This window comes from Choristoneura fumiferana, chromosome 27 (assembly GCF_025370935.1).
Source record: "Choristoneura fumiferana chromosome 27, NRCan_CFum_1, whole genome shotgun sequence".
NCBI lineage: Eukaryota > Metazoa > Arthropoda > Insecta > Lepidoptera > Tortricidae > Choristoneura > Choristoneura fumiferana.
The window spans coordinates 7,370,976-7,443,064 of record NC_133498.1 but is presented as its reverse complement, the minus strand read 5'-3'; the positions used below and the strand labels follow the sequence as shown (position 1 = coordinate 7,443,064).

Below are 72,089 nucleotides of genomic sequence, written 5' to 3'. Positions count from 1 at the left end.
GTATGACGATTGAGTGAATGAGTGCGAGAGAGAAAGAGGATGAGAGTGATTTGAAGGATGAGAGTGACTGCTGCATCCATCTGTAATTTTTCATTTATTTTGTTAATTATATTTTTTCGAAGTTTTTCAAAGTGTTTTTACTTTAGCGACAAGCATTTTCCCACATGTATGAAAAATTTGAATTTTTTTAATGTTTCTTGAAAGTATGTTTATCCGTTGCCTACTTAGTACCCACAACACAAGCTATACGTACTTACTTTGAGACTAGGTCAATTAGTGTCAAGTGTCCCATGCATGATATTTATATTTAAGATTCGATGTGATGTGTGTGAATCGTTGTCCGCAGAATGGGTCCCAAGGGTCGCAAGGGGCTGGTGGACAACTGGGCGCAGTACCTGCCTCTGTATACACACACGGAGAGCATCAACCCGCACGCCGCGCATAAGGAACCCGCGGAGAAGGCCGCCAAAGTCGTGAGTACACTGTTACTAGTGCGTTGCCCGACTAATTTCCGCTCTCGCTACTACACTGTGTAGTAGTGTGTAGTCTACACAGTCTCACAAAATACACACATACACACGCACACACACACACGTTAGAAAGGACAGAACAAACAGGCAGGTGCAGGTTGCAGGTGGTAGGACCTTGTGCAAGGTCCGCCCGGATTGCTACCACCATCTTGCTCGCTAATCCTGCCGTGAAGCAGCAATGCTTGCACTGTTGTGTTTCGGCATGGAGAGTAAGACAGCCGGTGAAATTACTGGCACTTGAGGTATCCCATCTTAGGCCTCTAGGTTGGCAACGCGTCTGCAATACCCCTGATGTTGCAGATGTTTATGGGCGACCCACTTGCTCGTTTGCCATCCAGTCGTTTAAAAAAAAACGCTAACGCGTCTCCACTGAGCGAGCCGGCTCGCGCGGCAGCCATTTTCTGATGGATTTTGAGCCCTGTGTCGAATAAAATCATGCCTCATGCGCGAGGCGACTCGTACAGTGGAAACCGAAATCAACAGAAAGAAGTGACTTCAATTATTGGAAGGAAGAGCAATGAGGGCTATCGCGTATGAATTCGCCGCTAGAGGCAGAGGCGCTAGTGTAGCGTGAGGTCTCCGAAATGTCAAATCTCATAGTTTTTGGCGAGCTACGCGGTTTTATTTATAATTAGAATAATTTTGTGAATATTTTGCATTACCTGAAATTAATTATGGCAATTATGCGTTACGGGGCAATGAATGTCTGTGTTTTGAGACAGTTTTGTCTTTCGGAAACTTTTGTCCTCCCTTTTTTTCCGAACAAGACGGGACTACGCAACACTGGTTGCTCAATATTTTTATGGTAAGGTTTTAAGGTGTATTAAATATGATTTTAATCTAAACTTTGTTTTCACGCCCGTAATAACAGACTTTGAAAGCCACACTTAAAAACCTCACGCAACAGCGGCGCCATCTAGAAAGACAAAAAACGATAGCCCTCATTACCATCACTTTATTATATAAGTTTCTACCCTCGTCATACCGTGTGGCCAAAAGAGTTAAGAAGTGATGAAAACGATTGTGATTCCGAGTTCGTTAAACAACAAGACCTTATTGGAACTCAAGATACAGGCTCAGCCTAGTTTGGGGTCCGCCAGACATCTCTTTTATACCTAGTGCCATCCACGAAGACGTGATTTTGACAAAATTGGATATTAATGACATTGTAAGAACCACGGCACGCGCCATCGTGAATTACTCTACCTACACGTGTTTTTTAAAGAAACAAATTTATCATTATTATTCGTTGGGAACCTAGGGGTAATTTATAAATTTGCGCTTGTTTTCCTAATTGAAAATAGTCCCGTTTGTGACTAAGACCCTTCTAGCGAAACTACGTCAAATAAAATCGACGAATATAACCTTACCCCCGACATTGTCACTTCAAAGTTCAAAATCTCAAAAACGGCTGAACCATCGCTAGAAAAACTGTTTTCAAATCGGTTCACCCGTTTAAGAGCTACGGTGCCACATACAGACAGACACACACACAGACACACATAGCGGTCAAATTTATAACACCCCTCTTTTTGCGTCGGGGGTTCAAAAACAGAGGTTTTTGACCTATGATAGTTTTTTTTTCATCTTACAATTTGAATAAAGATATTTTGACTTTGACTTTAAATCTTAAGTGACATTCCATATTTTAGCAAGAAGAAGAATTCGAGGAGGAAGAAGAAGAAATAGTCCGCAAGCCTTCCTCGATAGCGGAGCTGAAGCGTAAACAGACGACAGCTGTCGTTCTACTCGGCATTATCGGAGCGGAGTTCGGCCAGGACATCACTAGCGAAGGTATGACATCACTAGGGGAGCTACAAGTGTTGCCTATCGTATTTTATATGAAAAGTTCGTATTTATCGTATCTCAATTGGACGTAGTTATGCAAACAGGAACCAACCCACCTCCCCCCAAAATTGAGATAAGTATGCAACAATTTACTAAAATGCACTCTATCGAGTTGATAGAAGGTGCATTTATTAACTTGTTGCATACTTATTTAAATTTTGGGGGGAGGTGTGGGTTGGTTCCGGTTTGCATAACTACGTCCAATTACAACATTATTCACTCGATCTGTAATGTAATCTGCTGTTACGGCTCCGTTTCCACCAGAGATGTGCGAGGAATCTGTTTTTTATGAAACAATATAAACGCTTCATTTATTTTGAACATGAAACTACCGTGAGATTCACTCGACCCGGATAACTCACGTCTTAAATCGAGTTTAGCTCGACATGTTTCGGGCTAATCCGTAGCCGTTCGTCTTCGGAGCAACGCGACTCAGCGGCTGCTGCAACACGCGCACTGCGAAACACACGAAACATGTCGAGCTAAACTCGATTTAAGACGTGAGTTATCCGCTTCATTTATGTTTAAACTTCGCCTCGCTCCGCTCAGCTGTTTCCACTAGAGATGTGCTGAGCCAGGATAGGTAAATGAAACGTTTCTATTGGTTCATGAAAAACACATTCCTCGCAACGCATCCTCGCACATTTGCCGAGTGGCATCCATTTTGGTGCTTTGTTAACTACTGTTATATTTAGATGAAGATTTCATATACAAACTTTTTTAACGCCAAATAAATCAATTCTATTCTATATGTTTAAGCTGCTATATAAAATATGTATGTATTATAAATGAAATAATTTATTTAACCTAATTATTTGTAAAAGCGCTGGCAACTCTAAAATTGACAGGTAGCTAGTGAAGTTGACAGAAGATACAGTTCTAATATATTTTGAATTGTACAAACTGTACCTACGTCTCGTTATTTTTTATATACTGGCCATGATGCTGGCTTATATTTTTCATAAATTTTGTGCGTCTTGTTGTTGTGTTCTTGTGTCTTCTATCCTTTTCACGAAATTCTGCTTGTTTTCCCCCATTTTCGCTTTTTTACTTTTATTGATTGGCAATCCGTTTTGGCGTCTGTAGGTGCGGCGGGCAACAAGAGACGCAAAGATGGCGACAGCAGAAAGAATTCGGTCGTAGAAGGTAAGGATTATTAGGTTTTTTTACGCTGCAAGCATATTGTCTCGGAGAATTAGCTTTATTTGCGTTTTATTCATTTTAATGTTTTTTTTTATTTTACTCGAACTGGTAAACATTGAAAAACAGAAAATATAGCCTAAAGCTGATAATCGTTTGCATGTCCTAAAACAATAATGCCAAAACAAGTGTCTGTCAATTTGAAAGTTCGACTTTAGCGACATATTCATTTGATAGGAACTTGTTTAAAAATTGGTAGACCACTTATTTGGCTGATGGTACATGCAGCTCCTCCAAATTACACAAACCCAACTATCAGCACCATCACACTACGCTAACAGTTTTGAACTCAACCTCGATTGTGTTAGTTAATACTTATGAGTGAAAATCCTGAAAGTTTAACATGATAGTAAATCATCGTTTAGATCTTTTTTACCAGAAAACTACTCAATATGCGAGCAATTTGCATTGCTTAACTAACCGAGTTGTAAAAGATTTTTAAAAATTAAAGAAAAGACACGAAGTTATGGACGTTTTAAATTGTCAGTTAGACAGAGATCCGTCAAAGTTCAAACTAAATTATTTTTTTCTAGAAAGAGATGGCATATAAACTTCAATCACTCATATACCTATTGCTTATTTTTCAGCAGATATTGATAATTTTTACGGTTTATTGTTTTTATTTTGCGGTTTTCTATCAAGTTAAATTGTTTAAGAGAAAATTTTTGCTCCATGTATATATCGACACTACTTTGAAGAAATCTCGTGTCTAAAATGAATATGTCAACAAAATTGAACCTTGACACAATGTTCATAAAGTTTTTTTTAAAGTAGTGACGATATTCCCTATTCTATTGATGATTTTTGTATTCTACTCGTATTGGCGTTGAAGGGGTTGCACAGGAGCTTTACGTTCCAGGCTTCAACCTGTCGGCGTCGAACAACCTGGCGCGGCTGACGGCGCTCGCGCTGACGCACCTGCTGCTCGCGCCGCCGTGCCCGCGGCTGCCGGCGCACACGCCGCTGCGGCGCGCCGCCGTCGACCTGCTGGGGCGAGGGTTCACCGTCTGGGAGCCCTATCTGGACGTCAGCCACGTGTTGCTCGGTCAGTACACGCGCCGCCGTCCCGTTTACTAATGATCGCCACTTCCGAAGAACGATTGCTCGAATATGTTTGTCAAAACAGATGTTTGCTATTTCGAATGAACATTCGCTCAAAACAAAGAGTTCTGAGCACTTAATAAGTGGAAACGCGGCTTTAGAAAATGCTTGTCTCTGTTCGAATGCAGACAGCTTCGAAATAGAAGTACCTACTCAAAAATAAAAAAATCTCTTACCCACGACAGAATGGAGAAGGTATATGCATTTAGGGTGAGAAGTTGTTTGTTTGCGCAAACGAATGTTCCCGTATATCTTTGTTTTATTATTCTACTGGATGGAAAACGAGCAAGTGGGTCTCCTGATGGTAAGAAATCACCACCTCCCATTAACATCTGCAACACCAGGGTTATTGCAATTGCGTTCCCAACCTAGAGGCCTAAGATGGGATACCTCAAGTGCCAGTAATTTCACCGGCTGTCTTACTCTCCACGCTGAAACACAACAGTGCAAGCACTGCTGCTTCACGGCAGGATTAGCGAGCAAGATGGTGGTAGCAATCCGGGCGGACCTTGCACAAGGTCCTACCACCTGCAAAACGGTTGCATGCAACGGCCTCTAGAACGGTTGGACCGATTTAAATCCGGTTTTCTGTATTGGCTTCGTAATTTATCGACGGTGGCTCTTAGATATGTGTTATGGCGCTTATCCGCTGGGGGGTGCTACGGGAATCATTTTTCCCTTGTAAAATGACCATCGGATGTTCCCCCTAGACTGCGTTACAACCAGAGATGTGCGAGGCTATGTTGCGAGAAATGTGTTCTTCAGAACCAATAAGAACGCTTCATTTACCTCGCCTCGCTCCGTTCAGCTGTTTCCACCAGAGAGGTGCGAGGCGAGGTAAATGAACCGTTTCTATTGGTTCATGAAAAACACATTCCTCGCGACACGTCCTCACACATCTCTGATAGAAACGCAGGCTTATTTTCATTGCATTTCAATGAGGGCTATCGTTTTTTGTCTCACTAGATGGCGCACTGTTGCGTGAGGTTTTTAAGTATGGCTTTCAAAGTCTGTTATTACGGGCGTGAAAACAAAGTTTAGATTAAAATCATATTTAATACACCTTAAAACCGTACCATAAAAATAACGAGCATGCCACAGTGTTGTTTAGTCCCCGTTTTGTTCGGAAAAAAGGGAGGACAAAGGTTTCCGAAAGACAAAACTGTCTCGAAACACAGACATTCATTGCCCGGAACGCATATTTGCCATAATTAATTTCAGATATTGCAAAATATTCACAAAATTATTCTAATTATAAATAAACCCGCGTAGCTCACCCAAAAACTATGAGATTTGACATGTCGGAGACCTCACGCTACACTAGCGCCTCTAGTGGCGAATTCATACGCGATAGCCCTCATTGTGTTATATTGGTCGCAGGCCTGCTTGAGATGTGCTCGGACGCGGATAAGCTGGTCCCTTCAATGAGCTACGGGCTGCCCCTGACCGCGCAGGCCGACTCCTGCCGCACGGCCCGCCACGCCCTCACCCTCATCGCCACCGCCAGGTAACCTCCAGTTTTATCCAGCACAGCTCATTTAAGGTAGGCGTCCACTTGTCCGCATCGTACGCTTCGGACGTATCGGAGGATGTTATTTTGTATAGAAATGTGCGATGCTTACAATGCGGACAGGTGGACGCACTTATATGAGTTTCATATACACTTAAGAATAGCTACGATCAGTTGAGTGCGATGCCGATTCGTACATACTGTCAAGTGGACGTTTACCTTTAGACTCCAAACACCACCAGATAATATATATATCTGTGTATTTCATAAAACCATTTTACAATTTAAGTATATAATTCACGTATCTAATCTTTATTTTTAAAGATTCTATGTGCTAGGCTATGAGTGACCAGTGATGTTCCCGCGCTCCGACTTCTGGCCGGAGGGTGTGGTGCACCGCTGGTTTAGGTTAACGACGAAGACTAAATTCAAAAATCCCTTAATATTTTATTGTTGTGATCATCGCGGCCTGTGTACGTCCCACTGCAGCGTACAGGCCTCCCAGAACGAGAGGGCTAGTGCGGTAGTTCCCACGCAGGCCCAGTGCGGATTGGGAACTTCACACACACCGTAAAATTTCTTCGCCGGTGTGTGCTGGTGCACTTACGTAGTTACTCAGTAATAGTTGTGACAATTGTAATTTTTTAGTCTTTTTGTATATCTACTACCTATACTCGTAGTTGAATTTTACAGTTGCTCTCATTATTGTGTAATGCTGTAATTTTTTATCAATCACTAAATAAATAGAGTGTGCTTGTCGCAAACCGCAACCTGTAAGGAGGCGATACGGGGGGACAAATGAAACTTACGGGTGCTGTGGAAATACTGTCTTTTCTAAAGCCTTAGGTATAACTTATATAATCTAAGTTGTATATGTTGGGAGTGTGTGTGCGAAGCGCAACTCACACTACAAACCGTCCCCTCATTTCAGGCCAGCAGCGTTCATAACGACAATGGCGCGCGAAGTCGCCCGCTGTGCGGCCGCGCAGCAGAGCGGGCAGCCCTCGCCGGCGTACCACGCGCTGCAGAAGGGCCGCGCCGAAGTGCTGCGCGGTATCGAGCTGCTCATTGACCGGATGCACAACGAGGTCGCTGAGCTGTTGGTTGAGGTAACAATATCCTGGTCACGGCACCAACTGTAACGTCGTAGTACTTTTTTGCTAGCAATGCGGTTCCCACGCGTTGCAGTGTGCGCTGAAGTGCTGAGGAGCACCAAACTGCTCATTGACCTGATTCACAACATAGTTGCTGAGCTGTTGGTTGAGGTAAGAATATCCTGGTTACAGCACCAACTGTGAAATTGTAGTACTTTTTTTGCAAGAAATTTGGTTACCACGTGCTGCAGAAGAGCCGCGCCGTAGTGCTGCGGGGCATCGAGCTGCTCATTGGCCGGATACACAACTTGGTCGCTGAGCTGTTGGTTGAGGTAATAGAATCCTGGTCATGGCACCAACTGCATTGACTCACAGTATCCTGGTCATGATCAAAATTTTAATAGTGAGATTAGCATGCGCTGGAAAAGGGGTGGACTGAAGTATTTTAAGGCATCGAACGAGATCACTGAGCTGTTAGTTGAGGTAATCGATCCTGTCACGGCGCCAACTGTGACATTGCAGTACTTTTTTTGCAAGCAATGGGGTTACCACGCGCAGCAGTGCGCCTTGAAGTACTGAGGGCATTGAATTCTTATTCACCTGAGCTATTTTACCAACTGTAACACGGCACCAACTGTAACGACTCTCACAGTCTTCAATTTTATCAATGAGGCAACCACGAGGTGCGAAAAGGATAGAGTAAAGTACAGGGGGGTGTTAATTGATACATATTGATAAAATACATAATAATATCACAAAACTATTGGTTGAAATAAAAAATAAACGACATCAATGGTAACAATTCATGCCACGCACTTTATTATGAAGCCGCATCTTAGCTGAACCTTTAATAAATGAATTTGCAGGTGATGGATATCATCCTGCACTGCGTGGACCAGTCGCATCTGAAGAGTAAGGGTTTGAGTGACGTGTTCCCCGCCATCTGCCGCTACAACCAGGTCTCCCATTGTCCCGCCACGAGGAGGATCGCAGGTATAGATACTTTATACGTGTGATACTTTCGCTGATATAGACTAGAAAGAGAAAGAAAAGAACATTGTCCGTTCAGTGGGCACAATTAAGATTTAACAACTGACATTGTGTATCCAGTGGGCAAAATTAAGATTTAACAACCGACATTAGATATTCAGTGGGTGGGTTAGTTTTTAGATAAGGTCCTCACTGAAAATCAGCGCCACGGCTTGCCGTGGCATTATGCTGAGTGGGGACCTGTATTTAGCGTCATGTATGTCTTCATCTGTTCTATGTTTGTTTTTTATGGCGTTAAAAAATGTATTTTCTTTTTTTCTTTCTTTTCTTTCAATTAACAACTGGTATAAAATGTTAAGTGGGAAAAATTAAATAAGCGACATTGTGTGTACAGTGGGCAGCCACACGGGGCAGCTGGCGATGTACGAGCTGCGCGCCGGACGCTGCCAGTCGCTGGCGGCGCACAGCGGGCCCGTGACGGCCTGCGCCTTCAGCCCCGACGGCCGCTACCTCGTGTCCTACGCCACCGCCGACAACCGCCTGTCCTTCTGGCAGAGCACCGCCGGTGAGTGCGACGTAGGGGCCCCGCGCCGCGCGCTGCCAGTCGCAGAAGCGAAGCGAGGAAGAGAAGCGGGAAGCGGGAAACTTCCGCGAATGGACAAACCGCACCGTTACTTTCTCGCTCCCCTCCGTTATCTAGCTCTACGCCTCCGCAGCTATGCTCTGCATTATTTTCTCGCTCCGCTCCGCTATCTAGCTCGGCTCCTATAGACAGCAACTTCGCTTCACATTACCTCCTTGCTCCGACCACAGTGGGCAGGCGGCCTATAAGCGTTGGTCTAAGATCCGAACTTGAAAAAGTCTGCACCGGTCTGATAATAGAATGAAATGTATTTAATAATAAATTTAGTATATAATAAAATATATTAGAAATGGGTTTGCAAAAAAAATCCTGGACAGGCTATTTTAAATTAATTTAAAAAAAAAATTTTGTTGCATCATCGAGATAATAAGAAATTTTATATTGACTCAAATTATAAAACCTATAGAATATGTAGACGTTGGGTTTGCTATTGTTTACCTGCACGAACTACTGTGTTGCCAGGTTTCAACTTAAATAGTTAATGTCGATGCCAGTTACTTTCACTTGGTTAGATAATAGAACAAATTGTATATCAGCATTATCGTTGTTTTATTGTGAACACGTTGATATAGGGTTGTCTGTATTTAATAAAAAAAACATTAAAAATTATATAGAAAAAAATAGCTGTCTAGGATTTTATACCAAAACTATTTCTAATATGCTGAATTTATTTTTAGGGCCCGTAATTTTGCGTGCGGCTATTGACAGATTGTAGGAAGATAGCACCGCTTTTTATCGATATTATCGCTTTTATCAGACTATTATCAATGCAGTTAATATATCTAAATAAAATAACACTTGCAAGCAAATACCTACTCACCTTATCAACCCTTTATATCTAATCATTTATTCGTAATTATAGTGATTTCAATATAGCAATCTAAACGGATTCAACTTTCCGATATTTCGAACTTTTTTCATCATTGATCGCTGAAAAAAGTACGTATCATCGAAAAGTTTGAGGTTTTCGATAAAAAGCGGTGCTCTCTCCCTACAATCTGTCAACAGCCGCACGCAAAATTTCGGGCCCTATACTATTTATTTATTATAAAATACATTTCATTCTATTATCAGTCCGGTGCAGATTTTTCAAGTTCGGATCTTCTACTACGGTGTTTGTTGCCTCGTACAGTCGAGGAAGAAAATATCTGAACATGCTTGTAAGCTGTTAATAATAGAGTCGTGTTCACATATTTTTGGTCCAATTTTTGTAAAAAAAATATAAGAACTTGACTGTACGTGTAAATTTGGAATGGAACGTCAGCTGAGGTTTGCTCTACTGTTTTTGCAGGCATGTTCGGTTTGGGCGCGGCGCAGACACGCTGCGTGAAGTGCTACAGCACGGCGCCAATGGCCGACGTGGCGCGGCTCAACCCGGCGCGGCTGGCGCGCCTCGTCTGGACCAACTCGCGCACCGTCACGCTCATGCTCGCCGACGGCTCCGAGACGCGGTTCAACGTTTAAACGCGCGTCACGACTATGGGCGTCACGCCCATATGCGTCACGACCATGTGCGTCATGACACGTGTGCGTCACAGGCACCTATAACACTAAGCGCGGCTCCACTTTTTCAGGGTTCCGTACCTCAAAATAAAAGAACCCGCCCTAAATCTCTTATTCGTTGTTAAAAGTCAACATTATATCGAAATCTTGACAATATTATTTTTGTTATAAAATAGTCTAATCTAGAAGTTGTTTAGTGTTGTAAATTACTAAAAATTGTTTAATCAGATACTTGTTTTGATGTGATTTGAATATCGTATGTAAGAATATAACAAAACTATTTAAATATTTATTATTGCACTTTGTGAATAGTTAAATAACTTTGAACTTATTCGTTAAATGAACGCATATGTGCGTTGAAGGCACACTTAGCCATATAATTAATTATGGTCAAAATGCTTTTGTACAATAAGTAACAGAATGAATTCAGTATAACAATTTTTTATTTATTTTATAAATCAATGCTTGACGACGCACGTTATTGAACGGAGAAAAACAATTTTTAAGAGACTTCTAAATACATCAGAGTTATAAGGTTTGAAAATCAGCATCAGACAGAGAAAGAAATACTAGCGTGACATCACACGCAAGTAGCGCCATACCTACTGCAAAAAAAGCGTTTTAGAAAGAGATAGACATGTGATATAAAATTTTCAACAATTTTTGTTTGTTTTCTTCGCTAAACATGGCGTATATGTAGTATTTTCATAAAGTTAATTCAGGAATCATCAAAATTAAATACTAAGTTATATAAAAGTGGAAAAGCATGTACCTAACAGTTAATAATTATTATTTTAAGTTTTTCAATAAGAAGATGGAACAATATTATTTACCTACTTTCTAATACATAAATAAACTAGCTAAATTGCACTTAAAACTAAAAGCAATTTTGCTTTTTAATTTTGCTGCAAATGACCATTATATAATCAAGAACAATCTTGTCAAGTCTAAATTTAGTAATATTTAGTCCTATTATCCATGTGATATCCAAAGTGTATTATTAAAGTGTAAAATTCTAGTTGGAATTTATGTTTATCAAATCAAAAATAAATTATTGCTATTTATACTTGTTTTATTTAGTTGTTTTGTGTTTGTTTAGTTTAGATAACCTGAATATGCTGACAAATTATTATTCATAGCAGTATTATATAAATCCAACTTATATTATAATTGCGACAGTTTACAAACTGTATGTTTACTCCTTCATGTTAAAACGACTGAACAGAATTAGATGAAATTTGGTATGTAGGTAGCGTGGGAATATCAGGTTCAAATCTCAACCCCTAGATGTAGTCATGAGAATTGGCATAGTTGTTTTATTTTCAACGTAAGTGAAAGCCACGATATATCAATCAATCAATCAAGTCAGCCCACATCCACCCACAGCTGGGTGGCCTCTTCATTTTCACGCCACTTTGCCCGGCCCTGTGCTAGTCTCATCCACGATATATATATTTTTTTATTTCCATATGATTTTGGTAAATCCAGGAATTTCAATTCAACTGCCAGATGTAATGCTTTACGCGTGCGAAGCCACAGGTAATGTCTAGTTACTAATATTTTTAAACCAAGAAGTAATTTACTTTAAAAAACTACATAAGGACAGACTCGCGCCATGACATGTGACATTAGTTAATCCATTCCGTTCGCGCCAGTTCTTCTGAATCCATTTATGACAGGGCAAGTGAAACAAAAAACATTTGACCATAAAAGAATATATCATTATTTTATTTTTAATTATTTCTTAACCTATCTTAACAGAATATGGCAACAGTACTGGCAAATAACAATGTACGCAAGAATTAGAAAATCACATGACAGTTGCGCCACCGTCAGAACTAAAGTGACATGCTTGCAGTGGCGTGACGCCATAACAACTAGATTCCCATCGGGTTATCCAAATTATTTAGCTTATGCACCCGAACACATGTCTAATTCACACATCTTTCACTTGGGATTACACCACGCCACTGCATGCTTGCTTAATATTTTTTAACGACTATTTGATTTCTCTCTTAATACGAAATATCTAAAAACTACTTAAAATTAGCTTAAGAGCTGAAGCTAGGAAAATCAACCAGTTTTTTAATGAAAAAAAGAACGTCATGACAATGAAATAAATTAGGCAAAAAATTACTTTCTGACTGTACTTGCATTGTCACCCAACCTACATTTGTACAATCGAATCATCAGTTAGTGGAATCAGGGGGCACCGGCATCCTTTCTTGAAGCGACTCGATTCACTTTTGACCCCCTGTAACTTCGTTGTGAATTTTCGGTTAAAAAGATTTAGGGCTTGTTTTACTCACTGATTAGTTTTATGTGACAGATAAATGTGATGCCTTTATTCGGTGACCTGTTTATTCGGACAAGACAAGCAGAGACGGAATCACAGATCATCATCATCATATCAGCCGTAGGACGTCCACAGTTGGACATAGGCCTCCCCATAGACCTCCAGTGGCTACGGTTGGAAGCCGCCTGCATCCACTTTGAACCTGCGACTTAAACCAGGTCATCCGTCAATCTCGTTGGTGGACGTCCTACGCTACGCTTGCCAATCCGCGGTCTCCATTTGAGAACTTTTCAGCCCCAGTGGCCTGTTCTCCGTGCTAAGGCCTGCCTATTGTCACTTTAACAAGCTAATCCGATTGCCCATGTCAGTGATCCTTGTTCTTCTATGCATTTCATCCTTTCTGATTCGATCCCGTAGTGAAACCCCGAGCATAGCTCTCTCCATAGCTCGCTGAGCAACCCTGAGCCTATTCATAAGGCCTATAGTGAAGGCATCACAGATAACTGTAACATACAATGTATCAGTAAGTGGTGAAACAGGGGCTTAACCTAAGCAAAAATAAAAAATAGTAAGTTAAACAGCTTTTAAAAATCCAGTTTGTAGTTCCTAGCTCGAGCCCTCTTACAATTTTAACGATCAATTTTTATGTAAACTCTTTATTGTAAATACATATAACAAATATATCAGATCTCTACAAATTACCCTTTGTATGATTGAAAGAACACATTAGGTATAAGATGGAAGTATCGGCCAGGTGCACGGTAGCGCCAACTAGCGCCGACAAATTTCACGGCTTGGCTTGGTCAAATAATAAACGCACCGAAAAAGGTAGGTTTTATCGATACACATACAGCAGGGCTACTACGAAATTCGAAACTCGAAGTTCGTGTCGTTCGGTCCCTCTGACACTTGTATTATTTAATACGAGAGCGAGAGGGACGATACGACACGAACTACGAGTTTCGTAGTAGCCCTGCTGGATGCCTCTGGCCCTATGCTACGAAGTGCAAAATTAGAACTTCGTATCTTGCCATTCCGCTGACGCTTATATTATTTAATATGAGAGTGAGTGGGACGATACGACACGAAATTCGATTTTCAAATTTCGTAGCAGCCCCCCTGCATGGGACTTTAAACTCTAGGTTCGATTCTACTCGCATAAAGGAGCTAAGTACTTTTGTTTTGTAACATTTTCAAATAACTTGAATTGAGATAATTTATTCGTCCTTAAAGTTTCATCGTTAAATCAGTGTATCAAACATGGCGGCGTTAACGCTGCCTCATGGTAAGAGAGCAAAATTTCCTTGTTATGGGGCCTTTTATAAGTTCGTATGTTGCCGTCTCGCTGACGCTTACGTCATTTAATACGCGAGTGAAAGAGACGGTACAATGCGAACTTTAATTTTCGAGTTTCGTAGTAGCCCCTCAGCATTCGCTTTCGTTGTTTCTATTCGAGTCATGCACCCAGCCAATGCACAAAGAAATTTATTTATAAGCAGTTTTTTTTTTTAAAACAAAAACATTAACAGACTAAAATACAATACAATACAATAACTCTCTATTGCACACCAACACAGTAAATATTATTATACTATTATATTAATATAATTATAGTTATAATTATAAGTAAATTACCAATATGCGATGAACACAATTTTTCTCTTAAACAATTAAACGTGAATACAAAACTGGAAATAAACAATTAACTTAACAATCACCAATATCCTTTTGTGCAAGTGCAAAATTCGAACTTCTTGTCTTACCGTCCCGCTGACGCTTATGTTATTTAAAACGAGAGTGACAGGGACAGTACGATACGAAATTCGATTTTCGAATTTTGTAGTAGCCTATTAGTTGAAAAATAATCAAATAATGAACGAATGCAGTCGCATTCCATCTCTTTGTAGAAAAATGAAATATAGTCTAATAGTGAAATATGGTCTTGTATTGTATTGTAACTCTTTATTGTACATAAAAACACATGAAATTAACAGAAAAAAGGATAATAAGACAGGGTCTTCGCAGCACATGACGTCACAGTCCATGAAGGATCTGTCTGACAAAATAAAACGTTCATAAGTTCCTTATTTTTTAAGATAACCAATCCGAACTAATTTCGACATAACCTAAACAACAAAAAGTTGGAAACCCCCGACTTTGTCACTTCCGAGTTCAATATCTCAAAAACGGCTGAACTGATTTTGATAAAACATGTCTAAGAAGCATCGCTAGAAAACCTGCTATCAAATAAAAAAAACCGCGTTCAAATCGGTCCACCCGTTTAAGAGCTACGGTGCCACAGACAGACACACACACAGACATACAGACATACATAGAGGTCAAACTTATAACACCCCTCTTTTGCGTCGGGGGTTAAAAATGTATATGATATACTATCGAACAAAAAGACTATCATCTCATCGCAATCAGTTCACAAGTGGCGAAGATGTCGACTGACATACATACAAACAAAAACAATCAAATTGAGAACTTCCTCCATTTTTAAAAATCAAATAAATCTTAACATATGAGATTGCTTTTAATAACCTAACACACTCAAAATCTTATTGATTCAAAAATACAGAGATGACTATATGCTATGACTATGACAAGTGCAGTATCATGTCTCTACGTTCCAATGCTGGGCACAGGCCTCCTCTCAGAATGAAAGGGCTTGAACGCGGGCCCAGTGCGGTTTCCTCATTTCCTTTACCGCATAGCTCATGATAAATTTCAAATGTAATTTCACACATAAATTCTGAGAACTCAGGTGCTAGCCCGGACTCGAACCCGCGACCCTCTGCTTGAGAGACCATACCATAGGTCAAACCATTAGCTTATCACGACTACAATACTCATACATATTTAACATTCTTCTACACATACAAATAAACATATGTACTTACACAAATAAATACATAGAGGACCATGGCTCAATTGCATAAGAAATTACAAGCAAATTATATTAGTGAATTTCAGTACAAAAAATTTAATACCACCCATGGATTAGTGTTAACTGACGGTTAAATGTGATGGCGTCTCTATTTGTTTTGTTCGAATAGACGGAGACGGCATCACATTTAACCGTCAGTTAACACTAATCAATAGATGTGAAACAGCCCCTTAGCCTGTAATTTCTTATGCAATTGGGCGTAGATCTTGACAACACGAAATCATGAAATGGCAGTAAATAAACAAAAATAGAATTAGCAACACATTTCACAGATAAAAAAATATCGGTCACAAATATCGACCGCTTATTTTCTCAACCTCGTATCTAGCTACATTAAATTGCTTAAGAATCATCTTTAATTAAAGTATGATAGAGTACTGATTTGTTATATACAATTCGGGCACAGTATAAGTAAAGGTTGCCTGGAAGAGATCGCTCTGAAGCGATAAGGCCGCCTATTGCTTACCTTAGAAAATCTCTATGTATATACTTGTGTTTTCCTTACTGCTTACTGTGTTGGTGTGTAATAAAGAGTTATTGTATTGTATTGTAAAGTACAGAAGCCTCACTGCCGTACAAAAAGACGTTTAGGCATAAGAATCGTGCCTCTCTGTCCATCGCATAACTCGTATTCACTCTCACTTAGTGAGTGGAATAGCACACTCTAGGGGCCCCCAGACATCTATTTGTAACGGAAAATAAAATCATAGTAAAAGAGAAGTATGCACACTCCGACCCTTTAGGAGACTTAACTGCCTACTCCGGCGCGGACGCTTAGGGTTTTCGATGTCTATTTTTAACCCCCGACGCAAAAAGAGGGGTGTTATAATAGATTAATTATCTACCGGCAAATAATTTTAGTACGAATGTTAACTTAAAATTGTCTTATGTCTAGACAAACAAGATTCTATGCCGCTATATTATTATTATTATACTAAATTTAAAAATATTATATTTATAGTGGTGATGGCGACTGTGGACATACCTACTACTCGTGTTTACCTGCACATAATACTATAATTATATTGTGTAATGACGACCGGATGGCCAAGTGGTTAGAGAACCTGACTACGAAGCTTGAGGTCCCGGGTTCAATTCCCGGCCGGGGCAGATATTTGTATGAATAATACGAATGTTTGTTCTCGGGTCTTGGATGTTTAATATGTATGTACTTAAGTATGTATTTATCTATATAAGTATGTTTATGCATTGCCTAGTATCCATAGTACAAGCTTTGCTTAGTTTGGGACTAGGTCAATTGGTGTCAAGTGTCCCATGATATTATTATTATTGTTTATAAGTAGGTAGATATCTATTATTTTTTCATGGTTCCCTGCACGAAACTATTACACTACACTTATATACTACTAATTTACAACTATACCTAATAAAAATAAATACGTAAGTACGAGTACGCGACCGTAAGATCAAAACGTACGGCACCGACGGCAGCGCAGCCTTGACTAAAGAAAACTTAATCCTCCTTAAATTATCAGTGTATGCGTGCGGCGGGTGCGTGCGTACCAGCGCCAACCGGCGCGCACACATATAAGCCGCGCGATGTACTTTTGTTTGTAGTGAACCTACTTCTCCTCTTTTACTATGATAAAATCGCGGAGTGAGCCGCGCCTGATTCGGGTAGATACGAGGTTGAGAAAGTACATGGACAAATACATATTATATAGCGGGTACACATGCGTTGAAAAATTCGTACGTAGTACAAATGAAATAAATAGCAAGAGATGTCATGGATTTTATTCTTAAAAACATTGATCCTCATTAATTGAGAAAGATCAGAGCCATAGTGAAAATCTTATCACTAAAATCAAAGCTGACGATTAGAAATAGCTTCATGCCGTCTTAACTCAACTGTTGTAAATTACGTCCGTGCTATTTTTGAAATATACAACGACAACCTTTTACTAACACAATTCTTGTTACCATGGCAATGCAATAAATAAACGTCTTAGAGTTTGGCTTGAAATAGTACATTGTGTCTTAAGGGCGGTAAATAAGGAATTACGAACGAGAGTCTATTAGAAGCCCGAAGTCGAAGACTGAGGGCTTTAATGAGTCGATGTTCGTAATTCTAGTACCGCCCGTACGACATATAATGTTTTTCATCACATTTGCGAGTAAAATTTTATATTTCTAAAAGAAAAAATATAATTCTTCCGAATATTGGCGATACCTTAGGCTGCGCTCTTGGTAGCGCCGCCCTCCCCCTCCTCCTCCCGCAGCATGCGCCGCAACGTGCGTGTGCATGTTGTCCTGCAGCAGCGCGCGCAGCGCCATTAGTACGGGCACTGACTCATTTACCGACCTTGGGCTTCATGACAAGAAAATGTGTACGCGCAATGACTCATTTACCAACCACGGGTTTCATGAGTAGCACATTAAGGTCGAGGGTTTTATTTGGGGAGTTGCAACCAAGGTAGCCTTCATCTTTCGACACTGTTTACGAGCAAGTGTGATGAAAAAAAAATTACGGTAACAATTTGAAAGGACAACGTTTTCTCGCACAACGCCATCTATTGATTGCAAACGAAGTTAACACGTCATCTTGAGAGCCGAGGTACGGTACCACCGTTCTTGGACAGTGCCCTCTATTCTTGTTTAAACTTAAAATATTATCCCACGGGAACGCATTACCTGGATGGATATCAAGTATCTTATGTCTCAATGCGGATCTTTGTCTATCTGTACGCCAAGTTTCATGTAAATCCATTCAGCCGTTATTGCATGATTGAGTAACAAACATCCAAACATCTTAACAAACTTTCACATTTATAATATTAGTAGGATAGTAGGATGAACGATGAAGAATGGTTCAAATTCCTCTTCAGCTACTTTAGTCCTTTTTCTTGACAGCATTATCAATATTAATCGCGTCTTCGTGCATTTCACATTTGTGCATAACCCAGCTTTACATTCGCGTTCATTTAGCTTCGTGTTATCTATTTGTACTTATTATTGTTGTCTTGTGTTGAGAATAAATGTATTTTCTTTCTTTCTTTACATTGTTTGTTTTCCTTCACCGAAAGGCTCATGGTACAATTAATAAATTCGAATTGAGTTTTAAGTACTTAGATCGTCTTTCAATTTTAACGAAATATAATACTTTTACTCAATAATACTTATTTTCGCCATGGCTAAGATTATATTCTTTGAACTCAACACTTGTTAAGCCATGTTCAACGATTGTCTAAGCAATTATAGCAACATGGTAATTGTTTATTTTTAATAGTAACCGCATATACAAATGTAAGTCTGGTAACTAAAAAAATCCAACGTTCACATACTGACTTGAATACAAAATTTCAAGAACTTGTCGGCTGCCTGTCCACTGAAAGGAGGGAGGCAGCATGCAGTGAGCGATAAAAATCCACCAATAAAATTTCATAAAATCTCCGCTCTTCTTCGGTGGACAGGGAGTTGGTAATTAGGTTAAAAATTCATAGAAAACCGGAAGCGGAGCGCAAGCGGAGATGCTCCGCGAATGTAAAAAAATACATACAGTCGAACATAGCACCTCCTACGTTTTTGAAGTCGGTTAGAAACAGTCAGCAACTCCGCTCTGCATCACGTTCTCCCTTTCTGTCTATGGACAGCGGGGCTATTACGAATTTCGAAAATCGAAGTTCGTGTCATTCCGTCTCTCACTCCCGTATTAAATAAAAATAGCGTCAGTAGGACGTTAAGATACGAAGGTCGAATTTTGCACTTCGTAGTAGGGCCTCTGACACAGCGGGTGACACTATTTACCGGCCGTACAATACCGACATGGAAATACTGACATGATATTTCGTGTACACGCCCATAGAAACTTGTCAGTTTCACACCAGTTTGTATGAGCGTGTACACGAAATATCTGGTCGGTATTATCCGTGCTGGTAAACAGTGTCACCCGCACAGCCCGCAGCTCCGCTTCGCACCCCCTCGCTCCAGTGGACAGGCCTAACGCATATACATAAAAAAAACTCGCTACTCTAAAATAAATCAGACTTCTAGCATCATAAAATAAGTATGCTCGACATGCTATGCCAAACAAACTGACAGTCTATCATTTGAGCGATCTAAACACCTCGAAAATATGTATTGTATAAGTCAATACCTTGTCTGCAACCTTTATAAAAGAGTCCGGTGGGTAGGATACTTCAAATACCATTCAAAAGCAAGGTTGAAAATTATCTAAATAATTATCCTGTTATTATACACACACATACAAACAAACATCACGCCTGTACTCCCAAATGGGGTAGCAGAGCACACGAAACGTTACGGCTTCGGAGCCACTTTTAGCAATTTTAGGTTTTAAGTTTGACAAAAACGGTACAATAGTGACAGGTTGCTCGAGCCGCATTCTGTGCAATGCACTATTATTAAGGTATAGGTAGAGTCATTCACGATGACGCGTGCCGTAGTTCTTATTACAATGTCATTAATGTCTAATTTTTTCAAAAACACGCGTCTGCGTGGATGGCACTAGGTATAATAGAGTTCATGTTTCGATATTTTTGATCACCTTGGCCGCTCCGAAATGTCTGATGGCGGCTAAACATTTAACTCGAGCGGTATTTCTTAAATGGTATTTGAAATTTGAAATTTGTTTACAAAAATCCAGTTCTTAGCATTTACCGTCTACCATAACTATAATTGGCGTCGTCCCAAAACTCATCGTCACTATCCGAATCGTCTTTATTGTAACTCTTTATTATTTCCGCCATATTGTTAACTACTACTTCCTCTTCATCTGAAGACATGTCTAATGAGTCTACATCATACACTATCCACTTCCCAACGCAACTTTTCCTCGTCAAACTGAGCCAATTTAGCTGAGCCAGCTTTACAAGTTTCACTAGAAGATACTGGCCTTTATTTGAATGACTGCACTTATTTTTATCTATCACTCCGTATAGTTCGAAGTTAAAGCTATAAGAAGTATCATTAACATTGGCTGAAAAATCGATCGCCCTTTCAAGAAAGTTTATTTCATATTTTTCGACTCCTATTAACATGATCTTCAAAGTTACATCGAGTTTATTTTGCTTCCATAGTATTTTTGGTTTCCTGCCTTGGCTCACTTCTTTTAGTAGCTCCGATTTCGTGTTTTGGCTCTCTGCGGATGATAAATCATCGGAGTCTAATTCCTGTATCTTGGGAGGAGCTATGACTTCATAATCACTCAACATTGGTTCATTACTGACTTTTTCAACTTTGTCGTTGGGAGAATCAGCTGATTTTGATTTGGGCTTTGTTGTTTTTATTATGATCTTATTCGAGTCTGTAGGTTTAACATCAGCTGATTTAGAATTGGCGGATTTTGATTCAGGCTTTGTTTTATAATCATTTGTAGGTGCACCCTTAAAAGCATTCATGATTTCCTGTGGCATGTTGAAACTCCACCTATCGCTATCTGAATCATCATCAGCCATTAATGGTACTGATCTGAGAAGCTGGTTTGACTTTTTATTATCTTTTGTTACAGGAGTCTCTTCGTCAACATTACTCCACTCGTCTTCAATCTTGGAACTTTTAGTTGCTTCCGTAAAATCAAGATTATCAAGAATATTCATTTCATCTTCAATTGGAGCAGCTAGATTCAGCTTAATCATTAGGTTATTATAGACAACGTTTTCTTCGTCATTAGTATCTATAAGCACGACGGCGTATTTGGTACCTCCTGTGTAATCTGCTTTGTCTGACGAGAAATGTTTGACGTAAAGTTCTTGCAGGATTTCCCTATCGCATCTGTCACATAGCCAGTTTGTACTAAAGTCTGTCCAGTTATCTCCCACAGGTCGAACGCCTATCAATCGACATTCTATGGCCTGGAACGGCAAACGGGTGATGAATTTATCAGGGATCTCTATCAAATGCTTCAAAGGGACTTCTCTCCAGTCGCCATAGTCGACAAAGAAAATTTTAGCTTTATTTCCCGAAATTAAATCAACTCTGGCTCTTTCAAAACATTCGTTATCTGGAAACTTAGCTAGCACTATGTCATTTTCTTTGACATTGAGCAAAGGACCAGGTTTTTCTTCAAGATATTTGTCAATGTCTTTATTGAGACCTACCATGGTGTCTTCAAATTTAGCTAAACGTACGAAGAACGAGCTTGGATCAATGGCAGAAGTAAAATAGACTAATGACAGATCTTCGCGATTTAAATGTGCCCATTGAGCTTTTGGGACCTCTTTAAGCGGTTTCACCTCTTCTAATTCTTCAAAATCTGTATTGTCTGTACTTGCTTCGGCATCAAAAAGCAAGCTGCTCTTTGTCATCTTTATGTGATCAGGGAAAGGCACAGAATGCGGCTCGAGCATCTCCTTAAAGTTGTTCTTCACAACTATTTCATTGAGCGACGACAAATCTTGGCACACGTAGATGTTGTCTACGAATATTTGATTGCCCACAGTCATTACTACTTTGCCACGCATGTACACATCCTCGTTAATGTCCACAGCTTTCGTGAGTTGGTATTTAGCAAGGTCTGAGAACGTGATATCTTTGTCTTTCGGCACGAGACCGGCTAACCTTACTTGTACTACGTATGTTTCAATGTCTTTCAGTTCCTTTGGCAAATGGTAGAGATATATATCTCTTGATGTTTCCAGCTTCTCTTCATCGATCAGCTTGATTAAGACGTGGTTGGGGTTGCCTGTTCTGTATTTGTTTATTATGTCAACCACTTGACATCTGACAAAGAAATTCTCTTTGATTGACACGGCGCAGACATCACCGATTTTCGGAATGCCATGAAGTTTCCTGTTCGCATCCTGACTAAAGTACATTCCCATCTTCAAAGAGAGCGTGCTGTATGTTTGTAAATATTTCCGGGTTCCGCCTTTCTTGATATTGGAAAGCAACCGAGCAGAGTACAAAACTGCTGTTTGGTAGTGCAGTATCTTGAATGTAATAGTTCCATCTGTGGGCATCCACTCCTTTGGCTCATCATGTGTTTCTGAGAAAGTGTGTCGCTCTCTGCAATACCAAAAGTCTGGGCACTCTCCTAAAGCCAATAGGTTCCCACAGATAGGGACGAGGTCGGCAGCCTTCACCGAGTCTTTGCAAGTCAAAATCTTCTGGCAAACTGCATTCAACATATTTGGGAATTCATTGGTGCATCGTTTCACGAAATTGCATATTTTCGGCAGCTGTTCTGCGTTGTTGTCTTCTAGAATAATCTTGATAGAAACGCTTTCGTTTTCAGTTTTGAAAATGGACGGGTAATGGTCATTAAGTGCAGAAAAACGTTTACAGAACATGGAGAAGAGTTCTGGCATGGAATAGTGGAGCAAATAATGCGCGTCTGTAATATTCATGTGATTCAAGTTTCCATCGCAACACACAAGGATCGGGCCCGACAGTGGGTCAGCGTAGTCATTCCAAGCCGTGTTTAAGCTCCTTAGGTCTTCAACAGTCATTTCGCTATTACAAGCGAACACTGTGTATTTCTGCTGCGTCAGAACTCTTTCCAATTCATCTACTTCTTCATCCTTTCGACAAACAACAAGAGTTTTCTTGCTTCTATCATTGTTCTTTATAAATTCAAGCGCTTTAGTATTCTTGTTTCCTGCCATCACAAAATCAACGGTGGTGTTAGCTTTGGAGTAAAGCACACATTCCTGAAAAGCCCCTATGCAGATGACAGTATTAGGAGCTCTTTTGGCAAGAGGTTCCATGAAATCACACCAAACTCTTGAAGCCAAAACATATTGGACTTTGACTTCTTTGTTCACTCTAGTTTTTAACATCTCTTTGACTTTAGCCAATATCACTCTGATCTCGTTTTGGTATACCTCGTCCATTCTTTCACAGTCGTCTAGCACGAAGGTGGTGAGGCGTCGCAAATCTACACCGAAATCCGTTTGCACTAACAACCTGACCAGAACACACGGCGTGCAAATGAAGAGGTCGCAACCATTCAGCAAAGACATTGTTATATTAAGTAAGTCCATACCCGCATAGCATGAGAAAACTTTCTCTTTATGACTGAGAAGCATTTTACTTTTATATTCAATTTCTGATACAGATTTAGCTGTGGCACAAACTATGATACATGTTGGTCCTACACTGTTGACTATATCATTATCACCATCTGATACAAGTCGACACACTGAAGGCAAGTAGCCCATGGTTTTACCACAACCCTTTGGACCTATCAGCATCACACTGAGCCCTCTAAGAATACTAAACCACGACACAGACTGCATGGTCATTGGTTGCTGCACCTTCATGTTTTTAAGTGCATTATGAATGTTCAAATTAAAGGGTATGTCGCTCAAATTTGATTTAGGCTCTATACGAGCATTGTTTTTAGTATGCACCATCAATACAGGGTTGACTAACTTATCTACAAACACTGATAAATTCGGATCTACATTTTTAAAGGGATTAACATTGTTCGTTTTATTAACTAAATGTTTGTTAGCATCGTTTTTTGGAGTAATTACAGTAGCCACATTATTTTCCTTGTATTGTTTAACGATTTCACTTACATCGTCATCAGAGTCTTCTTTCTTACCATCACTGCTCAATGTGTCCTTTGCTGTGGTATTTGAAGCTGAACTGGCACTGTCTTGTCTCTTTCTTTCATTACAAATCCTCAATTTTTTTTGTAACATCTTGTATTTTTTGAGCAAGCTATGACTCTCACTTGAAGAGTCATCTACTTTCGTTGTTAAATCAATTTTAATTGGTTCTTTAGCAGCAACACTGGGCTCTGGCATCTGCACATCTTCAAGTTTACCATTTTCTTTGTTATTCACGTATTTCTTCAAAACCTCTTGGTTTGTAATGTGTATATTAACATCCGAATCTACTTCTCCAAACATGTCATCCTTGGTCTCAAGTACTTCATCTTCTGTGTCTATTTTTGGTATTTCAACTGGTTCCTGTACTAGTGGGACCACTTTGTAAGATAACTTCATTCTGTTTACGCCTGGCGGACTGTAGGCAACACATTTTTGTGTTAATGAGTCATAGACGGGCAACTTGTACTTTGAAGATTCTGAAAATCAAAAGGTATATTTTATTAGATAATATGTTAAATGTCTCAGTGCCTTAAGACGAGTCTTTAACCAATGTATGTTGCCAGTGATGACGTATGGATTAATGGATAAGAGACGTGGTGCTTCACTGCAGGTCTTATAAATAGGCTCAGAGTTGCTCAGCGAGCTATGGAGAGAGCTATGTTTGGGGTTTCTCTACGGGATCGAATCAGAAATTAGAAGATACGTAAAAGAACAAGGGTCACTGGCATAGCCAAGCAAATCAGCTTGTTGAAGTGGCAATGGGCAGGCCATATAGCACGCAGAACAGATGGTCGCTGGGGCCGAAAGGTTCTCGGGTGGAGGCCGCGGATTGGCAACTGCAGCGTAGGACGTCCACCAACGAGACTGACGGATGAATCGGTTAAGGTCGTGGTTTCACGGTGGACGCAAGCCGCTTCCAACTGAGGCAACTGGAGGTCTATGGGGGAGGCCTATGTCCAACAGTGGACGTCCTATTTATGACTGATATGATGATGATGTCAAATGAACAACTAACACTTTGCGCTAGGCTTCCATTCATCAAGTAAACAAGCACTCAGGACAGGTTTTTAGGAACTTTAACCTCAAAATAAGTGAATTAACGGATGAAGTGTGGTTGAAAAATAAAAACTACTGAACAAATATTAAGTTTTACCTTCATGATACAAAAGTAGAAGTTAAGAGAAAGACTGACAGACTGACTTCCGACAAACCAATGCACAGCCCAAGCTATTAAGCCAAGAAGCATACAATTATTATTAGACAGCCGGTGAAATAACTGGCACTTGAGGTATCCCATCTTAGGCCTCTAGGTTGGCAACGCATCTGCTATACCCCTGGTGTTGCAGATGTTTATGGGCGGTGGTGATCTCTTACCATCAGGAGACCCGCTTGCTGGTTTAAAGTAGTTGTAGTCGAATAAAAAAAAATATATGCCTAGCTTTCTTGATTGGGTAGGCGTAGGCGAGCATGAAGAATTTTTGGAAATTCAACCCTTTAAGGTTTAAGTTTAAGGGTTGAAAAAAAAGTTCTATGAAACTGAAGCTACAGCTTTTAAAATTTTAATCAGAAAAAGGGGGTTAAATTTTGATCAAATTCAAATTCAAGTACCAAAAAATTTGCATTATTCATCATTTATTTAAGAAAATCTACACTTAAGAGGGGTGAAATGGCGGATGAAGTATGGAAACTCGAAATCCTGAAAAGCTACATTGGAGGAAACTATCTTATATCAGGGTGGAACTTTTTCATTATCAATTTCGTTAGGGTTTCTTTGCAAGATGTATGGAATGTCAATATAACATTATCAGTAGCACAAATGTTCTATCCTGTTATGCAATTCATTATCTTTTACTGGACATGTCATATAATAAATTATACCTATGACATTTATTCTCGTTGAAATGAGATATGAAGAATTGTGAACCACAACAGGACTGATCGATGCGAGTCATAAAATTAAAAAAGCTAAATGGAATTGGGCCTGCCAGGTCATGCGAGGCCCAGATAAATAGAGTAAACTTGTAACCACATGGTACCCAAAAGATGAGAAAAGGAATAAGGGTAGGCAATTTTGTCGCTGGGAAGATGAAATAGCCGGAGTGGCTGGCAGAACATGGGCTAGAGTAGCTGCATGCACTCTCGCTAGGATTAGAGACTGTTGGGGGAGGCCGCTGCCAACAAGCGCACAGATGCTGAAGACTGAATAAAAAAAGTAGATATTTAATTAAAATGTGTTTTGTATGGAACAGAACAGACGCATAGGCCTGATGATTGCCTTCAAATAGCGAACCTACTGTGTTAAAAATAAAGTTGTGTTAAGAGCCGACCAACGCCAATCACTGCTATTTTTAAAGAGACGTGGTATAAAATTGGTGTATTTCGTGGCAATAAAAAAAATATTACGATAATCTTGATCGTATTCCTGAGTTAGTCGTTGCTTTCAAAACACGATTAAACTCATTTGGCTCGATAGATTTTATTGCCAAAGTGAGCTCTTACTTTGATTTAGAAACCAAAAATACTCCGTTATTTATAAAGACATTATAATCAAATTACTAAGTCTGATTTACAAACAAAACGTAATAATAATATCTGTTGTGTTATTTCTTAAATCTAAATCGTAATTTCTTTGCATTTATTTTATTTGCAAATTTGTGATGAGCAAAGACTTACGCCACGCCGACGACATATTGCTTCTCTGTCACTTCAACGCAGAGAAACAGTGAGCGCTTAGGTGCTCTGCCTGATTGACCTGCGTCGCTTTTCTCCACAAAATTCATTTACGAAAAAAAACTTTTACATTTACACTTCTTTCATAACACTCAATGTATGAGTAAGGAAATTATTATTAAATTACGTTATCACTGTATTTTGGGTATTTAAGGTGTTTTAGGATAGTCAACACCGGAAAATAAATTAAATAACGCACAAAAAAACAAGAAGCACTCAGTATTCGTACAATGACAGACAAGATGTCAGAAGATGTCAGAAGTTGTAAAGTAAGTTTGTTGTTTATTACAAGAATTAGGTAAGGGTAGAAAAATTGGTAAGTAGTCTAAATAGTTTTATTGGCTCCATATTTTGTCTATTACTTATAAACTGATAACTACCATAGTAGGAATATAGGACATGTGTTCAAACTTAATACGTGTCATAGTACGGTACGAGTATATACCCAACGAAGACCAAAAACTGCCTCTCCGGGGAAAAACTCGCGTATAAGTCAATTTTGGCATAGTTGTAAAGCCCGTTCCACACTTAGCCCGCGGATCGCGCGCAATGGCTGCGAAGGGGCGCGAACGCTAAGTGTAGAGCCGTTTCGCATATTCTTCGCGGTTTCGCGCTTTGTTCTCCAATTTTGGTCGGTTTTTTGTCCCGCGTCAAAGGGAGCGCGAAGCGCGAACGCGACGCGAACGTGCATATGACTCCACACTCGCAGTCCGCGACCGAGTGTTTGGACCTGCACCGTCGTTGTGAAATTGGTGAAAAATCGATTACGATGGATACTTGTCATCCACCACAAAACATAAGTAATCTACATAAAATTCTCTATAAAAAAAATTCTAAACATTTTTTTAAGTATGGCGATGGATGGATGTTTGTTACTCTTTCACGTAGAAACTACTGAACGGATTTGCATGAAATTTGCCATACAGGTAATAAATACCCTGGATTAACATATGTTCTACAGTAAAAAAAACGCACTGAGGTCTCTCAACCAGATGATGATACATCTACACTACACAAGCACTATTTTAGTACAGTAAGTACCTACATTATTTTGAGACACCCACTAAATAACATGACTTATATAAAACAAATATTTACTTTATTAATCGTTGGGCAAAGTAACTTATTGATTGAATTTTATAACGGGCAAAGTTATTTAGACAACATTGCCCACATGCGTTATAATAGTAGAAAAAGTTCTCACTTACAGGTTCAAATACTGCACTTTGTGCTTTTTGTATTAGTGTTAATAAAATATCCTTCTTTCTTTCTTTATACGTAATTTCTCCACTCTTGGAACTCCAGTTTTATAAATCTAAAGTACAATTAAAATAGTGAATAATTTATTAATTCAGACAAACTGATTGCATTTAGTCGTTAGGTAACAGTTCAGTTCATAGTTTGGTTTTTCTAGTAAGCCGTCCCTTTTATCAAATGGGCACAGTTTTTTCTGCGAGTACTCGTATCTCCAAGAATATTTATGTTGAGTATGAATATCCTACTTGTGTCAGTTCTTGACTTTTGTTTTTTTTAATGTATTTATTATCAGTATGTAATCAAGCGATTTGTTTCAAATTTTAAAGTTGTTCTTTATATAGATTTACATCGCGACTCAAAAAACTAATACTAGTTATCATATTAATTAAAAAAAAATACCAAATAAAAAGACACATTTCTTTTATTTGGTTTTGAAGTAGTGACACCTCTAACTTTATTTCTAAGAATTAACCATACATTGATCTACTACTTGCCTAAATATCAAAGTTTTGTAGGTGGTACTTCCTATTAAAAATAAGGGACATACGTGGCCTAGTTCTGTATTCAATCGGTGTTTTTAGTGTCATATACACACTGTTGTTGTTATAATTTGTTATTGGTTATTAGCGTTTAACTCATAAATATGATAAAATTATTAGAAAACTCAAACATAATATAGAGGTGTTTGTATACATACGACATTGATAGAACACTGATTGAATACAAATTGCTGATCTTTGACAGGAAGTAACGCCTGGAAAATTTTGATATTTAGGCAAGCAGGCGAGAAAAAATCTAGAAGTTGACACCTCTGTCATGCTGAGGATGCTGGTCTCTTTTTCTGGTTTTTCTGTGCATCTATATTTCAGTTTGTATTTTCCTACCGACTATGGCCTTGTTGTAACAGGATCATAGCGGGTAATATTTGGAATTGGAACTAATATTGACACAAAAGTACATTGTGCATTAAGGGCTGTAAAAAGGGGATTATTAACGAGAGTCTATTAGAAGCCTGATGCCGAAACTGCCCGTGATATGGAAAAATAAAATTATTTTGTATCTAAACACTCACAGAATATAAAAGTACAGAAGATTCTCTTTTTGATGTTGACGAAAGCCGCCATTTTATATGCCTACGTAATTTTAACTGACTTCAGAAAAAAGGAGGAGGTTATCAATTCGGTTGTATTTTTTATGTTGGTTCTGAATTTTGGGCAAAAAACCGTCAACTTTGCCTTAGGGCCATTTTCTTATAAAATCGATTGTCACGAATGAGTATTTTTTGTTCAATAAAGGGTTTATATAACTCTCTATTGTACATAAAACATATAAAAATAACAGTTATCAGAGTAAAGTACAATGTTTATTTTGTGTTTATTAAAATTTAAGTTTGTAAACGTAAGTGCTTTATAAAATTATAAACGTGGGTAATTTTACTCAATATAATGTCCACCTGTGATTGAAAAAATTGCCCGCCAGGCAATGTTATATCCTTTGAATGTTTTATCCGACTGTACGAAGCAAATTTTAATGAGGTTTTTGGTTTTCAAATAAAAAATCGATATCTGCAAATGGATCCATATTTTAGTGTATACCTACCTAAATGAGTATAGGTATTATAAGTTATCTTCAGTTTTGTCTACATTTTGAGAAATATATCTTGCTTAATTTTTAATAATTTTTAATATTTTGATATAGGTATTGCAAGAAATTACTAATACACTTTTAGAAATGTAGGTGTATTTCATAGGCCATAGTTAAATTAAAGTGTACCTAAGAAAATAAAATTTAGGTGAACTTTACTATTGTGATAATCATCATCATAACCATCATCATGTCACCCGAAAGACGTCCACTGCTGGGCATACTCGTATAGGCCTCTCCCAAGGCTCTCCACTCAGACCGGAGTACAATAAAGAGTCATTGTACTGTATCGGAATGCAGCTTTGAAAATACTCATAATAACCGAATTTTCTCATTTTTCGTAATTTTGGCGATTTTCAAGTTAATAAAAACGAATTACCTAAGTACCTAAGTACATAAAATTGAATCAGTTTGAACGTGGAAAATTGTAACGTCATAGCCTTGTCATAGCAGTCAGTCTATGACGTATTCAATACAAACTCCATAACAAACGATCGTTTTGACATTTCTGAAAAACTTTAGCGGTACCGTATTTCGCGGCGCTGCGCGCGAAAACGCGTTGTTGTCACATAACGCCTACGAACAAATCGCGGTTGCACGCGATCTATCTCAGAGAGGTCGCGCGGGGTTGACTCTTAAATACTTGTGATGTTTACATATCATTTAATAATATTATAAATCTGTTTAAAAAAATATACCTTGTTGAGTTTCTTGCTGGATACTTCTCAACAGAGGTTTTTCCAAACTGGTGGTACATTTTTTTGACATTCATAAGTGCTTGTTATAGCCTAAATTGAATAAAGATATTTTAACTTTGACTTTGACTTCAATGATGATGATGTATTTGTATCAGAAAAGAAAAAGAGGCTTAATAATAATAATAACAATAATACATTTATTGTTTATTCAAAATCGACTTTTAAAGGATTAAAATAAAGAATGGAAAGTTAAATGGTGTGTTTCAGAGATTGGTTGGATGGTAATGCACAGGTGAAATTGGTGCAAAAGTATTACAAATTGCAGGATATGTAAAACTATTATATATTAGTGTTGTATGTGTAAACAAAATAATAAGAGAAACAGAATGCTGGAAGCACATTAATATTTAGAGAAAATTTATGGGGAAAGCAAATTAGATAGGATAGGAAAAAAAATGGGTTTCACACAATGAGTTTCTTGACAGGTGGAATATTGGGACTTTTATGATTGGAGGCTTAAAATATATTTAATATTTTGTTTGGGTCACCAGCTCAAGAAGTTAAGAACCGCTGTCCTACGCCTATGTCGCCCACGCCTTCGGCTGCCTCTAACCTTGTTACTATGTGATCAAGAGGACTCAACCATTTTGCAGAATAAAAGATTTTAGTTCATTAAAAACGAACACTCACTCTTTTTCTGATTAACATTCTTTCTCCTTGCATGATATACAGCTTCACCTTGGTTCACTGAACTTGGAATGTCATGGTAGACGACAGGCATTTCCATTGATTCATCTGTGTCAAGTTTGCTAGGATTATCTTCATCTCTCACAGGCTCCTCAAAGTCATCATACCTTTTGATGGCTTTTGTATCAGCTCTATCAATTTCTGGAATGTAGCTAGCATTTCTGACATTAACTTCCACTTTATCAAACATCTGTCTGTTATCCCTCATTTTTGAACTCAATGTTGCCCTACCAACAGATTCTTCTTCTAAATCTTTACATAGCTCCAGATCTTTGAATTTTTTGTCTAATACTTTCATTAAATCTTCTCCTGTGATTAACTTTTTAAAGTTACGGTTATGCCTGTCCAAGTTATCGGAAGTAAGAGCTTCCAGCTTTTTAGCAGCTTGGTACACTGTAGTTTGTTTTTGAAGTGCCACTTCTGAGGCGTTATCGTCTATAGCTGCAGTAATTATTTTGATCACTTCATCGAGTGTGTTTTTTGATAGTCTCTTTGAAATAAGGCCCCCACTTAGTTCTTGGTGGAAAGCTGCTTCATCATAAATAGCGAAACTAGACCTTTTTAGATAGTCTGAGAGCTTCCGGAACTTTCCATCAGCTTTTCTTATCAAAATTTCACCATACTTGTGTATGTTGGAATCAAAGATTGAAGACCTGAAGAATATTAGTAAAGTTAATAATCAACATAATAATTAACATATTCAAAGTCCATTAATTAAGTGTCTTTGCTAAACAGATAATTTACATTGGTTTAAAACAGGGAGGTTGATTTCAGGGCCATTCCACTATTTTACCGACACTTTAGACGTCTCCTGCATTACCAAAATTGTTTGAAAAATGTTGCGGACAGATTAATGTGGGTAAAAAAGTTGATTGGCCTTTCAGCATCCAAACAAACAAAAAGAACATGTTATTTGGAAACAGTGGTGAAGCTACCGGAGGGCTAGACTACAAACTATAAATGACAAATCTGGAGTATGTCGAATTTGGAACATGACAAATACGGAACAAATGATTTTAAATAGTTTATTACAAATTGGGTCGGTAGTTAAATATCAATACGAGCACCAAACCAACTATTTTCTTCAAATTGAGAAAATCATTACAATTGGTAGTTTTAAAAAAGTGAGCCCAGATTTCGTCATTTGGCAAGTCTTTTGGAAGGACATCAAAAACAGTTCCCAGGCATGTGCATTCTGAATAAAGGCCGGCAATGTTAACCGCAGCTTCAATTTTTAATATGGAAGGCAATCTGCTCTCATAGTCGAAATCCGCGACATTGAAGTGTAATTCTTGGACACGGGACAAGACACGTAATTCCGGGACAATCCCAGATGTCCGGGCCATCTGGCAACCCTAGTTGGGACCCTAGTTTATTTTTTGCTGTTGGTTAGGTTAGGAAATATAATTAATACCTACACAGAAATCAAATCTATCCCATATCAGGGTGTCTGATGTTATCAATCTAAAAGTTTACTAACTCAAGTGATTTGCATTATTAGATAAATTCAATGTAATTATTTACTATGAAATTGCTATGAAAATGTACTATTCCAATGTTTATTTATCAGAGTGATAAGAAACAGTTGTGTGCGTGATTAGGTTTTTACCTTCGATCTATGTGGGTTGGCAAAAATCGACATTCCGTCGCCTCAAGAAGGACTTTCTTCATAACCAATGTTGCCGCCGGTTGCCAAGTATCGCATCGGCTCGTGATCACAGACTCTGAGTCGATATCAGGAACCACATCTAACGGTAAAACACCATACACACCAATCTGTTCCAAAGAAAACCCGGTAGGCGACCGGTCACGTACTTTTACCCAAATTAAATGAGGGTTGAGATAATGGAGAATCTCCACATGGTACCAATCAGGTTCCATGGTCGGTACAGCGCAGTTTTGGAACACTTAGTACTAAGTATGCCTAATACATTTAGCTGAAGAAGCAGGAACTTGAGAGGTGACAAAAAAACTTGAAAATTCTTTCTACGAAACCCCGCGAGAGCCGGTGAAATGAAAAAAAACACAGGAAAAAAAACAAACCACAGATAACGATATCACACGACCGGCATTCACGGCAATGCCACATGAAAAAAAATAGAATAGAGTTGTCTCTCTTTGAAATTATAATTACCGGTTTTTTGGAAAACCGACCTTTTGTTGATTATTTAATATGTCTTATGTGATTAATAGATGAACACTGAGTATTTTAAACGTAGTAAGAGTAAACTACAATAATATAATATATTTATGATTTAAAACAATGAATCAACCAAAGTAGTCATTACTTGTGATGAAACAATTTTAACACGCGAGAAGAAACACCCATTTTGATTATCATGAACGCAGTTATTTATATGTCAACGTCAAAATAATGACAAGTCGGCAGTGAATTCGTGGCCGGAGAAAATAATTGCTGAAAAAAATATTATAAAGTCGTAAATTTAATTATAACTTGCTTGCATATTTACCACCATTTCGCTTCAGACAACACCTGTGACTTAGGTCAGTAGTATTTTGTTAAATACCTGCCGCATTCGTCTTCGAAATGCTTTATTTTGTATGTTTGTATTTATGTTTTCATGAAAACTTATGAATCATTTCGAGAAATGCCGATGTGTTGTCTTGTCTAAGTTTCGTCTTTTGACGACTCCTAAAGGTCTGTACTGTGAAGTTAACAAATTATTTAATGTAACTACGCATGTACACACATGTACGCACGTACACACTATTATAACTATAACTTGCTTGCATATTTACCACCATTTCGCTTCAGACAACACCTGTGACTTAGGTCAGTAGTATTTTGTTAAATACCTGCCGCATTCGTCTTTGAAATGCTTTATTTTGTATGTTTGTATTTATGTTTTCATGAAAACTTATGAATCAGTTTGAGAAATGCCGATGTGTTGTCTTGTCTGTTTCGTCTTTTGACGACTCCTAAAGGTCTGTACTGTGAAGTTAACAAATTATTTAATGTAACTACGCATGTACACAGTGTTTCTTTTTTTCTCGTAAGCAATGTATATCTATTTAAACAAAAAAAATTAGCCGCCTAAAAATTTTTCATGTCATACTGGGCCCTTATCTTACATCATATGACCATGATGAACAATCAAATGTAAAACATTGTGAAAGTTATTTTTTCATCAATTAATAAATTGTTGCTATAGTAGTGTCTTTATTTTGAAAAAGTAGGTGTGAATTTCTAGTGTTTTCTATTTCATATTTTGGTCTTTATCACATTCTTACTATCCCATAACATCTGTCTAATTAATAACAGTGTGAAGGCACTAAATATTTTTTTTACACTTACTAACAAAATTAGACAAAACTCAAAACTTACAGATAATTAATAAAAATATCAATGATATTCAAATAATTTAATTTACTAATAACAGAACTGCCCAATAATTGTGCAGATGTTTTATTAAAGTACTTAATAGTAAAAATGTGACATGTAAAAAAAGTCCTTTGTTTCCTTTGCAGAATAAACAGATGCATGGGTGAAGACCAAAAAGTTGAACACCATTAAAGCTATGTTAGCACATAGTTTTAATTTCCATTAACTTTTTCAATTGTGACACGAGAATTAATCATACATTTGTATGGATAATTTTCAAGTTAATGTACACAACACAATGCCATTTATTTATTTATTTATTAACATTATATTTGTACCCTAACAGCTAAAGCCAAACCGGCACAAACTTTCAATACTTAACTTAAGATAATATCTAGGTGAGTTATGCTATAGAGCTTGCAGGCATCTGATCATTAAATAAAGAATATTTTTTTTTTTATTCAATTTGTGATTGTATATTAATCCAAAATAACAAAGCTGGCTGATAATACAGTTAAAAAAAAATAGGACTCAGGAGGTACATGTAACGACAATATAGGAGCCTTATCATTATCAGACTTACAAGTCAACACACGTAAAAAGAGCTCTGGATGGCTAGTGGAGGGGATACGTTTGCGCATCTGTCAACTAACAAGCCAATGGCGTGTCGGCGGCGCCCCCTCCCGCGTCCCCCACTTCTCCGCCCCCAATTTGGTCTGTAGTTCGCTCACTACGCAGGTATATCGCCAGGAGCTCTTTTTACGTGCGTTGATTTGTACCACGGCGATTTGCGAACGAGTTGACAGCGAGGCGAGTACGCAGCAAGTTCGCCGCGAACGCGCAATGAATTCGCTGCGTGCTCGCGGTAAAATCCGTGACTGTGTGGCACAGCACTATGCGTCCGCACAAGACTACCAAGCTACGCCCCGCACTTTGGCCTGCGGGGGGAATGAAGGAAGGGCGGAGAGGTGCCGGCGCTCACGCCGCGCGCCGCCCACGCCGCGCGCCGCCAGTTGCCAAGACCTCGTCCGCGCAGAACGCACGCTGCTCTCACTGCCTGCTCGCAACTATCAACTCTCGTACTCGCTCGCTATCATTTGACGCCATACATCCGTTTCTCTATCTTTCAACTAATTACTATCCGCTGTACACTTCCTCATCGAAATTAAATCTCTGTAACTCACGCAACTAACAGTTTTCATTCAGACTCCATCCCATCCCAGCCTATATACGTCCCACTGCTGGGCACAGGCCTCCTCTCAGAACAAGAGGGCTTGGGCCATACTTCCCACGCGGGCCCAGTGCGGATTGGGAACTTCACACGCACCATTGAATTGCTTCGCATGATAGTGCAAGTTTCCTCACGATGTTTTCCTTCACCGCAAAGCTCGTGGTAATTTCAAATGTAATCCCGCACATGAATTTCGAAAAACTCAGAGGTGCGAGCCGGGGTTTGAACCCACGACCCTCTGCTTGAGAGGCGATAGGTTAAACCACTAGGCCACCACGGCATTCCGACTCGCTGACTACTACCCCTACCTACCTACCCCTATAACTGTACGGCATGGCGTCCCAGCCCTTCTTCTTGGTTGTCCCACTCTTGGCAGAGTGGTCTTGGTCGTCACATCAGGGGTGGCGGCAAGCTTTACAATCCGTCGGCATTCCTCCCGTACCTATAGCCCGCCCTTCTCGAACACTCGTGGAGTGGACCGCTGAGTGCAGCTTTATCTTGGTCCGTCCAACGCGTGGGTGATCTGCCGCGTGCTCTCGTGCCTTCAACCTTCTCTTGAACCGCAAGCCGTTCCACAGATGTGGCCTCCCGACGTGTGATAAGACCAAAGAAAGTGAGAATAGGACATTGGACGATGGAAGAAAGACGCTGTTTGATGCCGAGTTCACCAGCACCACATTTCTAAAGTGTCTATCTTCTTCTCGCTTTCCCGTAACGTCCACGTCTCAGCACTAGAGAAATAAGTGACTGTACTAAAATTCGAATGTTAACATCAGGATGGGTGTGGCAATTAGTCGGTATGCAGAGCTATCGACCAACGAGCTTCTGGAGCGGTTCGTGTCCCCGGACATCATCTGCCCCAACGACCCCTTCTGGAACCAGATGCTGTCATTCAATATCACACCTCCGAGCAGCGCGTGAGTTGGTTAACTATATCCTTATTTTTTTTTTTTATTTGACTGGATGGCAAACGAGCAAGTGGGTCTCCTGATGGTAAAAGATCACCACTGCCCATAAACATCTGCAACACCAGGGGTATTGCAGATGCGTTGCCAACCTAGAGGCCTAAGATGGGATACCTCAAATGCCAGTTATTTCACCGGCTGTCTTACTCTCCACGCCGAAACACAACAGTGCAAGCACTGCTGCTACACGGCAGGATTAGCGAGCAAGATGGTGGTAGCAATCCGGGCGGACCTCGCACAAGGTCCTACCACCTGCAAAGACGATTGCCACTGAGCAGACCGGGCGGAATCGGCTGCGGTCGCTTTTCACCGGGTCCTCGTCGAGCACTCTGTGGCAGCCGACCGCCGTCCGCCAACAGGAAGGCGTGGGTCGGCTGCCGCGGCCTGGCGTCTCTCCGGACCTACTGGTTGCCTGCGACCAGCCGAGTGGAATGGATCCGACGGCACGCGATGGAGACCGGACCATAGTAAAATAGGAGAAGCAAGTTCACTACAAACAAAAGTACATCGCGTCGCGCGGTATATTATATTCAATATTCGGTATCCGGCCAAACCACTAGCCGTTTCATCTCTAGTACCTTTATATACAATACAATACAATACAAAGACTCTTTATTGTACACTAGACATTGTAAGCGATACAGAAAACTAAATTACAAGGTATATATTTAAAAGGTAAGGCAAGGTATTCATTTACATAGGTTAGAATTACATATGGATGTCGTAAGAGGCGACAAAGGATATAAGGTTAAGGTATACCGTAGGCGACAGGCTAGCAACCTGTCACTATTGTACCGTTTTTGTCAAACTTTTAAAATGTGGCTAAGCACTACAGGTGTATATATATTTGTGGTACAAAATCCTAAAAAATATAGGGTTGAACAATGCTCTTTTGCCAATGAAAATAGCTCATTAGTCATTAGTGTGTACATTTCCAGCGAGGAGCAGCTAATATTCGACTCGAGCACCGAGAGCCTGCTGCAGCAGTTCTTAGCCAATAACGGGGACACGGGCAACCTGGGCTCCCTGCTCCAGGTCTTCATCACGAGGGCCACGGAGCTGCTGGCTTCACCTACCAGCGACAAGTGAGTTACACTACTTCTCATTTGAAAGAAAGAAAGAAAACATTGATTCGTGACAAACATAAGAACAATGGATAAAAAAAATATATATATAAAATATAGTTTTACTAGCTTTTGCCCGTTCACGCGCGTGGACTTCAGTTATCGCGCGCTGTTCCCTCGGGAACTGTGCTTTTTTTTCGGGATTAAAATTAGCCTATGTCACTCTCTGGCCCATGAAACAACTCTATGACAAAAATCACGTCGATCCGTCGCTCCGTTTCGACGTGAAAGACGGACAAACATAACGTCAGCAACATTGATAAAAAATGATGGCTAAATAAATTGACAGGCTTGAATAAAAATTAAATGTAAAAACCCACACAGCTTAACGATAATAATTATACCATTGTAATGTTTATGTACGCAGAGGGGGGGGGGGGTTGAAATATTGCCTAACTAACATGATTATTAGATATCGAAAATACAAACTGAGACATGCGTGCACAGAAAAACCAGAAAAAGAGACCAGCCCTGGGAATCGAACGGAGTGTTTTTGTTACAAAAAAAAATACAACCAAATTGATAACCTCCTCCTTTTTTGAAGTCGGTTAAAAAGACTCCAAAAAACCAATCATAATTTGATTGCTTAGTAGCGACATCTCTTGTCTGGGTGAGCGGTTAGTTCCAAAAGAATGTGACGTCTCTCGATGAGAGCGAAACATAGATGTCTCTAGTGCTGCTGCTTAAGTAGCGTAGTGGAAAAAACTAAAAAGCAACCTGAGATATGTTTGCATAGGAGAAATTCGTGTCTAGACTCCTGTCCAGCGGTGGTGTAGGGGTTATAGCACGCAGCACGGATTGCTAAAGACCTGGGTTCGATTCCCAGCGCTGGTCTCTTTTTCTTGTTTTTCTGTGCATCCATGTCTCAGTTTGTATTTTCGAAATCAAAAATGTCTAAAATTACAACTTTGCTGAGTGTCAACTTTCATGTTCTAAATCATTTTTGTTTCCTACAGGGATTACTTATTTCAAGACTATAAATTTAAAGTGAATTCCATTCCAGCGTGATGCTGGCGTGGCAAACGTTCAACGCTCTCTTCGTGATCCGGGCAGTACTCAAGTACCTGGTCGAGATGGTGCCGGAGTGCGAAGTGTGCAGGCACCTGGACATACAGGTGGCGCGCGCGCCGCCCGCCGCAGACGATGTAAGTTGACTAACACTAGACCACGACCAGAGCAAGGCTAGCCAATAGATTTTTAGGTGGGCAAATTTTTAAGTCTGAGACGGGCCAGGCCATTGCTTTTTTTTTCGACTGGATGGCAAACAAGCAAGTGGGTCACCACCGCCCATAAACATCTGCAACACCAGGGGTATTTCAGATGCGTTGCCAACCTAGAGGCCTAAGATGGGATACCTCAGGTGCCAGTAATTTCACCGTCTGTCTTACTCAAACAACAAGCACTGCTGCTTCACGGCAGGTTTAGCGAGCAAGATGGTGGTAGCAATCCGGGCTAGAGGTTTATCCTACTAATCCTTCTAATATTATAAATGTGAATGTTTGTGAGTGAGTATGTTTGTTACTTCTTCACGCTGAAACGGCACTTCACTTGGATTTGGATGAAATTTGGCAAAAAGTTAGTTTATAACTTGGATTAAAACATAGGATACCTTTTATTCCGATATTCCCACGGGATAGGGATAAAATCTCTAAATAACCACCGCCGGGCTTAGTCATAAAATTTGGTTTGTAGGTAGCTGAACGTCTGGAATAACATAGGCTTTTTTTATCCCGATGTTCCCACAAGATAGGGATAAAATCTCGAACTAATAACCGCTGGGCTTAGAGTCATGAACTTTGGCATAAGTGTTTTAATTTAACGTCAGCGAAAACCACGATGTAATTTTAGGGAATTCCCATGAGAATTCAATAAAATCCCGGAATTTCAATTGAACTGCTGTATCTAATGTGTTACGCGTGCAAAGCCGCAGGCACACACACACACACACACACACACACACACACACACACACACACACACACACACACACACACATACACACACACACAATCATATTTGCTTCACTCATAGATATTAGTGATTGAGACTCGTATGTTTATCTATTTGTTGTGAATCCATACCTACTGTATTTATATTGTCATAAACGAATGTTCTAGTTACTATTATTACGTATCTACTGTGGTAACCTATTATTCGCCATGTAACATTTTAGTTAAGTGTACAATTGTTGTTAATTAAGGCTGGTTGGTTTCCTAAATAAATAAATAAACACTAAGAAGAAAGGCTGGCATCAACTTGTTGGCGGGCAAATGGGTCGGTCAACTTTTTTTTTGTACCTCGTTGCCATAGTTACGTCCCCTGGCCTGGACAATTCTTTAGAACCATGAGTGTTTAAATGTTTTATGTGGTTACCAACTAGCGGCTAAAAAAAAAGAGTAGTTAGTAACATATGTGTTTCACGTGTGCGTTTTTTTTTTCAGACATCCGTTGACGAGTCGCAGGCTACGCAGAGCAAACAGACAGACACACAGAGAGTCTTCAGCGCCGAGAGCCGCGTGGAGATGTTGATAGACGCGCTCATTGGACTAATCATAGATGTACCTGTCACGTGAGTCACGTCGTTATTGGTTCAAAGTCAAAGTCAAAATATCTTCACTACCGTTCCCTCACTACTCTACCCTACACTACCCCTCCCTACCCTACTGAATATCTAATTAGTCCGTCTGTTAGAGTATTAGAAAATATTGGACGCTTACATTTTTCATTGTCAATTAAACATAACCTAACAAAACAAAAAGTTGAAAACTCCCGACTTTGTCACTTTAAAGTTCGTTATCTCAAAAACGGCTGAACCGATTTTGATGAAACATGTCTACGGACCATCACTAGAAACCCTGCTTTCAATTAAAAAGAAACCGCATTCAAATCGGTTCATACGTTTATGAGCTATGGTGCCACAGACAGACACACACACACAGACACAAATAGCGGTCAAACTTATAACATCCCTCTTTTTGCCCATTTTTGATGACATAGGGGACGGGGAGGGCCTGGATGGTGATACTACGTCTACAACATTATTAAACCGCTGGGTTTAATCATGAAATTTGGTATGGTTGGGTCAATCTACTTTTTAACCCCCGACGCAAAAAGAGGGGTGTTATATGTGTGTCTGTCTGTCGGTCTGTGGCATCGTTGCTCTTAAACGGGTGAACCGATTTGAATGCGGTTTTTTTATTTAAAAGCAGGTTTTCTAGCGATGGTTCTTAGACATGTTTGATCAAAATCAGTTCAGCCGTTTATGAGATAATGAACTTTGAAGTGAAAAAGTCTGGGGTTTTCCAAGTTTTTGTTTGTTAGGTTATTAGTGTAACTGGCTGCCATGATAACGTCTCCTGGGTCACTTATTAAAAGTTTGATTTTATGGGGTACAAATCCACAAAAAGTCAGGAGTTGTGACATTTTTAAGGCAATTCCTTCATGGCTGTCTCCTAAGAATGCTAGTAATATTGCAATTATCACTGATGGATGTCTCCTGAGTAACGAGACAGGATAACAACACTAAGAAGGTGATTGACTCGTTTAACTTATACAACGTCAATGAAAGCTACGATGTAATTTTCGGAAATCCCCACGGGATTTTTTGTGAAATCCCGGAATTTCAATTCAACCGCTGTATCTAATGTTTACGTGTGCGCAGCCGCGGGTGAACACTAGATGTTCATAGTTCATTGTCTTCTTGTTGCAGCGACAACACATACTATTTGCACTTGGAGTGTATAAACACGCTGCTCGTGCTTATGTCTGTGTATATGTTCGCTGGTGTGCACGGGCAGACCAGGATGATGGAGACTAGCATTATATATAGGTGAGTTTCGTTTTACATACAATTTTGTATTTTTTAGAATTCAGTCTCTTTCGGCTATTCATGTAAAGGCTGACCAGAATTATAAGTTTAGTGTTAGTAGAGTTATTATTGATTTGGGAGAATCAATGAGAGGTAAGTCCAAACACTGAACACTGCCAATTATTATTTATTCCCATATAGGACGAGTACACAGTCCTATGGGCGAGAGAATACTGGCGAGCCCGCCGGTATAGCTAACCTATAAAGATATCGCTATATGGGTACTTGGGTAGCTATACAACTGTGTCGCTAAATAATAAACATCGCCATATTGCGGAAAACCAATAGAACTAATTTCTTGCACTGGTAACAATAAATTCAAATGTCATCTGTCTATTGCTGTCAAAGTTTAACGTTGTTTGCGCGTCGTATTTTAAAGTGTTATATTGTGTTTTTGTGCGTTAAAATGCCGAAGATTATTATAGCCTTGGAAGGAAAATATTTCACAATGTATAAAAGTATTTGTCATAGAAAAAGTCTGAATGATTAGAAAATATTCCTTTAAATAACATCACCGACGCCGTTCGTTGTCAATATGACTGTTAGGTACCGTATAGTAAATGTAAATAATGTTGCAATGTAAAACGGTTTTTTATATTCCTGTTCAGCCTTTAAGTACTTTTAAATGTACACAAATATTCGACCTATAAAATCAATTGAAATCGTCAAAAATATTAATTTTTAAATGAATCCCTTATCCATCCATCCCAGCCTATATACGTCCCACTGCTGGGCACAGGCCTCCTCTCAAAACAAGAGGGCTTGGGCTATAGTTCCCACGCGGGCCCAGTGCGGATTAGGAACTTCACACGCACCATTGAATTGCTTCGCAGGTTTGTGCAGGTTTTCTTCACCGCAAAGCTCGTGGTACCTATCAAATTTACGAGAATGAATTTCGAAAAACTCAGAGTTGCGAGCTGGGGTTTGAACCCACGACCCTCTGCTTGAGAGGCGATAGGTCAAACCACTGGGCCACCACGGAATCCCTCATAGGTTAACATCAAAAAACTGTGATCCATTTTGTGGTAGCGTATCTAAATCCGCGGGGCCTGGAAAAGCGTTAATAATTTCTTATATCTTTACGAGCTATATTGTAAGACGTTGGACGGTTGTGTGTGTCCCCAGGGCGCTATTCCAGGGGCGCTACGGCATGCACGCCCCGCTGCTAGTTAAAACGCTAGTGAACCACATATCGAGCATGCTCGCCGCGCCGCCGGACATGTTCGGGACGGGCGGCGCCGGCGGCAGTATACTAGTCAACCTCGCCTGTGAGTATTTCATCAAATACTAAAACTACTTAACATGCTAATTCATTGAATCTGGACACTAATAATCCGTACTAGTATCTGTGTCCACTGTTTTAGACACTAATAATCCGTACTAGTATCTGTGTCCACTGTTTCAGACACTAATAATCCGTACCAGTATCTGTGTCCGCTGTTTTAGACACTAATAATCCGTATAGTATCTGTGTCAGACACTAATAATCCGTATAGTATCTGTGTCTGTAGACACTAATAATCCGTACTAGTATCTTCAGACACTAATAATCCGTAGTATGTTCAGACACTAATAATCCGTACTAGTATCTGTGTCCGCTGTTTTAGACACTAATAATCCGTACTAGTATCTGTGTCCGCTGTTTTAGACACTAATAATCCGTACTAGTATCTGTGTCCACTATTTTAGACACTAATAATCCGTATTAGTATCTGTGTCCACTGTTTCAGACACTAATAATCCGTACTAGTATCTGTGTCCGCTGTTTTAGACACTAATAATCCGTACTAGTATCTGTGTCCGCTGTTTTAGACACTAATAATCCGTACCAGTTTTGGAGTCCGCGGACTTAGCCGCTAATAGCTCATAAATAAAGAAAGAAATAAAAACATAGACTACATGAAGGATAATGTGTATCCTTGCGTGTCATGTCTCATGCGCACCAAAACTTTTTTAATGTCCATTAAAAAAGCGTTCAAATAGAACAAATGCATTCCTAAGTATGTGTTCACACGTCAGCACTTTTAAAAAGCGACGCATTTTATCGAACAGTGTTGTATTTTCTGCTCTGGACGTTGGGCGTTAAATTGAAAATTGAATTGAAATTGAGCCAACGCCGAGTTTTGACGCAACGCTTTTTAGCTCTCGTGCGAACGAGGCCTAACAATATCCCAACGATGATTTATTTCCCCAGCCGGCTTCTGGAACCTTCTGACTCTCAACCCGGCATCCCGACCGCACATCTACAGCCAGCCCAGCGCGGACCGGCACGAGCTGAGCGAGCGTCTGCGGCGCTGGCACCCGCTGGCCAACCAGGCGTGTCTGCTGCTGCTCGCGCTGGCCAACCACTGTGCGACCAGCCGCTACCGCCGCGCGCTGCTGCACGCCACTGACGCTGCCAGTGAGTACACACTGTTACAGCCACTCAGTACACACTCTTACAGCCACTCAGTACACACTGTTACAGCCACTCAGTAGACACTGTTACAGCCACTCAGTACACACTGTTACAGCCACTCAGTAGACACTCTTACAGCCACTCAGTACACACTGTTACAGCCACTCAGTAGACACTGTTACAGCCACTCAGTAGACACTGTTACAGCCACTCAGTAGACACTGTTACAGCTACTCAGTAGACACTGTTACTCAGTCGACACTGTTACAGCTACTCAGTCACTGTTACAGACAGTCACTGTTACAGTCACTGTTCAGTCGACACTGTTACAGCCACTACAGTACACACTCAGTAGACACTGTTACAGCCACTCAGTAGACACTGTTACAGCCACTCAGTAGACACTGTTACAGCTACTCAGCAGACACTGTTACAGTCACTCAGTACACACTGTTACAGCCACTCAGTACACACTGATGTTACCAGGAAATAGACACTAATGTTACAGCCAGTTAGTAGGCACTGATGTTTCCAGTAAGTAGCCACTGATGTTACCAGTAAGTAGCCACTGTTAAAACCAGTTAGTATACACTGAAGTTACCAGGACCACTAATGTTACCAGTGAGTAGAGACCGTTACAGCCATTTAGTAGACATTGACGTTACGGGTAACCACTTATCAATATGTCGCCACCGCTCCTGCCATTGAGTAGACTCTTGCTGCCAGGGATTAGTCTCTCGATGAGCTTACAAAGGGGGGGGAGAGCGTTCTTATCTACCCACAGAGTCTTGCTTCAGCCACGTGCTGGAAAGCCGGTAGAGGAGCATGTATCCTCCCGTCGGACTATGCGGGGTGCTTGGGTCGGTCTTTTTTGTGGATCGCCATTGGTTTCTTTCTTTATCGACCCTAGGTCTTTTACGGCTAACTTGTCCTGTTAGTATAGGTCAAATCTTGAAATTCGAATTTGACCCACTTCCAGTGGTCGGATCGACTTGAAGTTAAGTATGCATATGTAGCATGGAGACAACACAAGTACAGTCAACAAAAAGTATAATAAGCAAATTTTGAATATTTATAAGATACAGTAAGCAATTATTACCAGGGGTCGGACAAATGTGCGGATGACGTAAAAATGACGTAATCTTTTTTTTTTTATACGACTGGAAGGCAAACGAGCAAGTGGGTCTCCTGATGGTAAGAGGTCACCACCGCCCATAAACATCTGCAACACCAGGGGTATTGCAAACGCGTTGCCAACCTAGAGGCATAAGATGGGATACCTCACGTGCCAGTAATTTCACTGGCTGTCTTACTCTCCACGCCGAAACACAACAATGCAAGCACTGCTGCTTCACGGCAGGATTAGCACACAAGATGATGTTTTTATTTGAACTTCCGTGTGACATGTAGTAACAAAGTAGCATTAATGAAGTAACAAAATAATCTTAAATAAATCAATGGAATTCAGTGAATAAAATAAATTTCATATCGTTTAATAAAGAGGTTGATAAAAAATAAGTAATAATTGTTTATGATAATCAAAAATACTATTTGAAATCATCCTATAAGTGGTTTGACGTCATCGGCACTTTTTGTCCGACCCCTGATTATTACAAAAATAATTTAGTCAAATAACTCGCCCCTTGCCATTCCCGGCGCAGAAGTGCCCATAACGCTCGCGGCATTTCCACGTTGAATAGCTATGGACAGCCTTTGCACCAGAAATTAAATAAATCTTGTACTAAATCCTTATATCCTTCTTGTTCACTTACCCATTAGTCACAGACGGTTCTGACAGAAAAACAGCGCTGCAGGCACGCCTCAGCATAATGCTGAGTCAGCGGCCGTTTCACTTTTGCGAGGACACACAAATCATATATTTTAATTTTTGTATTTCTAGTGGGTTGTTTTTAGTTTTTGTATTTGTGTGTCTTTGTGAATGTGAATAAATGTCTTCTATTCTATTCTATTATATTTGACTACTTTGTATCTAGATCGATCGAAGATTCGGGCGCTTTGTGAGAGCATCGGTTTACAATTCTGTTCTGGCCTTCTGTTATAATAAAGACTGTTCGGTGACTACTGCCAAACAACTTGTTACACAGTGGTTACTAACTCTGGACTACGATGCTGTTGAGGGCATAATTGTAACTTAAATTAATTCACAGAATACTCAATCAGTAGCTTGTGATTTTCGGCCTCATGTTGTCTTACGTTGTGTTGTATAATGTAACTAAATTTGGGATTAGTTGGTTAAATCTTTTCTTTTTAATTAAGCTCGACCGCCCAAGAGACAGGCTCTGCCTAGTTTGGGGGTCTCTGTTGATTCTTGTAACTGTTGAGCAGGCACTGTATTTGGGTGATTTTATAGGGCTAGCTTAAGGCGTGCTGGGGATTTAATAAATAAAAATTATATTCTCACTCGGAAACGTGTATTGCGCTTGCACAGGTGCATAGAGAAGGGAAGGAAAAAAACTTAATTCTAACAAAGAATCGACAGTCGAGATAGTGCTGTACCTTAGTGTTGGGGTTGCCAACAGTAACATCACGGTGTGCACGATTGCTGTATTGTAATTTTATTGTTACTTAATTACTTAGAGTGTGCACTAAAGATTATTATTATTATTTATTAGATACTTCGACGGCGACGCCTCAGAAGGAGGAAGCGGGGTCTGAGATGGCGCCGCCTCGTATTGACATGGCCGCGGTGAGTAACCTATAGTTAGGCACTTGTCCCACCGCCGACGATGAGCGAGAAGCGAGTAGAGCGAGTAACTAGAAACGAGTGGGCGAGCAGCGAGAAGCGAGTGTAGTTTTGTCACTGGCTGTAAGCGAGTGTTCGAGTGCGACGGGCGATTACTCGCTCCACTCGACTCGCTCGTGCGGGGCGGCCGCCAAGCTGACATCGCTGAGCGAGTATCTATAGCTCAGCGAGTTTTATAGCTCTTGTCGCTGCGACAAATAATGTAAGAGCGAGTTCTCACCGACAGTGTGAACAGCCAGCGATCAACTATTAATATATGTGTCTCTTTTACTCACACAGGATCTTATATCTTTTGTTCGCTTCTTGAGCGAGAAAATAGTCGATAGCCAATCGTTTCCTCGCCGGCGGTGAGACAACTGCCTTAATTATTTTTTTATTTAATTGAGACTTGGGCTTTAAATATACCTCGTTGAGTTTCTTGCCGGATTTTTTCTCAACAGAGGTTTTTCAGAACCGGTGTGGTAGATTTTTTTGATAAGCGCTTGTTATAGCTGAATAAAGACAGACTTGACTTCATTAAATTTAAAATTTTGTATTATCGTCTAGACTCTAGACATACAGTACAGTCAACATAAGTGATCACTTTTGTAGCTTGTTATTTTAACGTCATGTTTGAAAAGCCATACGAAATTGTGTACCGACTGAAAGCGACAAAGTAGAAAAGTGATCACTTATTTATGAAGTTAAGGGGCTGTTTCACCATCCATTGATTAGCGTTAACCGACGGTTAAATGTGATGCCGTCTCCGTCTATTCGAACAAAACAAATAGAGACGGCTTCACACCTAACCGCCAGTTAACACTAATCAATGGATGGTGAAACAGCACCTAAATGTACAATTGTCTTCTTTAATCGTGAAAATTTGTTAATTATAAAGACATTTGTTACAGTTACATAAAGCCCTTTGCGCCACAGCGGGCTGCGAGCATTCCACGTTATTACTATATCTCCTGCTTCACTCCTGCAAAGCGTACAAGCGATATGTCACCAATGACCCACACATCGAAAACTTGGTGAGCATCCTTCAATTTTATTATTATTATTTTTCGGACATTTAATTTATTAATTTTGTAATCAATTTTATTTTCATTTTAAACTGTTGACATTTAACTGTAATTTTTACTAACAATAGATTGATAAGTTATTTGTATACTTTTTACTAACATTAATGGATGTAATTATCTGAAAATAAATTATATTATTATTATTATTATAGCTAAAGAATTAGACACTTGTAGAACTGTATACTCGTTCTTCTACTACTACCTACTACTTCTACACCACCAATAATACTACTAAACAACTACTACCACACTACCTAATACTACTACTGCACTACCTACTATACCTAGTGCCATCCACGAAGACGCGTGATTTTGTCAAAATTAGACATTAAAGACATTGTAATAAGAACCACGGCACGGTCGTCGTGAATGACTCTACCTATACTTGTACTAGTACACCACTATTACTCTACTACCTAGTACTACTACTAAACCACTACTACTGCACTACCCACTACTACTACACCACTACTTTATTACTACTACGCCGTTACTACTACAGTAATCAGTCATTTATTTGCTCAAACATGGTACAAAGAAGATGGTTTACATGCAATTTATAGTGCGACATGTTTTGTCAGAAAGACATGCAATTTTTCATCACACTTGCTCGTAAACAGTGTCGTAACATGCAGGCTACCTTGGTTGCAACCCCCCAAATAAAACCCTCGACCTTAATGTGCTTGTCATGAAGCCCAAGGTCGGTAAATGAGTTTGTTACTGCATGGCAATTTTTGAAAAAATATTATTTTTTCTTTTACAAATATGCAATTTCACTCGCTAATGTGATGAACAACATTGTATGTCGCACGGGTGGTACTAAAATTACGAACATCGACTCATTAAAGCCGTCAGTCTTCGTCTTCGGGCTTCTAATAGACTCTCGTTCGTAATTCCTTGTTTACCGCCCTTAAGACACAATGTACTTTTAAAGTTGTGTGTACACCAGACCAAACTTTCGAAACCAATTTTAAACCGCAACTCCGATTAAACGCCTTAATAAAAATTTTGTATTTTCGCAGGTAGTTCCGATACTGCAGGTGTTATACAACGCCCCCGACAACAATTCGCACCACATATATATGTCGCTGATCGTGCTGCTCATACTGACTGAAGACGACGCGCTCATCAAGAATGTGCATTTGATTGTGAGTGTTATGGTTATTAAGTGGTAGTACAACCTTTAACAGTCGCATTAGGTGTTGATATAGGGGACCTAATTCGCGTAACATTCATTGTCATAATATTAATTCCCATAACAGATTTGGTATTACATAGTTTGTGCATGAAACTGACATAAAAATCAAAAAGCATGACACTTACTTGGGGCAATAATAATAATCTTTATGACGACTGTATGGCCAAGTGGTTAGAGAACCTGACTACGAAGCTTGAGGTTCCGGGTTCGATTCCCGGCCGGGGCAGTTATTTGTATGAATAATACGAATGTTTGTTCTCAGGTCTTGATTGCTTTTAATATATATTTAAGAATGTGTTTATCTATAAGTATGTGTATCCGTTGCCTAGTATCCGTAGTACAAGCTTTGCTTAGTTTGGGACTAGGTCAATTCAAATATGAATAAATAAATAATATTAATTAAGTTAACGCATGCTGCCTAAATGTTTACATGCTTAGACTGAAGCAGAATGTATTGGAAATCACTACCTCTCACCACCTACCCCTTACCACCTTACATTGTAAGACTACATTCTTGTAAACAAATAAATGATTTATGATTTATGCCAATTAATTGGTGTCAAGTGTCCCTTTATATTTATTTTATTTCAAGTAACTAATGATATGTAAAAATGTCATTTGATTATGAATTAAATCGATATAATTTTATTTTATTTTTCATTGTCCTAGTAGACAGGTTATTTTTAGTTAGTAATAATAATGAAATAAAAATAATCGAAATATCCATAACATTGTGCATTTGTGCCAATTTTAAAGTAATCTACCACTAAAAGTGGATCAAAATGGAATTGCAAGATTTGACCCGTACAATACATACATTATATACTTATTTTTGGTGATCATTTATTACTTTGCTGTTACTCGTAAATTGTTTTATATTCGCTGATCAAAAATACTAGTGTTTCTTTCACAGATATTAAAAAACATCCCCTGGTACACCGAGCGCACGATATCCGAGGTGTCCCTTGGCGGCCTCATGGTGCTGGTTTTAGTTCGCGCGTTGCAATACAACATGGCGCGCGTCCGGGACAAATACTTACACACCAACTGTCTCGCCGCCATTGCTAACATGAGCTGTAAGAAAAATAGTTGCTTGTGTCACAAGGGAGCAAAATGTTGTATTTACGGCGAGGGCGTACATTGAATCCAGAATGTAGCGAAGGATTCTGCAATAGAGTCGTGAGCGTAGCGAGGGATTCTAAAGTAGAATCCTGAGCGTAATGAGGGATTCAAGCTTTAACGCCCAAGATGAAAATAATTTTGCTCCCGAGTGGCTCATACAACTTTTCACACCGAGCATTAAGAAACTTGAGAAAAACCATTTTAAATATTATTAATGAACAACCAGCATAGAAAATGGCGTGGCTTTACAATTATCAACTTCAAAAATTTGAATTTGCAATAAAACACTTAGAAAAGCCTTGAACAGAAAAGTTGCACTTTGCTCCCTCTCGTCAGGGAGGAAAAGTTACTTTTCTGAAGGAGAGGTGTGAAAAAACTATTTACTCCCTAATTCCCTGAGCAACACAACCGTTCACCATGCTACCAGATGTCAGATGTCTGACTGGTTGAGCAAGCTAGGTTTGCCCTGAAGATGAGCTCTGGTTGAGTTCGAAACGTGTCAGTGTAGTGTGGTGGTGGTGATAGATGGGTTTGTGTGATTTGCGTGTGTTCTTACAGTGTGGAGGTGGAGGAATTGCATGATCACACATTTCTTACATAAACGTAGCTATAATAGGGTCACGGGTGATCAAAGTAATTATTTTACTTCACTATACTTGTATTTCTCTTTTTTATCCCCCGGCGCAAAAAGAGGGGTGTTATAAGTTTGACCGCTATGTGTGTCTGTGTGTCTGTCTGTGGCACTGAAACTCTTAAACGGGTGGACCGATTTGAATGCGGTTTTTTTATTTGAAAGCAGGTTTTCTAGCTATGGTTCGGCCGTTTTTGAGATATTGATCTTTGTAGTGACAATGTCGGGGATTTTCCAACTTTTTGTTTGGTTAGGTTATATGTTTATTAAGACAGACAGATTATTTTTGTTTGTTATTTGATTATGACGAAGTCTATAAGTAAAAGTATATAAGAATAACATATAGGGCGTATTAGTAATTTACCGGATGGCCAAGTGGTTAGAGAACCTGACTACGAAGCTTGAGGTCCCGGGTTCGATTCCCGGCCGGGGCAGATATTTGTATGAATAATACGAATGTTTGTTCTCGGGTCTTGGATGTTTAGGGGCTGTTTCACCATACTTTGATTAGTCTTAACTGGCGGTTAGGTGTGATGCCGTCTCTATTAGTTTTGTTCGAAAAGACGGAGACGGTATCACATTTAACCGTCGGTTAACACTAATCAATGGATGGTGAAACAGCCCCTTAATACATTTAAGTATGCATTTATCTGGATAAGTATGTTTATCCGTTGCCTAGTATCCATAGTTTTTTTTTATTATTCGACCTGATGGTAAGAGATCACCACCGCCCATAAACATCTGCAACACCAGGGGTATTGCAGATGCGTTGCCAACCCAGAGGCCTAAGATGGGATACCTCAAGTGCCAGTAATTTCACCGGCTGTCTTACTCTCTACGCCGAAACACAACAGTGCAGGCACTGCTGCTTCACGGCAGGTTTAGCGAGCAAGATGGTGGTAGCAATCCGGGCGGACCTTGCACAAGGTCCTACAGTACAAGTTACTAAAGTACAAGCTTTGCTTAGTTTGGGACTAGGTCATTAGTGTCAAGTGTCCCATGATATTTATTTATTTTCATTAATTTCAGGTGAATTTAGGAATCTACACCCATACGTAGCGCAGAGGCTGGTGTCGCTGTTCGAAACACTTTCCAAAAGAAGAGCGAGGCTATGCAACGAAATAGAAGGTAACTAAAAATATTAGGCAAAGCTCGGCGCAGGGGGCGGCACTAGCACAAACCGTAAACAAACCGCCGTGACAACGTCAGTTCTCTTTATAGTTTTTAATAAATAAATAAATAGTGCATTGTGTCTTAAGGGCGGTAAATAAGGAATTACGAACGAGAGTCTATTAGAAGCCCGATGTCGAAGACTGAGGGCTTTAATGAGTCGATGTTCGTAATTCTAGTACCGCCCGTGCGACATACAATGTTTTTCATCACATTTGCGAGTAAAATTGTATATGTGTAAAAGAAAAACCTAGATATTCAAAAAACTGTTGACGGTTTGTGCTAGTGCTGCATTCTGACGGCAAAACAACATTGCAGTAATATTCCCCATTGTCTTTTGTTACTATTTATGAAATAATAACAAACACACGCACACCACATTCATCGTAACTTCCGCTTTTATATTTTAGGTGGCGATATAAATAATTTAGAATTACCCCACCACGCCGAAGAAAAGACAGAAGAAATAGTAAGTTTTATTTCTCACATAAATCACGAGCCTGCTTGCTCTTAATAAATAATAATAATAAATTGAAAATAACAGTAAGTCCTTTATAAAGGACTCTGGGCGCTAGAAGGATAAATAACTCAAAAAAGCTTATGGCGTCTCTTACGATGTTCGCTACGCTCACTTCGTAACTCATGCCACTCACCTTTTTTGACCCCTATTATACAACTAGTGCATTAAATACTATTTACTGCTTTTGTAATTTCAGGTGGAACACATACAAGTCCTAGACGAGGTTCTGCGGATGCTGCTAGAGATAATCAACTCGTGCCTGACTCATCAGCTGGTTAACAATCTGAACATGGTCTACGCGTTGCTCCACAAACGGCAGCTGTTCAAAAATGATCAGTACGCCATCACGCAGAATATAGAGATGGTGAGTATTGCAAGGCTATACTTCGTTTTTTTAGCATTAGAAAGAAGATAAGCAGGAGTCGAAGGGGAAAAGTGCCGATGACGTCAAACCATTTATAGGATGATTTCAAATAGTATTTTTAATTTTCATAAACAATTATCACTTATCATTTATCAACCTCTTTATTAAACGATATGAAATTTATTTTATTCACTGAATTTACGATTATTTTGTTACTTCATTAATGCTACTTTGTTACTACATGTCACACGGAAGTTTAAATAAAAACATCATCTTGTGTGCAAGATTACGTCATTTTTACGTCATCCGTGTCTTTTTATTAGAAAACACTTTTGAAAAATAAGTCACAGCAAATATGTAGCAATTAGCACGGACATATATGATCATTTACATGCTTTTGGTATCATAAGTAATAGTTACTGTTTTTTTAACGTTTTTAGGGTTCCGGAGCCAAAATGGCAAAAACGGAACTAGTTATAACGGCGAAAAAATCACGTTTGTTGTATGGGAGCCCCCCTTAAATATTTATTTTATTCTGTTTTTAGTATTTGCTGTTATAGCGGCCACAGTAATACATAATCTGTGAAAATTTCAAGTCCATAGCTATCACGGCTCAAGAGATAGAGCCCTGACAGACGGACAGACAGACAGACAGCGGATTCTCAGTAATTGGGTTCCGTTGGCACCCTTTGGGTACGGAACCCTAAAAAGGAAAGAAAAATTACCTATCTACGCTCAGCTCTAGTGGAAAACTCCTCTCACTTGGCGGGTTATTTATTGGAGTGTGTTGACAGGTGATAGGTTACTTCTCGTCCCGACTGCAGCGGGTGCAGGGTGCAGCGGCCGCAGACCTCAGCGTCTCAGAGGTGCTGCAGTGCATCAAACGCGGCGCCGAGCAGTGGTCCAGCGACCGGCTCAAGGTGAGGATGAGAGAGAGAGAGACAGAAAGAAGACAGGTGTGAACAGTACGGTAGACGTCTTACAGGTGCTGCAGTGCATCAAACGCGGCGCCGAGCAGTGGTCCAGCGACCGGCTCAAGGTGAGGATGAGAGAGAGAGAGACAGAAAGAAGACAGGTGTGAACAGTACGGTAGACGTCTCACAGGTGCTGCAGTGCATCAAACGCGGCGCCGAGCAGTGGTCCAGCGACCGGCTCAAGGTGAGGATGAGAGAGAGAGAGACAGAAAGAAGACAGGTGTGAACAGTACGGTAGACGTCTCACAGGTGCTGCAGTGCATCAAACGCGGCGCCGAGCAGTGGTCCAGCGACCGGCTCAAGGTGAGGATGAGAGAGAGAGAGACAGAAAGAAGACAGGTGTGAACAGTACGGTAGACGTCTCACAGGTGCTGCAGTGCATCAAACGCGGCGCCCAGCAGTGGTCCAGCGACCGGCTCAAGGTGAGGGTGGGAGAGAGAGACAGGAAGAAGACAGGTGTGAACAGTACGGTAGACGTCTTACAGGTGCTGCAGTGCATCAAACGCGGCGCCGAGCAGTGGTCCAGCGACCGGCTCAAGGTGAGGATGGGAGAGAGAGAGACAGGAAGAAGACAGGTGTGAACAGTACGATAGACGTCTCACAGGTGCTGCAGTGCATCAAACGCGGCGCCCAGCAGTGGTCCAGCGACCGGCTCAAGGTGAGGATGGGAGAGAGAGAGACAGAAAGAAGACAGGTGTGAACAGTACGGTAGACGTCTCACAGGTGCTGCAGTGCATCAAACGCGGCGCCGAGCAGTGGTCCAGCGACCGGCTCAAGGTGAGGGTGGGAGAGAGAGACAGGAAGAAGACAGGTGTGAACAGTACGATAGACGTCTCACAGGTGCTGCAGTGCATCAAACGCGGCGCCCAGCAGTGGTCCAGCGACCGGCTCAAGGTGAGGGTGGGAGAGAGAGACAGGAAGAAGACAGGTGTGAACAGTACGGTAGACGTCTCACAGGTGCTGCAGTGCATCAAACGCGGCGCCGAGCAGTGGTCCAGCGACCGGCTCAAGGTGAGGATGGGAGAGAGAGAGACAGAAAGAAGACAGGTGTGAACAGTACGATAGACGTCTCACAGGTGCTGCAGTGCATCAAACGCGGCGCCCAGCAGTGGTCCAGCGACCGGCTCAAGGTGAGGATGGGAGAGAGAGACAGGAAGAAGACAGGTGTGAACAGTACGGTAGACGTCTCACAGGTGCTGCAGTGCATCAAACGCGGCGCCGAGCAGTGGTCCAGCGACCGCTCAAGGTGAGGATGGGAGAGAGAGAGACAGAAAGAGGACAGGTGTGAACAGTACGGTAGACGTCTTACAGGTGCTGCAGTGCATCAAACGCGGCGCCGAGCAGTGGTCCAGCGACCGGCTCAAGGTGAGGATGGGAGAGAGAGACAGGAAGAAGACAGGTGTGAACAGTACGGTAGACGTCTCACAGGTGCTGCAGTGCATCAAACGCGGCGCCGAGCAGTGGTCCAGCGACCGGCTCAAGGTGAGGATGGGAGAGAGAGACAGAAAGAAGACAGGTGTGAACAGTACGGTGGAACGTCTATGTATGGAGAGAAAAAAAGTTGTTCAATCAGTCTCGAATACCTCTAAAAACTTGCATATGGACTAGTTTCTTACACATTTTTATATTATTATGAACTAAAAGAATTTCTTTGCTCATCCGCGACCTTATGATAGCTAAGTTTATGCAAGATATGCATATTCATGCAGTTCCTCCACCTCCACACTGTAAGAACACACACAAATCACACAAACCCATCTATCACCAACACTTGCTACATAAGATCAGTTGCTTCTTCGACCAATTGCTAACTACCATTAGCCAAATATGTGGTCTACCACCCTAAAGTTGATATTCGTTTGCATGTCACAAAACAATAATGCCAATAGACGTGTCTATCAACTTGAAAGTTCGACTTTAGCGACATATTAATTTGATAGGAACATGTTGAAAAATTTGTTAGACCACTTATTTGGCTGATGGTACTTAGTACTAATTTGCTACTTAGACCAGCTGGTTTTTAGACGAAATGATAATAACCCGAATCATGAACCTACTAGCCTGGTACAGTCACCAGCATTAATATCTGACACGTACTTCCGGCCCTAGAAATAGAGTCGTATCAGATATTTATGCACGCTTGTTGTGTGGGATATTGGTGCTGGTGACTGTACCCGCGACTCCGTCTGCGTTAAATTCGTTTATCGCTAACCCGCGGGCATCACACAATTTTTCCGAGATAAAAGCTATCCTGTGTCATACCCCGGAACTCAAACTATCTGCATACCGAAATTCATCTGAATCGGTTCAGCGGTTTCAACATGAAAGCTAACAAACAAACTTTCCAATTTTCGCATTCATAATATTAGTGCCATTTTCCTTTACTGAAATAGTTTTGTTTTTTCAGAAATTCCCCGACCTCAAATTCCGGTACGTGGAAGAGGAGCGGCCCGAGGAGTTCTTCACGCCGTACGTGTGGGGGCTGGTGGGGGGCTGCGGCGCCGTCTACTTCAGCAGCGAGTGCGCCCGCGCAGCCACCGCGCTCTGCTGACCAGCCTTTATACCGGGAGAACAGCCTGTGTGCGAGGACACCCTGTATGTTGGCGCCTTGTGATCTGTACACCTTTTTTAACACCTGTATGTCGTAGAGACCCTGTATACAACAAACAATAAACAAAAACATTCACTACTCGATATAGAGCTATAATAGCCTTATACTGTGAAAACACTCTGTGCGTAGTAGGAAAAAAAGATTTTGTGTAAAACACTGGGTCTTAAATACTTTGTCTGGTTACATAGTATTTGAAAAGAACCTGTGTGTTCTTAGCAGAGCCCGGAATTTTAACGGCTTTTTTGATCTGTCCTAGTGACTTCTCACTTATCGATTACCTAAATGATATCGATAATGATATTATCGTAAAATAATAATCGCAATATCTTTACAAGGACACTAATGGAACACATAATAGCAATACTGCAGACTTTGAATATGAAATTGAATTATTAAATTAGAAATTCTTAACTAATCATTGTTTTCATTGCATAATCCATATTACCGTGCCGTAGTGGCCTAGTGGTTTGACCTATCGCCTCTCAAGCAGATGGTCGTGGGTTCAAACCCCGGCTCGCACCTCTGAGTTTTTCGAAATTCATGTGCGGAATTACATTTGAAATTTACCACGAGCTTTGCGGTGAAGGAAAACATCGTGAGGAAACCTGCACAACCTGCGAAGCGATTAAATGGTGCATGCGAAGTTCCCAATCTGCACTGGGCCCGCGTGGGAACTATGGCTCAAGCCCTCTTGTTCTGAGAGGAGGCCTGTGCCCAGCAGTGGGACGTATATAGGCTGGGATGATGAATCCATATTTAACGCTCTTTAACGATAAAACCGTCTATTGTTGACCTCTACTTTTAATCTTTTTGAACATGTTGTATCGATATATCGATATTGAATGTCGGAAGTCGATAAGTGAGAAGTCACTATGACAGATAAAAAATGCCGCGAAAATTCCGGGCTCTGGATCTTAGCTTACCCGCGTACTCAGAAACGTTGAGTGTTTGGTGACATTTAAACGTTGTTCACTTTTTTCTAAATTAAAGCTACCATAATTTAGTTGCAGTTAAAAAGGGCATAGCCAGGATTCTGTTAAGAGAGGGGGGGGGAGCAGGTGATAAACAAGCGTCAAGGGGGAGCGTCTTCCTTATGTAGTTAGTACCTATTCCAGTCCCGCACAAAGCGGTTCGCTTCATCTTTCCTAATGCGAACTGCTCAGGAATGGAATTCGCTCCCATCGTCTGTATTTCCAGATATACAATCTAGGGCTCTTCAAGGCTAGAGTTAATAGGCTGTAACTGAACCAGTGAGACCTTTGGCATCATCTGCACTTTTCATCAAGTGAGATAGGGGGTTAATCACGGGTCAGTTTTATGTAAAAAAAAACATCAATAAATAAAATACCTTGTATTTATTTTTAACTATTTTTAGCTTATTTGCACTGCTTGATTCCTCACGATTTTATTTACTTAACTTTTATCACCGTTGTCACAATTATGTAGATATTTTAAATAAAATATTATTTTATTGGTTTGTTCATGTGATAGTTTTGTTTAAACAAAGTACAAATTGTGCGTCTAAAAAAATTAGTGATTCGATAGCGAAAGAAAGGTTTCTAAAATAAATCAGATAACGTAAAATATTATTTTTAGTTACTTTGAAGTATATAAATAGTTCGTCAATTGAGTTGAAAAATTAGTGACACCACAGTTTAGTGTTACCATAAAAAATCTATTGGCAATCTCCTTTTCAAATCACATAAAAAGTATGCCAATTTATTGATGATGTCCAATACCAAAAATCATAGACAAAATTCCCTATGAATGCCAAGTGGTTCTTTGGGCACTAATGGTAGCAAAAAAAATGCTAGTTACAAATAAAAACTTTACGTGTGTGTTAAATATTTGAAAGCAATAATTGTTGTGATGTTTTGATTTTTAATACATATCGTCGCTATTTAAAAAAAAAAACTTATTCCAAAAACGATTATCTTTATATTCTTGTGTCTAGAGCAAGCATGAGAGGCTTTTCTTCCGTTGAGTTATTTTATTATTTTTAAACTTTAAACTGCAAATAATAAATTACAGCTTAACCGGCCTCATCCGTAACATTGATGCTGTCAAATTGAAAAATTAAAAGAGTTTTCAGCACTGGTAGCATTATTTACAAAAGTCTATTTTGATATAGTTAATCTCTATCGCGTATTTGCCGCCTCAGCACACTAATTTACGCATAATTATTAATTCGCATAACTGAATTTAACACCTAATGTAAATTGGCATAAAATTGAAATTATATTTATGGGATACTTTAGTAAATAAAGCACGTGGCAGTGCTGGTGCGGTAAATAAGTTTTATAGGACATTTGAGTTGTATTTCTCCTTTACAATTTTCTCAACTCCCTTGCCGTAACCTGTTACCCTAGTTTATGCATTACAGGGCTATCTGTATTAAGTTATTTGACATTTGTATTGTCTGACGTAGTTTAAATAAAAATACAATATCTGTATTACAAATAAATGATATTTAATAAAAAATATTGTTTTACTTAGCATTCAGTAAGGTAAGTATCACATTGAGGGTTTCTGAGAGGCTTGATGGCGCTAGAATCGTAAGGTCTGTCTGACAACTTTGACATTTGCATCACGTTGGCGATTTGTGATCTAAATGAGTCAATCGAGCAAGACCGTAAAACCGTACCGTACCGTAGATGTTTTATTAGGTTATTAGTTAAGCCTGTCGTATGACATTTGATTTCTGTGACTTGATTAGAATACTTTAGAAACGAAAAAAAATTCGGCTCTCTTGATTACCTACATCATATTACATGAACCGTACCTTCTGTGGACCTAAGTGCCAGCACGCCAGCAGGGCTACTACGAAACTCGAAGTTCGTGTCGTGCCGTCCCTCTTGCTCTCGGATTAAATAGTATAAGTGTCAGAGGGACCGCACGACACGAACTTCGAGTTTCGTAGTTGCCCTGCAGAGGAATCATACCAAATAGCTCACCGGGAAACTAACCGAAAATCGTAATCAATTGCAAACGCCAATAGGGACGTGTGGTCGGCATCTATTGCAACATTTGCAACTAGCGTAATGGTGATTTTCCACCGGCGGGCGAGGCGAGACGAGAATTGAAGTTTGTATGCATTCACGCGCGCCCGCCGCGAGCCGCCGCGGGCGCTGCCATACAAATTTCAATTCTCGTCTCGTCTCGTCTCCTCTCGCCTCGCCGGTGGAAAACCACCTTAAGTCCTGCGTTCCAAATTAGTTGGAAAGACGTGAGTAAAAATGATGTACCACTTCTATATTTCTAATATTATTTCTTTTTGTGTGCGTAATACTAATACTTATAAATAACTATATCTCGCTTGCATCTACAAATGCTTATTTTGAAAATGCCAGTTATTTCTAATTTACTTCTGATAATGTGAGGCGCGCTTAAGCTTCGTAACACCTTGGTAAACTAACTTGTAGCTGTCATTTCTGTTAGCGTGAAACGAAACGTTAAGAAATTTTTAGGGTGACCATGCAAAAAAAAAACAAAAAATGGTGAATTCAAATGTATTATATTTTCTATTGTTTCACCATATTTAAACAAATTCCATTGTATACTTATTCAATTTAACAATTATTTCATACAAGCATTTTAACTTTAACTTAAATGTTATGGGCACAGTATGGGCCAAAGAAATAATGAGAACTGGGCTGCCAATGCTGCCATGCTTAAAAACGCGAATTCTTTACATTTCCTTCCTTCCGATGTTTTCAATCAAATCAATCGACAGGTGTGGATGTGCGTAAACAAGTGCTTAGAAAACAAATCAATTAATGAAATTAAGGAACTTTTCAGGTGATTCGTTAAAAAAAACTTTGTAAACATTTTTCTGTTGTGATTTTCGTAAAATGTTTGGACTTGACGTGTGATAGCTGTGCGCAGGTAAGTGTTCTTAATTCAAAAATTCAAATAAAATTATCGTGTTTTTGTTGTATTCTTTAAAAATATTAGTGTAGAGTGTATTGTTTATGTTAAGGCAATTTCAAAAAACTTTTATTTTTTTTCAGATTGTAGGTTTTATGATTGTAGAAATTATTGCGTATTTAGATAATAAGTAGGTAGTTTTCTGTGTAATTATTCGTCTCTTGATAGTAAGTAATGCTTTTTTTATGTATTATTGTTTCTCTTGTAGGACGAACTTATTAGCTATGTGTTTATTATTATTTATTAGGTACTTAAAATGTATATGGTTTATGCTGCTATAATTTGTAGCTTGATATAAATAAATAGATAATGTTTTGTGTCAATATTTTGTAAGTAAGTAGGTATTGCTCTTCTTTTCTTCTTTAGCAAAACATTATAAATTGATGACTTTAAGTTAACTGAACATAATTTGTTGTAGAATATATGACATTGGAATATTAATTACATTTGACCTCAAAATTTACATCTGTGCAAACTTGCAAAACATACTATGAAATTATACACAGATGCATATAAATACAATATGCATTAATAATGTGTCAGTAAGCACACCAGACATCAAACAGTCTTTAAATTGTTTCACAGTAAAAAATATAGTATTGATTATACTTTAGCCTGTGGGACACTACTTTTGTTACTAGCTTCAATCCTCCTTTTATAATAGGGTACTTATCCAAAATTTCTCAAAAAAGTTTTAGGTTGCACAACGGGTTAATCAAAAACTAGACAAGTTGGAGTTGTACTCGCATGAATAGGATAGGAGGAAACTATCTTTAAACAGACTTTAAAAAGGAAACAAATTCTCAGTTTATTCAGAATCCTTTTTACAATGTTCTATCTAACTTGCCAAGTATTTAAGGTATTTGGGGTTCTACTGTATGAGGTATGAAAATATGATCAGATTTCTGTGCAAGTTTGTATGATACTTTGGAGTAAAAAAAAATTATAACACTTTTTCTTTTATTATAGCCAATGTTTTACAGCATAACTAGATTTTTATAGAATTGCCAATATTCTATGTGTTAAAGAAAATTCATAAATTGGGTAATTCAAGATGCTATTTTAACAGACTGGTTTATGTAGCCTTTTTTTATGTTAATCCATATTGCATGCAGAGATGGTACAAGGTTACCTAAAATCAAATAAAAGATTATGAGTTGTTTTGTCAAGAAAGAAAATTTTCTATGGTTGGTAACACTGCTTGTTTGATAGAAGTAAGTTGTATGTATGTAAACTCTTTGTTGTACAAAATAAGTAACAAACACAATTGACAGACATTGAGCTATATGTACAAAGGCGAACTTATCCCTTTAAGGGATCTCAACCAGTCAACCTTTGAATGGATGAGAGGAGCATTCAGCTAGGGACAATACAATGCTTTAAATAATATAATACACAAATGTATAATAGTGACCTAACATAGAAATAAACTACTATATACAAATATATGCATACATATACAAACATAATGTCAATAATACATAACAATAAACAAAAAAAAGGATGTTTTCAAAATTTAAGATGTGAGCCACATTTTCTTCAAACCCTAACAATACAATAAACAAAAAAAAGGATTTTTTCAAAATTTAAGAAGGTGTGTCACATTTTCTTCAAACCCTCCCTGAACAATCCTAGGTGCGAGATTGCCTGATGGAGGTTGGTAACTGATTCCACAGCCTGGTAGATTGCACTGTGAAGGATTTGTGAAGGATTTAGAGTAGGTCTTGAAAAAGGTTAAAGGACAGGCCAAGAGGAGATTGGTACTCAACCTTAAACAATGCCGACTACCAGCAGCCAGGTAACTTAAACGGTGTATAACGGTATATGGGAGCAGAAGGATTGAAAAGAGTGTTCAAGAGTAATGACAGAATGTGGATATGATAGCAGAAGTTGCGTTAACTTAAAAAAAAGGGTGATAATACCGTCATGGAAATACCAACACTGTTTTTCATTTACACACCCATAGAAATTTACTTGAGTTTGCTATGCACTTGTACATTAAAAACAGGGTCAGTATTATCCGGCCCGGTAAAGAATGTCACCCAATAAAAACAAACATTTTTTTTTTTAAAAAGCTAAAGCTAAATTTTAGATCCTTACAAGGGGTATATGGTGAGTAGCCAAAAATGGCGATCATAGTTTTCTAAATATGCAAACATGGGCTGGAATTGAGTATTGATCTGTCGCAGTTAACTGTAGCTAACTGTGAGATAGATTACTAAGATAAGCTTATCTACTAAATTCCTGCTTTATCTATTAACTGCGGTAATAAAGTCCCTTATCTTTGGCATTTAAACTGTCTAGGATAGATCGATAGGTAACTAAATAAATATATTTTTTTTGCTGATTAAAATCAACCTTACGCTTGTTATCAAAAACAAAACAAGTCTTCATATAAAACTTATGAAAAGTTGTGTTCAACTTGAATCTATAACCTTCCACATTTTTCAACCAATTAGAGCCTTAATGTTTTTACAATTTTTTATTTAACTTGTAACAGTTGTTTCCTCGTCATTTTAAAGTTTCTCAAAAATGGCTGAGCTACTGCAACGAAACTCGCTTTTGCGTAAAAAAACACATGGAAATCGATCCATCCGTTTCAAAGCTTATAACACCCCTTTTTGCATTTGAGGTTAAAAAAGATTTTTCTAAAATTATTATTTTCACTAAAATCACATAATTTTGAACATGAAACTACCGTGAGACTCACTCATATTAAATGATATTGTAACGGATAACTCACGTCTTAAACCGAGTTTAGCTCGACATGTTTCGGGCTATTTCGTAGCCCTTCTTCTCAGGAGCACGCGAACGCGACTCGGTGGCTGCCGCAACACGCACACTACGCGCCACTGCTCTGCTCTCTCCGGTTTAAGACGTGAGTTATCCGTTACAATATCATTTAAAATCATATAATGTTCCTGAAAAAGGTCTTTTAGCAAGAAACTACAGCAGTTATGTTAATTTAAACACCCACATCCTTCTGTCAATTGTCAGGATTTATGATCGGCCTAATCTCCCTCTTGACTGCTTTATTAACTGCAATTTAAGTTGCGGACAACTTGTTGAAATTAGTAATCGCTTGCAAGATCGTTCAGTGAATTTCGACCATGTATTCTACAGTGCGAGATTATTTATTTTAATTCACTGTATCCATTAATTACTTAAGGCAATTTTGGCGATTTTTCGTGTGACTACCTGCCCGGACAATACAGACATGGAAATACCGAACCTGTTTTTCGTGTAAAAGTATTGTTGCATGCCACTGAATATCAGCCCGGTATGCATCGTACCGCGATGATCAATCCCGACCTGATAATTTCCGGCATGTATTTTTTTTTTATTACTAAATAGCTGGAAAACGAGCATGCGGGTTACGTGATGGTAAGTGATCACCGCCGCCCATGGACACCCACAGCATTATTAGGACAGCGGGTGCGTTGCCGGCCTAAAAGGGGGAGGGGAAGGAATAGAGAGGGGAGTTGGGCCATGTCAATACTGACCCTGTTTTTCTTGTACACCGAAGATTAATAAATCTAGTTGAAAATAACTTTATTTGGTCCTGGCGCTGCCGCGGCACTTTCTTTGCTCAGTTTGTGAACAGGTCAATTGATGTCAATTGTCCCATGATACTTACTTAGTTATTTTTATTCAATAAATTATATAAAATATAGTTACAATAATCCACTATCTCAGTTTCCAAAACGTAGTTCGGCGGGTCGGGTAGCATTGAACGGGTAAATCCTTGGTAAATCGTTGCGCGGGCGGCGGTTTAGGCGATACCGGGTTTGCGATGCAGATCTTTGCACAACATACCTAATTGGACTTTTAAATGTAAATGGCTGTGGCCGCGAATATTTAGGGTTTTGTGGATTTAGTCAAATTTTTGTAATTGGATTGTTGTGTATTGGAATGTAAAATATATATATCATTTGGTTATTGATATCCTACACTTACATTAAGACCATAGGTTTTTTTAAACTCCTGACACAAAAAAGGTGTGTTGTAAGTTATAATATAAGCTCGTCACGCCAAAATCTGTGTCCGTCCATTCGTTTGACAGCTACGATGCCACAGAGAGACAGCCAGACATTGGGGTCAAATTTATAACACACCCTCTCTTTGCGTAGGGGATTAAAAAACAAACAATTGCGGAACAATAGACATTCACCCACGACAGACAACAGGTACAGTCACCAGCACCAATATCTGACACAACAAGCGTGCATAAATATCTGATACGACTCTATTTCTAGGGCCGGAAGGACGTGTCAGATATTTTTGCACGCTCCGCTGTGGCACATATTAATGCTGGTGACTGTACCTACAGCCCCGGATCTACGATTTTTTCGAACCGGGGCAAAACCTTGATGGTGGCGCCCTCCCTGTGTTTGAGAAAAACTGTTAAAACTGCCGATGTATAGCATTTTTCTTCTTTTCTTCTTCATTTCTTGTCTCAAGGATTTGTCGCCCCCATAAAACTGCCGCCCGGGGCAAGTGCCGGGACTATACCTACAAACTAAGCACAAGAGGACTATTATAAGCTTTAAGTTAAAGTTACGCTTACTTTTCCTATGAATCACTTACTCCTACGCTGTCCGTTGGCTGACCCAATGCCACGACGGTCAGACACTGGACGTGAGCTATAGTTTTAACCATTGACATAAGGGAGTAATGGGAGTATCTAGCTTCATATCATTTAACTACCTAACTAACTAAATCAATACGGTATTTGACTATTTTGTATATGTTTTATAAATTAAAACTACACTACACATGTAGCCGTGGTGGCCTAGTGGTTTGACCTATCGCCTCTCAAGCAGAGGGTCGTGGGTTCAAACCCCGGCTCGCACCTCTGAGTTTTTCCAAATTCATGTGCGGAATTACATTTGAAATTTACTACGAGCTTTGCGATGAAGGAAAACATCGTGAGGAAACCTGCACAAACCTGCGAAGCAATTCAATGGTGCGTGTGAAGTTCCCAATCCGCACTGGGCCCGCGTGGGAACTATAGCCCAAGCCCTCTTGTTCTGAGAGGAGGCCTGTGCCCAGCAGTGGGACGCATATAGGCTGGGATGAATGCCTGTTATCGAATAGAGAAACAATTTTGTAAACTAGCTTTACAAATAACAAAGTTATAAAGCTTTGATATTCAAGATTAGACAGAGAAAGACAAACTAGCGTGTGACGTCACACGCTAGTAGCGCCATACTAGCTGCATAGAGAAAAGCGTTTGAGAAAGAGACAGGTATATAGATTTTTCAAAAAATCACTATAAATCCAATTTTCAACCGATTTAAGTTTTCTCTTCGCTAAACACTGTCTGTATATCTATATTTTTAACCGACTTCAAAAAAAAAGGAGGAGGTTATCATAATAATATTAAGACATGGCAAATTCAGGAGTTGTCAAATACCGTATTCTCCCCTTTTGTCGCTGGAATACAAAAAAATAATGAGTTTAGAAAAATATACACTGTTGTCTTAGACTCAGCCCAGGGCTCTGGATTCGCCCATACATTTACAAGACAGTCTCCACCAGTTGTCAACCAGTGTCAACCTAAGTATATGTGGTGATCGAAAATTGACCTAACGTTAGATTTTCGCAAGGAAATCGATCTGACAACAATTTTAAGTAGGTCAGTGATGTTTTCTGGACGCCTAATGTTTTAGACTTGTAAGTCTTGTAACGCTGCCCACGTGAATATAATAAAGAGTTAAACTTTGTTTGTAAGTACATTTGTTTTTATGGCAATCCCTAACCTAAGGGATTGCGAGCGCGCGAGACCAATCATTCATCTAAGGGCAATCCGTTGCATTATAACCTTTACAAACATTTCAAGAAAGATTGAATATTCCTGAATAACATCTCAACTTCTTTTTATTCTGGGAACGAGCTAATTCCCATTATACGCAGGTAAAATAAGGGGAATAGCTAGTTAATTATAAAAATATAAGTAGATGTACCTGCAAGTTGAAATACAAATTACTTTCTACTCTACCAAAGAAATACAATGACTCTCCATGCGGTTTCACAACAGAAAATCGGAAAATTATTAAGATTTATTTTCGCCCGGGCACTGCGTTAAATGACCATTATTATCGTTTATTCTATCTAATTGGTAATTCAATTATTAATCCATTGACCCCTTTCTTTCCCGCTTCGTACGGCGCTACAAACTTACAATTTGCTGTCGGCTAAAACTAGACACGACTAAGTTGAAGGACTCAGTTGCGCTTTGAGCAGCACCGATAAATTTGCAGCGTTGTATATTTGAAAAGCGTTAACTCAGCGCATTTGGGCAGGGTGTCCTGGCCAGAATCGTAATGTCGGTACCATATTTACTGCACCGCCTTTTCTAGATAGACTGTCAACCATCTTGCCAGTTTTCATAACCGACGCGGCGAACGCGAATGTGTTCGAATTTTGAAATTCGTTTTTAATTGTGTCTGGCTGGTTGCGTAATGTTTGTTTATAGTTTTTGTTTAATCTAGTGCTGTGGCTCTGTTTACATAATTACGGTAGTTCTTTTTATTTATGTGACGTTGGTTTTTCAAGCATGTATGTCTTGTTTTTTTATACATAAGTTTTGTGCAATTTATACCTAATAATTTGTGGCAGGAACCTCTTTCTTGGGGCATAAATACCCTGCCCGTATCTTTTTCTCTCTCGTTTGTTGAGGTGTATACCTAATATTCTCCATTGTATTGATTGACTATAATTGAATAAAATAGTAGAATTCTCAAATGTTTGATACAGATATTTACTTAGAATAATTTCTGTCTGACATTGTTACTATCAGTTTACGTAACCACCCCGAATCGGCAATTAGACGGTTAACAAGATTATGAAAGTCGTATGTTTTGCGACTTCCATTGTTCTCAGTTCCCACTCTCCCATTACACCATCGCTAAGAGTTAGCCAGACACAAAAAGACCATCACAGGTCGTCGAACCCAAACATTTGTGATTTGGCTGTAATCCAAGATACTGGCACGAAACAAAACAATCGGCAAAAACTGCAGCGATGCATAGACAACATAGATGATGTAGATGAGAAGACTCGCGAGAAGTGGCGGGAAAGTTTCTACTACTTTTTTTATAAGGGTAGAGCAGAGCACGACAGTGCCAGTGTTTTCGAAACTGAAACTTTGACGTTAAGAGCGCGCAAACATTTTGTCCCAACTCGTCACTGGCGCGATCTCGTTCCCGCGGCCCGTGTTTCGCCCGCACACTACAACGTTTTGCTGTGTGCGTACGATGCGAGCGTTGCCGAAACATTAAACACATCTTGATCGTTGTACATTTTCCGTCGTAGTAAAATTAAGAAAAAAAATTGTTGCGATATAAATATTTTTATTCCTTAACATAATAATTTATTTTATTACTTACAAGCTTTTTACTTATCTTGCCCTGTTAGTATGTTAGTTATTAGTAGGTATAGATAAAATTTTGGAAGCTAAACTTGACTAAATATGCGTTTTCAGATTAAGTTAAAATTTTACATACGTGTGTAAAGCAAATGACAATGCAGTATATTATTATGATTTATGAAGCCTGATCTGATGATGGAGCTGGAAGGTGGCCGTAGGAACTCTGTAATAAATCTATATAACCACATCGACTTTGGGCTCGTTTGATTCGTCTTGACAAGTACTTTGGCCCTAGATGGCAACAACGTATATAAATTACAGTCAGTAAAAAAAGCTGGCAATAAAAATTTAATTTTTCAGTGCGCGCAAAATATTTAGTTTCAATGTTTCTTACGCATATGATGGTATACTGTGTCATCATCCATCATCCCAGCCTATATACGTCCCACTGCTGGGCACAGGCCTCCTCTCAGAACAAGAGGGCTTGGGCCATAGTTCCCACGCGGGCCCAGTGCGGATTGGGAACTTCACACGCACCATTGAATTGCTTCGCAGGTTTGTGCAGGTTTCCTCACGATGTTTTCCTTCACCGCAAAGCTCGTGGTAAATTTCAAATGTAATTCCGCACATGAATTTCGAAAAACTCAGAGGTGCGACCGGGGTTTGAACCCACGACCCTCTGCTTGAGAGGCGATAGGTCAAACCACTAGGCCACCACGGCTTCTCCACTAGGCCACCACGGCTTCTATACACGGTATACTGTGTGAGGGCACGTAATAATTAGTAAATACCTAAATGAATATTTCATCATCATTGCTCATAATTATTTTCATCTAATATCTTTAAACGAGCAATTCCGAAATCCCCGATATATATATATATATATATATATATATATATATATATATATATATTTAGGCGATAATGTGTGTATATAAAATATTGTATGAAATTTTACATAATTAGGCCCTAAAAAACACTATGGTTTCAAGACCCCTCTTTATGTAACAATTGCATAAAATACTATTAGTAGATTGTACACTACGGGGATAAAGCACTTTATTATGTCACGGGTACGGTATTGAATCCTGAGCGTAACGAAGGACTCCAGATTTAACTCCCGAGCGCAGCGAGGGTGTCGTGCGTTAACTCCCGAGCGAAGCGAGGGTTTTAAGATGGAGTCCTTAGATCAGATGGAGTCGACTTCTCTGGGAGTAGATTATTAACAATGCGTAATGCGTCTAATTTAATGGACTACGGAGTCCAATGACATTTTAGTAACAGGAATTTCATTAGCTATCGTACATGTTCGGAGACAGTCTATCAAAACTGAGTAGTATCCTGGAATGTTTAATAAACAATAATCTTCATTTTATATGATTTCACTTGGTACGTACCTAATAAAATACTGTGCAAACTAGACAAAAGTATTATTACTGAATAAAATTGTGGCAAAATCAAATTTTTTTAAAGTTGAAAATGCGTTATACATTTTACATATTGGGACTTATAGAAATCTCATGATTAGGTATATTCGACATTTCAGCCTGTTCTATTTTCCGTCTGAAAATAAATGCAATCTTAAAATCAAGAAAGTAATGTTATCATAAATCCGAATTGAATTAAATTTAACACAAAAACGTATTTATTATTGATCCTGAATGTACAGTAATGGGAATTAGTATTGATAAATAACCTTTTAATGGTAGTATAGTACCTGATAAAAAAATGCTATCTTAAAACCAAAAACAGTAATTTTACAGTAACCTTAATTCCGATTTGGAGTGAATTTAACAAAAAAATATATTTATGGAACTAGATTTCTATCTTGGATTTACAGTAATGGTAATTAATAATGATGAATAACCTTTTCTAAGCAGCTCATACTGTGTTTTTTCATCCCAAATGATTTTCGTTTATTGCCCATATCTAAGAAGATAAGACTTTTACTGTACAACAAGATTTTATTTACTTTTATATCATACTCACTATCATACTAACAAACATACTAACAGGGCAAGTTAAATAAAAGCTTTAATAACTTTAAGTTACATTTAATTTTTTTAATACAATATTTTTTTGCTGACTGTACCTTTGTCCCTGGTTACCACCTAGGACTCGTCAAGACAAATCTAATGAGCCCAAACTCGATGGGGTTATGTCGTTTTATTACAGAGTTCTTGTGGTTACCTTCCAGCTCCATCATCAGATCAGCTTCATGTCATAATAATAATATTACATTGTCATTTTATTCACACATGCACGCAAAGTTTCATCTCAATCAAAAATCGGGAAGTGGGTCAAATTTAGTTAATACTTACACACTACATACTAACATACATACTCATATGGCAAGTTAAATAAATGCTTGTGAAATGTAAAATGCATCTACCCGTATTAGTTTGAGTGAAAATTGCGAAAATTTAAAACATTTAATTTTAACATGTAAAATTACTTATCAAGTATCAAGCAATTGCGGACACGCTATAACTATCGGGTGTTTGCAGTAAAGGTTGATAACCTTGCGGAGAGCGCAGAGCGATACGTCCGTTCCTTGGGAGAGCCCGGCGCTTTCTGAGTCGTAACTATTAACGCGCGCGGTTATATAATCGATTTAGGACCCAAGTTTAGAAAATTGTCAAAATTAAATGAGCTATTATTAAGCGCTGAAAAAAATATTACAGACTAAACATTTCCTGTAGATTTATAATAAAATTGTTTTATTGGCAAATACATCACAACAAATGAGATAAAAAATGATGAAGTAGACCGATTTAGACTTTTTGAAGAATGGTATTTGAATAATAATAACTAATATTTTGATACATATGATGACCCTATGTCTTAAAAGACTATATTTCCTTTTATAAAATACTGAAGTTACACTGTTTGTGGTGGGTTATAATGGAAATATTTCACATGAAAGATAGCTCTGACGCGTATTTTTGTAAAACCTCACTAACAAAATGATTTGGCAAAAAAAAATCGCTGACGGAAATAAATGGAAATTACCGCTATACATCAGAGTAAGAGTTTATCTATATGTTACATTAGTTTTTCCTTAAAAAACGTAAGCATTTAGACATTAATAAGGCATTTGAAAAACCTCAAAATCGCTGAATGGGCAATTTTTCGTTTGCACGCTCTTAAATGCTCGAACATGTCGTATGTTTTAATATGTTTTTCATCGCGTTTTATTTTGTAAGTATTATAATGTATAAATTTAAAAACATATCGGTTGAAATACATACAGTTGAAACACCGAAAATTATAAAATATAATGCATCAAAATACATAAAGTTATTAGTCATTTAAATTTTATGTATTTCGACCAATATGAAAAACGTGCCTTATGAATTTAGATTAATATTTATTTAAACGATTACATTTTTCAATTTTCGGTACTTCAACTGTATGTATTTCAACCGATATGTATTTTAAATTTATACATTATAATACGTACCCCATAGCAGTATAAGTAAACTAGCTGACTCCGAAGTTATTAAGGTCGTAGTTTGTAAAAAAAATCCTCCACTTAATATAAATAAGTATAATTATGTTAACCCTTAAATTGGCACTGTGCATCACCGTGTACGTTAGTTAATAAAAAATACTATCATCAATATATATATTTTTTGAAACTTTTATGACTAAAAACTACTAAATAATTTTATGATGAATGGTTGAAAAAATATGTGACTTGGCAATAATTTCAAATTAACGTCAGTGTCAAAAATAAGTTCAACGCGGCGTCGCATTCTAGTACCTAGGGAAAGTTTTATTAAAAAATTCAACTTTTTTCTATGCAAGTTATGCTTATTATGTTTTGTGTTTTATGTGAAAATGCTAAAGTATACGAATAATTGGTTATTTTGTGTATATTCAGCATGATAACAACGATAATCACTGTTAAATTAGAACGTACACCACGGTTACCGTCGCCAAGTTTGTGAAGAAGTACTTACATTCAACTACGGTAACCACCATGTACGTTGCCAACTACAAGGTGAATTAACTTCGGTAACCACGGTGTACATTACCAAGTTCCCTGTACATTTTTTTGATTTCAAATTAACGATTTTACGTCCTCTTGTTTATTTTAAATCTTTTTAAACAGTATGTTTTTCTTTCTTTGTCTGCAGTGCTTAACATAAAGTCGACC

General features: G+C 39.2%; 3 protein-coding genes across 7 annotated transcripts in view; 2 read left to right on the top strand and 1 right to left on the bottom strand.

Annotated features, from left to right (window-relative positions):
- Positions 1–11,483, top strand: part of Rbcn-3B (WD repeat-containing protein Rbcn-3B) — a 174,062-nt gene extending 162,579 nt beyond the window's left edge. For all 4 annotated transcript variants that reach the window (XM_074108971.1, XM_074108973.1, XM_074108972.1 and 1 more), the window contains 9 exons: positions 347–473; positions 2,183–2,324; positions 3,465–3,524; positions 4,438–4,623; positions 6,060–6,186; positions 7,121–7,298; positions 8,150–8,276; positions 8,668–8,838; positions 10,208–11,483. In XM_074108971.1, coding sequence (XP_073965072.1) covers positions 347–473; positions 2,183–2,324; positions 3,465–3,524; positions 4,438–4,623; positions 6,060–6,186; positions 7,121–7,298; positions 8,150–8,276; positions 8,668–8,838; positions 10,208–10,380 — 1,291 coding nt within the window. In that variant the 3' untranslated portion in view covers positions 10,381–11,483. The remainder of the gene's footprint in view (positions 1–346; positions 474–2,182; positions 2,325–3,464; positions 3,525–4,437; positions 4,624–6,059; positions 6,187–7,120; positions 7,299–8,149; positions 8,277–8,667; positions 8,839–10,207) is intronic.
- Positions 11,484–17,373: 5,890 nt separating this feature from the next.
- On the bottom strand, positions 17,374–33,373 carry LOC141443627 (putative ATP-dependent RNA helicase TDRD12). Of its 2 annotated transcripts, XM_074108967.1 has the most exons (3): positions 32,891–33,373; positions 31,225–31,934; positions 17,374–24,681 (listed from the first exon to the last, which is right to left on the bottom strand). In XM_074108967.1, the coding sequence occupies exons 1-3, from the start codon at positions 33,160–33,162 to the stop codon at positions 20,303–20,305; spliced, it is 5,361 nt and encodes a 1,786-aa protein (XP_073965068.1). In that variant the 5' UTR covers positions 33,163–33,373; the 3' UTR covers positions 17,374–20,302. The 2 variants fall into 2 exon arrangements, with proteins under 2 accessions (XP_073965068.1, XP_073965070.1); XM_074108969.1 differs by lacking the exons at positions 31,225–31,934; positions 32,891–33,373 and adding an exon at positions 26,879–28,561.
- Positions 33,374–33,996: 623 nt separating this feature from the next.
- LOC141443598 (dymeclin) lies at positions 33,997–58,184 on the top strand. The gene is made up of 17 exons (XM_074108930.1): positions 33,997–34,075; positions 36,632–36,772; positions 37,759–37,905; positions 38,948–39,089; positions 40,386–40,513; positions 41,654–41,773; positions 42,938–43,080; positions 44,007–44,213; positions 46,844–46,917; positions 47,865–47,987; positions 49,061–49,186; positions 50,150–50,312; positions 52,019–52,117; positions 52,570–52,628; positions 52,876–53,043; positions 53,838–53,963; positions 56,425–58,184. The coding sequence occupies exons 2-17, from the start codon at positions 36,633–36,635 to the stop codon at positions 56,566–56,568; spliced, it is 2,109 nt and encodes a 702-aa protein (XP_073965031.1). The 5' UTR covers positions 33,997–34,075; position 36,632; the 3' UTR covers positions 56,569–58,184.
- The last annotated feature ends 13,905 nt before the right edge of the window (positions 58,185–72,089 follow it).

What these genes read in the sequence shown, in the direction of transcription:
- LOC141443627 (XM_074108967.1), bottom strand. Translation starts at nt 33,162, where the DNA reads ATGGAACCTGATTGGTACCATGTGGAGATTCTCCATTATCTCAACCCT. An exon ending in CCAACCCACATAGATCGAAG is followed by an intron (nt 31,935 to 32,890) that starts GTAAAAACCTAA and finishes AATATTCTTCAG; the next exon opens with GTCTTCAATCTTTGATTCCA. An exon ending in GAATGTTAATCAGAAAAAGA is followed by an intron (nt 24,682 to 31,224) that starts GTGAGTGTTCGT and finishes TTTGATTTTCAG; the next exon opens with AATCTTCAAAGTACAAGTTG.
- LOC141443598 (XM_074108930.1), top strand. Translation starts at nt 36,633, where the DNA reads ATGGGTGTGGCAATTAGTCGGTATGCAGAGCTATCGACCAACGAGCTT. An exon ending in GCTTCACCTACCAGCGACAA is followed by an intron (nt 37,906 to 38,947) that starts GTGAGTTACACT and finishes ATTCCATTCCAG; the next exon opens with CGTGATGCTGGCGTGGCAAA. An exon ending in GGTCCAGCGACCGGCTCAAG is followed by an intron (nt 53,964 to 56,424) that starts GTGAGGATGAGA and finishes TTGTTTTTTCAG; the next exon opens with AAATTCCCCGACCTCAAATT.